General features: G+C 37.0%; 7 protein-coding genes and 1 long non-coding RNA gene across 16 annotated transcripts in view; 5 read left to right on the top strand and 3 right to left on the bottom strand.

Annotated features, from left to right (window-relative positions):
• The window catches only part of LOC135608939 (monoterpene synthase 8, chloroplastic-like), a 1694-nt gene extending 573 nt beyond the window's left edge, over nt 1-1121 (bottom strand). The window contains exons 1-4 of the mRNA XM_065102014.1: nt 873-1121; nt 558-776; nt 333-471; nt 2-247 (exon numbers count right to left, since the gene is read on the bottom strand). Of these exons, the coding sequence (XP_064958086.1) occupies nt 2-247; nt 333-471; nt 558-776; nt 873-1084 (816 nt within the window). The 5' untranslated portion in view covers nt 1085-1121. The remainder of the gene's footprint in view (nt 1; nt 248-332; nt 472-557; nt 777-872) is intronic.
• Nucleotides 1122-15951: 14830 nt separating this feature from the next.
• LOC135608938 (monoterpene synthase 8, chloroplastic-like) lies at nt 15952-17853 on the bottom strand. The gene is made up of 5 exons (XM_065102013.1): nt 17362-17853; nt 17047-17265; nt 16816-16954; nt 16492-16737; nt 15952-16393 (listed from the first exon to the last, which is right to left on the bottom strand). The coding sequence occupies exons 1-5, from the start codon at nt 17781-17783 to the stop codon at nt 16100-16102; spliced, it is 1320 nt and encodes a 439-aa protein (XP_064958085.1). The 5' UTR covers nt 17784-17853; the 3' UTR covers nt 15952-16099.
• A 7243-nt stretch (nt 17854-25096) lies between these two features.
• Nucleotides 25097-34985, bottom strand: LOC103981592 (protein NETWORKED 1A-like). Of its 2 annotated transcripts, XM_018824298.2 has the most exons (6): nt 34735-34985; nt 33711-34124; nt 33439-33613; nt 29134-32531; nt 26807-28987; nt 25097-26427 (listed from the first exon to the last, which is right to left on the bottom strand). In XM_018824298.2, exons 3-6 carry the CDS (start codon nt 33551-33553, stop codon nt 25318-25320), a joined length of 6804 nt encoding a protein of 2267 aa, XP_018679843.2. In that variant the 5' UTR covers nt 33554-33613; nt 33711-34124; nt 34735-34985; the 3' UTR covers nt 25097-25317. The 2 variants fall into 2 exon arrangements, with proteins under 2 accessions (XP_018679843.2, XP_064959238.1); XM_065103166.1 differs by having other exon boundaries at nt 33439-34124.
• Nucleotides 34986-36841: 1856 nt separating this feature from the next.
• LOC103980877 (non-specific lipid transfer protein GPI-anchored 5) lies at nt 36842-37824 on the top strand. Its single transcript, XM_009397400.3, has 3 exons — nt 36842-37284; nt 37373-37420; nt 37501-37824. The coding sequence occupies exons 1-3, from the start codon at nt 36954-36956 to the stop codon at nt 37632-37634; spliced, it is 513 nt and encodes a 170-aa protein (XP_009395675.2). The 5' UTR covers nt 36842-36953; the 3' UTR covers nt 37635-37824.
• A 2599-nt stretch (nt 37825-40423) lies between these two features.
• Nucleotides 40424-44211, top strand: LOC135609670 (putative receptor-like protein kinase At3g47110). Its single transcript, XM_065103165.1, has 3 exons — nt 40424-41732; nt 42119-43579; nt 43701-44211. Exons 1-3 carry the CDS (start codon nt 40463-40465, stop codon nt 44087-44089), a joined length of 3120 nt encoding a protein of 1039 aa, XP_064959237.1. The 5' UTR covers nt 40424-40462; the 3' UTR covers nt 44090-44211.
• Nucleotides 44212-46616: 2405 nt separating this feature from the next.
• Nucleotides 46617-49397, top strand: LOC135609669 (receptor kinase-like protein Xa21). Its single transcript, XM_065103164.1, has 2 exons — nt 46617-47928; nt 48431-49397. The coding sequence occupies exons 1-2, from the start codon at nt 46653-46655 to the stop codon at nt 49318-49320; spliced, it is 2166 nt and encodes a 721-aa protein (XP_064959236.1). The 5' UTR covers nt 46617-46652; the 3' UTR covers nt 49321-49397.
• A 5057-nt stretch (nt 49398-54454) lies between these two features.
• LOC135608937 (uncharacterized) lies at nt 54455-58968 on the top strand. Its single transcript, XR_010485647.1, has 5 exons — nt 54455-55066; nt 55845-55889; nt 56038-56088; nt 58195-58268; nt 58806-58968. It is a non-coding gene; the product is annotated as an uncharacterized LOC135608937 (long non-coding RNA).
• A 2364-nt stretch (nt 58969-61332) lies between these two features.
• On the top strand, nt 61333-68013 carry LOC135608935 (uncharacterized). Of its 8 annotated transcripts, none has more exons than XM_065102011.1 (6): nt 61333-61566; nt 63004-63159; nt 64844-64897; nt 65040-65087; nt 67211-67281; nt 67819-68013. In XM_065102011.1, the coding sequence occupies exons 1-5, from the start codon at nt 61365-61367 to the stop codon at nt 67276-67278; spliced, it is 528 nt and encodes a 175-aa protein (XP_064958083.1). In that variant the 5' UTR covers nt 61333-61364; the 3' UTR covers nt 67279-67281; nt 67819-68013. The 8 variants fall into 8 exon arrangements, with proteins under 8 accessions (XP_064958083.1, XP_064958081.1, XP_064958082.1 ...); XM_065102009.1 differs by having other exon boundaries at nt 67208-67281; XM_065102010.1 differs by having other exon boundaries at nt 65037-65087.
• Nucleotides 68014-70960: the final 2947 nt, after the last annotated feature.

Raw genomic sequence — 70960 nt, 5'->3', positions numbered from 1 at the left:
CCTTGCAAGTACCCAAATCATCACAAAGTCGAAGGATCATGGATGACCATCTTGCAATCTCAGGACAGCTTTGGAAACCGTCCAAGGCCTCTCGAGTTACATCGTCACTGGTGCAATAAGCAAGAGTCAATGCCAGGGGACCCGATACCGATACTAGTGCGTTCTCCAAGTACTCTTCAAGATTGGGTGTGTAGCCTTGGTGGTACCACCTTGCTTCCACCATATATGCCTTGCATAGATCTGCCCACTGAATCCAAGGGTAGGACTGTTTATAAAGTGGAACTGCATGATTGACGATACACAAAAGAGGGGGGATGGGATCGATATGTTACTGCTTTTTTTAGGTGTGGAATTATATCCAGACCCTTCTCTTTCATAACATTGTACGCGGTGTCATTTGTAGTGTTGAAGAGGGCTAGAAAACATATCTTCATATACTCTGCCAATTTGTCCATTGCATTAACATCCCATCTGCAACATCCATCCGAGTAGATGTTATCACGAATCAAAGATTGTTGAAATAACATCTCCATGCATCACGTGGAGGAGTTCTTTACCTATCGACGGCATCCGTGAAAAGTTCGAGCTCATCCATGGTGCCGTAAACATCATACACATCATCTATTATTGTTAACAGGCAGATTGCCTTTGTCTGCGCCTCCCTGTATCTTGCAAACTGTGGCTCGAAAGCCCAGCCAACCGTCCAGAAATAGCTCTCCATCAACCTGTCCCTCGAAAATGGAAGCCTCTGCGCCAGGCCAAGATTGCTCCACCAACTGATCGATAGCCAGAAGTTTGTGCTGAAGTTTGCTGGTTCATAAACGACGGCAGAATGTACAGGACATGATTCAAGTAAAGCAAGCTCAAAATACCTCGACACTTCTCTGAGTTCCCTCTGCTGTATGCTCTGAACTCTGTTGAAGTCCAACTTAGCCAATTCAAGTAGGACAGGGTTTATGTTAGCTTCCCTTTGGCATGCTTCTATGAACCACCTGGTCTGTAACCTCGGCATCCTCCAGTTCAATGGAAGCTCCAAGGCATGGGCTACGTGCTCCCTGAGATGAGGCTCAAGTGATCCCTCCATGAGGCTCTTGAGCTGTTTAGTTGTGAAGTTTATAGCTTCTTCCAGCACGTGCTCTCCTTCCTTTGCAAGATGGGAAGCCTCGTACAAGCTCACCAATCCTTCAGTCTGGTGGCGAAGGCTGGCTTTCAAGTTGCCCTTCTCATCTATAAATCGGTTGAATACACCTTCAGTCCATCCACAATTTGTGCAAGTTAGATTGTGACACCATGATAGAACAGAATAAACACAAATTCCAATAGTATGTTAGGCTATTAACGTGGCATAGTTTTATGACTAATTGGACATATCTCTAGTTGTCTCAGTTTCATGAAAGTAATTGTTCTAGCAAATTATAGTAGTACATCGACGACAATGTTGGATCAGTCGCCAAGAAAGGAGTAAAGCAGGATATATAGCAGTAAAGCAGGATGGATATATAGCTTAATCACCTTCAGAAACAGCAAACCCATGTTCTCTGAGAAGCCTGAACATAAGAGCCGTGGCATGAAGATTATCCTTCAGCAACATGCTCACCTCTTCCATGGAATCGTATATAGTCCATAAAGCATCCTTAATATCCTCCTTAAAGTGATACGCCGCCCCAAGCTGCCGCAGGTGATCGATCAGTTGAAGTTGGTCCTCAATTCCCTTCTTCCTGTAGATCAGCTGTTTCACGTCCTCTGTCAGTTTGCCCATCCTTCTTGCGTTATCCTCCTCCACCTAATGAAAGATAGTCGGTAACCAATTTGAACTATAGATAAAACTCAACCTTACATATTGCATGCACGCCGACCTTGGTGTCAGTTCTTAGCGATTGTATGTATTCGTCACTCCACGAGCTCGGCTGGTAATCAGCCGATCGCCGAGGAGGAGGAGTCTGCGCAGCACACCGGATTGGCAGTAGGAGGGATCGACGGGGTGAAGAGTTCGAGGGGGCAGTCCGCGGATAGGCACCGATCAAGCTGCAGCAGAAGGACGGAGCAGAAGAGCAGAATGCCATTTGGCTCGGTGGACAACACTCAGTAGAAGATCGGAGAATCTGATGAGCTTTGTAGTGGCGGTGTTGGCGTTGGATTTATAGTGCCAGAGGCGGTGAAAACAGGATGGATTCAGTAACGAGGCTCTCGTGCCTCTCGACCTCCCTAAAACGAGATTCACAAGCAGAATGGTAATCGGCCACGTAGGTACAGCCAGCCTCATGTATATCCACAAAAGCTCCACATCATCGTGTTCCAACCAAATGTAATTCCAAGTGTCCAAAAATATTTCTGGCGTCATAGTGGAAGAAGCCACTTTAAAAAATAGTTAATTCAAGGAGTTGATTTGATTAAATTCGACACCATTAGGACAAGCCCATGGCCTCGATCCTTTAGCGTTCCGATTTGCTGTACGTTTACTACTAAGTCCATCTACAAGGAACTGAAACACTAGTTACACAGATGAGTGGATCTCTTCATCCTATAACCTACATATCACTATACATGACATCAGAAAATGTTACAAGAATCATTTGGTGAAGGATCACATCTGACAATAGTAAAGGATAACAGATAAGAACGTCCAGCTGTCTTACGCTATTGTATTACAATCTATTATTAATCTCGCATTCAGAAAATGATAAGGAGAGGCCACTTGTATGATCACCAATATGTGAAGCTGTGCTATTGTACTTCATCTTTTTCAAATTAATAATTATGATAATAGTGTGTGCTTGTGCGCTCGTGGTATATTTGATAATTGATCACAAAAAATTGGTAAGTGACAAAGGTAATATTTTTCTTGAGCTTAAGCAAGTATGCATTTAGATGTTTATTATGTTCTTGATATAAAAAAATAATATTTTAAGCTTAGGTCGGTTGCTTGAAAAAAGATATGATATTAAAATAACATATTATCTATTCATGATAAGAATAAGACTTTAATCATTCATGTGAAAATGACTAAGAATATGATGTTGCTTCTACAATTGGATATAACAAAATAAATTATTTAAATATTAGTATTGTGGATGATTCTATACCATGACATCTTACATATGAGCACTTAAATTTTGATACTTCGAATTTGAAACTTTTGGAGAAAGAATAACATGACAACAAGTTTGCTAAAGATTGTGCATCCAACCTATTTTCATACCTTCAAAAATGATTATAGTGGCAAAATATGAGTTTATTTATTAACAGAGAAGAAAGAAGTGTTTAATACATTCAAAGAGCTTAAGAACTTGGTTGAGATACAAAGTGGATATAAGCTAAAATAGTTAAGAATATATAGAGGAAGTGAATTCATATCAAATGAATTTGAAAGTTATTATAAAAATAATAAAATTTGAAAGTTATTATAGAAAGAAAAGGACTATTCTTAATATGATTAGAAGTATGTTTAAATAAAAAAGGACTCCTAAATAATTTTGGGAAGATAATGTTGTTTTTGTAGTTTATCTATTAAATAAGTTTCTGATAAAAATATTGATAATGTTAGACCTGAAGAGGCATGGAGTTTGTAGAAGCCAAGAGTTGATTGCCTAACAATCTTCAGATGTGTTGCTTATGCTAGAGTATTAGAAGAAAGAAGGATAAAACTTGAGGACAAATATCATAAATATATTTTATTAGGTTATGATGAGAATTCTAGTGGCTACAAATTATATAATCCTATCACTAAGAAAGTTATAATGTCAAGAGATATTGAATTTGATGAAAGACAAATATAGAGTTAGAATAACAAAGAACTACCAAAACAATATATTGTTCTAGAAGAAAATAAAATAATACAAGTAAATGGAGGTGTTTTCCATGAGTTGTCATTGAAAAAAGTGACAATACAACCCATAACATATGATTCAAGTAGTCAAATTATAAGGACAAAGATGATTCAAAAGATATATGATGTAACCCGAAGAATTGATACTAATAATGATGAGTTTTCTTTATTTTATCTTTTTATAGGTTATGATCTATTAACCTTTGAAGAAGTTTATAATGAAAAAAATTGAAGAAATATTATGAATGAAGAGATACATGCCACTAACAATACATGATAACTTTCTACACTTCTCTAAAGGCACAAGGAGAGGTGGAGGAACATAAAAGTTGAATGGTGGCGAAAGGATGCAAGCAACAATTTAGAATTGATTAGGAAGGGGTACTTGCACTAGTAGCTCAAATAGAGATAGTAAGACTACTCATCTCTTTAGCTACTCAAATGAAATGGTAAGTCTTTCAAATGTATGCCAAGTTAGCATTTCTCAATGGATATCTTCAAGAGGAGGTTTATGTGCAACAATTCTCTGGTTTCATAATCCATGAAGAAAGAAGATAAGGTATATAAATTGAAAAAAAACAACTCTTTACATACTTAAATAAGCACCAAGAGCATAAAATTCAAGAATCAACAAATCCTTTAACTAAAGTGATTTTTTAAAGTGCCCTTTTGAATTTACTCTATATTAGAAAATTAATAACCATGGAGATATTTTGTTTATATGCCTATATATAGATTATCTAATATTTATAGATAATAATTCTACTATGATCAAAGAATTCGGCATTTTATAAAAAAAGAGTTTAGGATAATGAACTTAGGTATCATGACTTATTTCGTAAACATTGATGCCCAACAAAGAAATAAATAGATGTTTATTGCATAAGCAAGCTATGCAAAAGAGATATTTAAAAAGTTCTCTATGGAGGATTGCCAACCAATTGATACACATTTAGAATATGGCACCAAAGCTAATCAAGGAAGGGAAAGGTAAACTAATCAATCCAACTTATTGCAAGTCTTGTTGAATGTTTAAGATATTTGAGATTTACTTACCCAATATACTATTTGAAGTTGATTTAATAAGTAGACATATGGAAACTCCTAAGACATCTTATCTAAAGGTCCCTAATAGAATTTTATAATATATTAAAGAGATAATTAACTATGATATATTTTATTCATCACCTAAAAGTTTGGAGCTCATTGGATAGTGTGACAATGATTGGACCGGAAGCGATGACGGTGAGAAAAGTATAATTGGATTTATATTTGATCTTCGTGGAGCTATATTCACACAATCTTCTAAAAAAGAATCTATCATTGCTCTATCAAATTATGAAGTAGAATATATAGTAGCATCTTCCTATATTTATCATGTGGTTTGGCTAATAAAACTAATCCAAGAACTTCATGCAGGAGGAGAAGGCAACCAAGATTTATGTTGATAATAAGTCAACTATTGCCCTAGCAAACAAATCTAGTCTCCCATGAGAGATCTAAATACATCGACTTGAGATTTCATTTTAAAAGAGGGCATATCAAAAACAAATATGTGGAGCTAAATGAACAAGTGACAGATATGTTAGATTATGTGGTCTTATTTAATTATATAAGATATATTATAGATTTAATTAGATTTTGATTATGGTTATCAACCAATAGAAATGGAGCTAAATGAACAAGTGACAGATATGTTAGATTATGTGGTCTTATTTAATTATATAAGATATATTATAGATTTAATTAGATTTTGATTATGGTTATCAACTAATAGAAAAGAATCTAATTATCGTATAATTTCTTAGGAGATAGAATATAAGATTTCTCCAACTATATGAGGATATCTCTTTGAGAGAAATCCTTCTTCCTAATCTGTATAAATAGGAGAGGGAACATGTTAATGCATTCAAGCTACTTCACTTCTTCAATAAAGCTTATTCAATAATTATTCTCCAACTATATGAGGAAATCTCTCTATTCTGTTGAGGAAAATCCTCTATTCTGTTGAGGAAAATCGTTCTTCCTAATCTCTATAAATAAGAGAGGGTGATAAATATAAGAAAGGAGAAAGTGAGTCTAGCTTTCTTCTTTCATGACAATATCCGAGGTATCCTTTTGATTATTATGTTCAAAAGGTATACACATTTTATATCAGATCTATAATATTTGATTTTAATCTTGGTATTAAAATTTCACATAATAATTTTATTTTTTTACGATTGGTATCAGAGCTATCATTGAAATCTAAGTTATCATAGACCATTAAAGAAACTAGATCTATTTATGTATTAGATATATTTTTGATCTATTTGTGCATTAGATCTATTTTCTATCTATTTGTATATTAGATCTATTATGCATAAAATGCAAGAATCAACAAATCCTTTAACTAAAGTAATTTTTTTAAGTGCCTTTTGAATTTACTCTATACTAGAAAATTAATAACCATGGAGATATTTTGTTTATATGCCTATATATGGATTATCAAATATTTATAGATAATAATTCAAAGAATTCAACATTTTATGAAAAAAGAGTTTAAGATGATGAACTTAGGTATCATTACTTACTTCTTAAACGTTGATGTCCAACAAAGAAATAAATAGATGTTTATTGCATAAGCAAACTATGCAAAAGAGAATACTTGTACAAACCAGTGAAGTGACTCCATCACCAATGGTCAAAAAGTACGAATCATTGGAATATTCTGAACCATTCATGAATATTACGGCAAATATGATGAAGACATTTACAGCTCCCACATAAATAAGTAGCTGTGCGGCAGCTACAAAAAAAAGAGTTCGATGGAATGTAGAATAAGGATATACAAACAAGAACTAATCTCAATGAAAAAGCAGAATAAATAGGATTTGTAAGTAAATACTACCCCCAGACCCCTTAATATAAGAACTGACCCCAGAAATGCTATAAGAATATCATGTATTGGTCCAAGTAAATCCATTATATATATATATATATATATATATATATATATATATAAGTCAAATCATGACCTTACTAAATGGTGCAGGAAAGGAAAAGGGTTACCCCATTTTTTATTGTATATGATATGTTCCTAATTGAATTAAATCTTAATATGGATTAATTTAATATTATATTAATTTTATATATAGATATAATTATTTTATTGGGCCAATCCTACTTACTTTTTATCCAAAAGAAAAAGAATAAAAAAAGTAGTTGAAATTGTATATTTCGAAATTCCCATGAGAAATATATTATCAGTTTAAATCAAAGAGTGATTCTCACCAATCTATAGTTACTAATTATTATTTGTAGTTACTAACCAATTATTATTTAATTATTAGTTGTAGTTACTGACCAACCAAAATAAAAAAAGTTTTGATCTTTTATATCAAAACAAAATATCCAATTACGGTAACTGACTCAAAGCAATTTGACCAACCAAAATAGTACTCGGTAATCGTTCTTGTATCAAAGGGTTTATCTTTATCTATTTTGATTTGAGTCGAATTCATAACTGTTTGAATTGTGTAATCTCCGATTACTGACATTGATAACCGACTTAAAGCAATTTGATTATAATTCAATTCGTGACGATCATAAGTAGAAAGCTCATATTCTTCGGTCATGGATAAATAGTTTGTTGGACAATACTCGACATAGTTACCACAAAATATATAGACCCCGAAATCAATACTATAATTAAGTAATTGTTTTCTTTTCATGTCTCTTTCCAAACTCCAATCAACAACAGGTAGATCTATTGGGCATACACGAACACATACTTTGCAAGCAATATATTTATCAAATTCAAAGTGAATTCGACCACGAAAATGCTCTGACGTAATTGATTTCTCATAAGGATACTGAATAGTTACAGGTAAACGGTTTGTGTGGGATAAGGTAATTATGAAACTTTGACCAAGCAGCTCGTATTGTTTGTTGACCATAATTCATGAACCCAGTTACTTTCTCTTGTTTGAAAGAGATTATGAATCTAGAATATCGTTATTGTATTCTATTCTGTTATTTAAAGTGAAACAAGTTGGGAAGAAGTTGTCAATAATAGATTACCCAAAGAAATAGGAAAAAGAAATTTCCATCCAAGATTTAATAGCTGGTCCATTCTCATCCTAGGTAAAGTCCATCTTGTTGTGATAGAAATGAACAGAAACAAATAAGCTTTAACTAATGTAATAAAGATACCAATTGTCATTCCAAAGACTCCAGCTATTTTTTTTATTCCGAAAAGCTCAGGAATGGATATGTACAGAATAGATAAATTCCACCCACCTAAGTAAAGAACCATTACGAATAACGAAGAAGCTAATAGATTTAGTAAGAAGCAAGATAAAATAAACCAAATCTGATACCTGAATATTCGGTTTGATAACCTGCTACTAATTCCTCCTCCACTGGTAAATCAAAGGGCAATCTCTCACATTCAGCTAGAGAAGAAATTATGAAAACTATAAATCCTATGGGCTGACGCCATAGATTCCACCTCCAATTCCACCTCCAAAAGCCATATTTGGACTATACTTCAACTATATCAACTGTACTTGAATTAATAGATAATTATAGTCGATAATAACATTACTATTTCCATCGCTATTCCAAAACCGTACATGAGACCTCAACTTCATATGGCTCCTCTATGATCACAAATAAATGTAAGGATCGGTTCGATATTATCACCCCCTTTCTTTTGGGGTAACTAGAATAAAGATATATCAGATAGTCCAAAATTAAACCAATAGAATTTCGTTTGCTAGAATAAGAAAAAGTGCTTCGGAATTAATCTCATCCCTTCTAATAATAAAAATATAATTTTCTTTGTTCGGTAATAACTCAGCCCTTGAATAAAATATTAGATTTTGTGATCCTTTATAATTGGATAAGATGTATAATATAACTGATTGGGTTCCGTTGAAATATTTTAGCCAATATAATAGAAGTCCACTTACGGAACGATTCCTCAAGATAATCTTGATGGAGGAAATCTTATAAGATCTTATCGTAGACCGTCTGCTCGTCTATAAAAAGACAGGACCTCTAGGGGCTGAGGGCACGTTAACACATACACACGTACAGAGAGATCAAATGTATTAGATCTATTAATTTGTTTACGATGCATAAATTACCTTTTATCATCCGAGAATTGCTAAGCAGAAATAGCAATAGCAATAGTCATCGTCAACCTCGTTGTGAATATGTGACAAAAGTTACTCTGGGTAGCGTGCGCACTGCAGCGCATGCGGCAACCGTACGCGGGCATTAGTGCCCATGCGACTGCCAGCCGCTGGCAGTAGCCACGTGCGGGCAGGAACCGCCGCAACGGCCGCGCGTGGGTAGAGGTAGCCCCGCGGCAGCAGCGGTCGTGCGCTGGCAACAACCGCGACCAGCCGTGCACGCCGCACGTAGGCGACAGCCGTAGGCAGCAATGGCAGCGCCGCACGCCAGGCGGCGACGGCGAAGGCAGATTAGGGTTTTGGCATAATTACGGTTTTACCCTCGATGCTAGAGTTTTACAAAATTATAGTTTTTCCCTTTGCAAATTTCGTAATTTCAATTTATGTTCTGTTATCATATTTACGGTTTTACCATCGGATCTAATTTATGTGAAATTACAGTTCTACCGTTCATAAAACACATATTTCTAATTTATTTCCTTTCAAATATTTATAGTTTTATCAAAATTGAGAAATTTAATTTATATTCTCAATTATAAAATTAATAAATATGATTTATTATAATTATGATTAATTTTAATCATGATTATATTTTTTATTATTTGATTGGATTTAATTTTAATTTTTTAAAAAACTATAAATTATGATTTACTTTATATTTTCTCATATGAATTATTAATTATACACATGGTAAATAAAATCAAAATCCAATTATTGTTCTTGGAATTTTATTTACTTATTCACATGTATATATTTGAAATTATAAAATAATGTTTATCTTTCACATGAAAGCATGATTTATATGTTATCATGATTTTCATATGAGTTTTTGGCATTGAGATATTTAGGGATAGATCTCAAGGATTATTAAGATTATCTTAGAAAGGATATATTGATCGTATATTGGAGAGATTTAATATGCAGCTTTGCTCAGCCAATGATATACCTATTACTATAGGTGAAAAATTCAGTCAAAACTAATGCCTAAGAAATAACTTATAAAAGAATCAAATGAAGAATATTCCTTATGGGTGCGCAGTTGGAAGTCTATTATATGCTCAAACCTGTGCAAGACCAGATATCAGTTTTGCAGTTGCAATGCTGGAAAGATACCAAAACAACCCAGGAATGGAACATTGGAAAGTTGCAAAGAAAGTAATGAGATATCTGTAGGGAACGAAAGATTATATGCTCACATACAAGAGATCAGATCAGCTTGAAGTGATAGGATATTCAAATGCTGGTTTTGTAAATTGCCTCGACAGTAGGAAGTCCACTTCAGGATTTGTATTTATATTAGCTGGTGGGGCAATTTCTTGGAAAAGTGCAAAGCAATCACTTATTGCATCATCAACAATGGAAGCTGAATTTGTGTCATGCTTTGATGCCATAAATCACGAAATTTTATCTCAGGACTTGGTGTGATCGACTCAATTGCCAAGCCGTTGAGATAAAGTACTTAGTGGTTAAAGAAATAGTCCAGAAACAACAAGTGTCAATTGAGAACTTAAGCACCACTATGATGATTACTGATCCATTGACAAAAGCCTTACAGTGTAAAATATTCAAAGAACATGTTCTTATAATGGAGCTTGTGAGCAAGTCATAAAGGATATGATGATGCATGTTTATGTGGATGCTATTATTGACATTCTTCTTGCTTAATTAAAGTTATTTGTTTCTGCTATCCTGTTTACATTTATATTTATGTATGGTTGAATGTAATAACAGGATTGTCTTGACAAGACAAATTACAGGGGTCATTATGGACTATATTAGGAAAGACTAATAATGTTGTGATACATAGAAGAGAGTATGACATTGATGAAATACAACCACTGTGACTCGCATTGATAGTTGGACTTAATATAGTATTATTGTATTTATTGGACTTATTGACTTATTTTAAAACATGGCTATGTATAAAATGCTTTTCAAAATTCTTTGGAATCCAATTAGGTAAAATTATTTTCAAACAAATTTTATTTTATTTATTTTGATTTTGAATATCTCTTTTATATCTTATCAATTAATGGGCTAAGTGGGAGAATGTTAAATTTTGTGGCCCTTTATAATTGGATAAGGTGTATAATATAACTAATTAGGTTTTGTTGAAATATTTTAGCCAATAGAATACAAATCCACTTACGTAACGATTCCAGGAGATAACCTTGGGAGAAAATCTCCTAAGAAGAGAGGAGAAAGGGTCTACTCCTTGTATATTTGCAACGATCTTGGATTAAAGATGGTGCTTGTAGATCAAACAAAAATCTCTAAACAGATGACATCAAAAGGTACATATCGTAATAATTAGATATATGCATTTGATTCCAATCCTAGTATAAAAGTTATTTCCGTATTTTATGCAGCATATTACAATTATTATGCTTTAAGAAAATACTCGTTATATCAATAAATCTAAAGAATTTAAAGAATTAGGAATTAGTCCATTAATTGTGATAAGAATTCCACCCATATGGATGGAAAAAATAAATAAATATCTTTTTTTTATTCATTCGATTATTATATTCTATTTCTTTTGTTCCTGTTCTCCAAAGAGGGTACTTTGAAAAAATAAAAAAGAATAAGAGATTAATTCGTTTTGGGTAGTCATTTCTTTAATCAGTGTATAGGAGAATACTCTAGATCGGAATTATAGGAAAGTACTGCTCGATCATTTCTACCAACTTAAAGTCCCTATTTTGATTCGTTTTATGTAGAAATATCTCTTTTTTTGATACCTTACATTATCTCTATTACTAATCCTTTGTGCACTTTAGTGTTCCTAACCGTCCATTGATTTTGGATTGAACTATGACTTTGTAATAAATACAATACAGTAATAAAAACTCTCTACAGTTGATCTTTTACACCCGCTTCAAGATATGTGACTAATGAAAGAATCTTAATCTTGGGATAAACAGTTTATACTTTTACTTCAACTTTATTCTTGTACATATGAAATGAGATTTTATCTTCTTACTGTAAACTTCTAAGTTGTTTTGTTTCACTCATATAGGTTTAACTCATTGACCCGAACGATGAATAAAAAATAAAATATCTATTCAATACATTACATTCAACTTCTTTCCTTTACTTCTAGGAAAGAAGTATAAAGTTCATGTTCAACGAATCACACCTAAAGATATTGATAACACACATAGAGTTAATGGTATTTATAACTAATAGATTGAGCAACAGTAGACCACCTGAAAAGGAATATTTATTATTTGATCCATATCCTAACATAAGAAGTCCAATAGGAGCAATACTTGAAATGACAACCTATAAAAAAACACATATACTGAACTGATATCCAAAAGGAATTACTAAATAACTTAGTAGAATTGATATGGGGTTTCCTGGCTTACTGAACGAGTCCAGAGGTGGGCCCCCGTCGCACCCCGAAGGACCAGCTACAAAGCAGCCCTCGTCGCCCTCGCGTGAGCAGAGGCGCAGGCGACGCTGCGCGGCACCTCCGCAACGAGCGGCGGCTCTCGCCGCCTTCGCGCGAGCATGGGAGTAGGCGGCACCTCCATGACCAACGACAACAGTGAGGGTGGGGGATCCGACAGGGGCCATGTAGCCTCCTCGCCGATGTGGTCTCACACCCCCTCCTCGTGCCCCTTCCTTGCGGATGCGCTCTCCTCGTGCCCCCTCGTCGCTGTTAGCCACGGGCAAGGAAGTAGGGGCGACTCGCCCTCGTGACTAACGACGACGGTGAGGGTTGGGAGTCAATTGGGGCGACCATGCACGAGGCGGAGTGGGGCCGCCGGTGAGGCAGAGGTGCGGCCAGGCCTAGCACAGGCGGAGGGGCGGCTACGTTATGGCAGAAAATTTTCAAAATATCGAGGGTAAAATCATCTTTTTAGGCAGTTAGAGCCGTTCTATGAGCAATTATGTAACTTACAAAGTTTGGGGTCCAATTTGACGGGAGAACGTTTATATCGTGCATGTTGAAAGCTTTTGTCACGTGGACATTGCACTACTACCTATCTGGCATCCATTGGATTTATCTAAATTGACCAAATTGAGAATTGTGACTGAAGAATTGTCGGTATTGTGGGCTGTACATTAAGAGCGTAAATAAGTGCAGCACCTGTCAGCCGGACCCCCTCAAGTCTTTTATCTTCGAAGGAATGGAAACAAAGTGACGGAGATGAGTGAATCTACAAATACCATAACTCATTTTATATTTCACCAATAACTTATGGACATCGATAAAGATTTTAAACTGATAGTATGTATATAAAATTACCCTCGAGAAAGCAAAGACCAATCAACGTGACACTGTACATGATGTTAAAAGAATTATTAGGTTAAGGATCAATGGAGTCCACTTATATGATCACCAATAAATAATTAATCCCACGTTCTTAAAGGAACAAAAAGCGTCCACTTGTTTGATCACCAACATCTGAAGCTTATGTTATTGTATTTCACTTTATATATTCGTGCCAAATTGAAGAGTAGAAGACAAAAATATTGCGTGCTTGTGCATTCTAAAATTTTTATAGATAAGTTATTTGGGTTAGATTCAAAGTGAAAACAAATCGAAATTGAATTGAGTTGAAATCGGAACTAAATTGATCTGACGAGCCATCGACTCCAAATTAAACTCAAAGTGATTTTATCTGGTTTGATTTTAGTTTTTAGTTTTAGAATACTAAAATCGATAGTTCTAGTTCCAATTTAAACCATCAATTCCATGGTTTAAGCTACAATGGTCCAATGATCAACCGTTTGAGGGTTAGCGGGATAAATGAACACTTTTCTCTTCCTAGCAGTCATATATTGATTGTTTTTAGAGATATCTTGATTATTTAATAATTAAAAATATATAAAAAGATAAATTTATCATTTTAATAGCTAAATAATAGTTAGTTTTATGATCAATTATTGAAAAACCTATATAATATATTATTACACTCTCTAATCACTGTCTTAAACCCTGTCTTGATTCCTATGATAGGTGGAAGAAAATTTGAAAGGACCAATCATGACAACCTAAGAAACAATTAGCACATCATGTCGAGCCAAAAGAATTTGATATGACAGCTAGAATATCTTCAAGCTGCATTTCAGATATGAAAAAGATTAAACATAATTTTTTGGGTACCAGATGCTCAGTACATGGTCATGGACAAGGCACAGATGGATTTGTTGCATAAGGAGTATAAGTTACCTGCAAGAGAGATGTTGTCGAGTAGAGGCAGGATACCATAGGGCACTTCCTCTGGTCTCGAGACTGAGGAGAGAAAGGAGACGGTTTTTATTATTTGATAATGGGCAAAGGTCATTCCACTCGTGGAGTGTTTTTTTTACTTTCTCTTTCCTTCGGGCGTGCAAAGTCGAAGTTGTCGGTATCGAAGACCGCAAAACTCGCATTCTTTTGTTTCTTCTATCAAAAATTTATTTACTTCCAATATTATTAAAAGTATAAGTTTTTAAAAAAAATTAAAATCACTTTATTCTATTATTATAGCAAGAACAAGAAAATTACAGTTTCTATAAAAATCATCTAGAAAATCAGATCTCCTAGATTGATAAATGAGCCTTGATCGAGTAAAATTAACTAAAAATTATCCTTTGATTAGGTCTCTTAAGAATACAGCACCATCGAATGGAGGACAAAGAACCGACGAGATAATTGATGTCACAGTGAGTAGTATGACGGGACTACAGAAATAGTTCATGTTTGGTGATTAATGATGTGACTTATTGACAATTTAAGCAGACGATTAGACGTTACATTCCTTTCTTTCTAAGGACTACGAGTAGTCTTTTAAGGCACAACATTCAATTTGTAATGAAGAGGATGCACGAGAAATTGAACATCCTGCAAGGGTAGATCTATCATGGTGTTTAAGAATGTAACCTATGCCACGATTATTGTTACATGCAGAGATCGAACCATCACATTCTAATAAACAAGTTTTAATTATGTCATTTAAATGCAGAAGTTTATGTTCGATAAAATGATAAAACATTCATGTTTTTGCTTATTTATTGTTTCTAAATTAGCATATGTCAGTAGTTTTGGAAATAATATAGGGTAAATTCCCGAAAAAAAATTCTAAATTTCAAAATTTTTTAAATAGCATCCTAAGTTTGAAATTTTATCGTAGAATGCTCATTTTTTCAAAATAATCATCCTACTCCTATCGACCATCGCTCTCTTTCCAACTCCTAACCATACCATTATCTCATCGGTTTTCCCCATCAATTGAACCCACCTAGTGACAAAGGTGCATTGACCACCGCCACATCCGGCTGGACTAGCAATGGAGCGACCCTTGCCATTTTCACATAAGAAAAGGTGTAGAAGACGCTACATAACACCTCCATGACCAACAATGATGGTGAGGGTTGGGGGTCCGACAGAGGCTGCACAACCTCATTCTGCCCTTTCTTCATTGATGCAATCTCCTCGTGCTCTCTCCTTGTCGTTGACCACGAGTAAGTTAGGAGGAGGGGGTGGCTCGCCCTCGTGACCAATGATGATAGTGATGGTAATAGGGCGAGGAAGGGCTGACGAGCAGCTAGCAACATGCAAGGTAGAGGGTGACCATTAAGTAGGCGAAGGCTTGGCCAAGACTAGCAGAGGCAGAGGTGTAGCTAGGGCTAGGGCAAGAATTCTTCAAATTAACTTAGTACAAAATATCTTTTCAGATGCTTAGCAGCGCTCAGCCAGAAATTATGAAACTTTAAAACTTTTTCAAAAAATTCACCTAGTAATATAATGTTTTATTCTTAATTAAGTCATGCTTCATGATCTTAGATAGTTGATCCATTAAATCAGCCATTTCATGTGCTCATCAACTATAAAGTTGAGAGAAATTAAAAATTCAATCTCAATGAGTGGCATAAAGTAAAATATACTATAGGCTTTTTTTCCTTTAGTGTTTAGTAAAGAAAGTTTTCTACTTTTAAAACGATGATACAGATCAATTATCACAACGAACAAACAAAAATTACACCATCAATACCTTTTACAGAATAAAAAGAGTGATCACCTAAAGAAACTTGATCAAAGACTTGGACAAATCACGAGGAGACTTATAGCTTCATGATATTATCATTAATTATATTGTTACATAATTATAGGTTCAATCAACAAAGACCTTATGCGATCCTCGATCACTCCATCAGGTTTCCCATATCCATCTCCATATTGGTATATGCATTGGGCCATTCGAGCAATATTGATGGCCATCATTTTCAGGTTTTCCTCAAAAGGCGAAGTGAAACTTCGATTTCCGTTTATTGCTCTCCAATTCCCCTTGATTAATCCCCTGATATGCCCACGAGCCGCGTCCTCCGATACACTGGTCTCATGCATATAGCACTGGATAGATTTGGATACATCGCCTCTTTCAAGCTCGTCCTGCACAAAAACGACCGATGCAGAGAGGAGAAACTGTGTGAACTATTTATTACGTTCATTCCATGAACGAATAATTAAGTATGGAGCAATTCTCATACCGTGGAAGTACCCAAATCATCACAAAGTCGAAAAACCATGGATGCCCATCTTGCAATCTCAGGGCAGCTTTGGAAATCATCCAAGGCCTCCCGAGTTAAATCGTCACTGGTGCAATAAGCAAGAGTCAGTATCAGGGGAACTGATACCGATACCAGTGCGTTCTCCAAGTACTCTCCGAGATTGGGTGTGTAGCCATGGTGGTACCACCTCGCTTCCACAGTGAATGTCTTCAATAGATCTGCCCACTGAAACCAAGACTATTACTCCTTCGAAAATGGAACTGCATGATTGATGCACAAAAGAGGAAGGGATCGATATGTTACTGCTTTTTTTAGGTGTGGAATTATGTCCAGTCCCTTCTCTTTCATAACACTGTATGCGATGTCATTTGTAGTGTTGAAGAGGGCTAGAAAACATATCCTCGTATACTCTGGAAGTTTGTCCATTGCATTAACATCCCATCTGCAACATCCATCAGAGTAGAAGTTGTCAAGAATCAAAGATCGTTAAGATTTTATCTCTTGCATGCATGGCGTGGAGGAGTTCTTCATCACCTATCGACAGCATCCGTGAAGAGCTCGAGCTCATCCATGGTGCCGTAAATATCATACACATCATCTAATGTTACTATAAAGCAGTTTGCCTTCGTGTGCAACTCCCTGCATCTACCAAACTGTGGCTCAAAAACCCAGCCAACAGTCCAGAAATAGTTCTCCACCAACCTGTCCCTTGAAAATGGAAGCCTCTGCGCCAGGCCAAGATTGTTCCACCACCTGATCGATAGCCAGAAGTTTGTGCTGAAGTTTGCTGGTTCGTAAACGAGGGCAGAATGCACAAGACATGATTCAAGTAAAGCAAGCTCAAAATACCTCGACACTTCTCTGAGTTCCCTCTGATATATGATCTGAACCCTGTTGAAGTCCAACTTAGCCAATTCAAGTAGGACAGGGTTCATCATCGCTTCCCTTTGGGATGCTTCTATGAACCACCTGGTCTGTAACCTCGGCATCCTCCAGTTCAATGGAAGCTCCAAGGCATGGGCTACGTGCTCCCTGAGATGAGGCTCAAGTGATCCCTCCATGAGGCTCTTGAGATGTTTAGTTGTGAAGTTGTTAGCTTCTTCCAGCACGTGCTCTCCTTCCTTTGCAAGATGGGAAGCCTCGTACAAGCTCACCAATCCTTCAGTCTGATGGCGAAGGCTGGCTTTCAGGTTGCCCTTCTCATCCATAAATCGGTTGAATACACCTTCAGTCCATCCACATAATTTGTGCATGTCAGATTGTGACACCATGATAGAACAGAATAAACACAAAATTCCATTAGTATGTTAGGCTATTAACGTGGCATAATTGTATGACTGATTGGACATATTTCTAGTTGTCTCAGTTTTATGGAAGTAATTGTTCTAGCAATATACGAGGTACATCAGCGACAATGCTGTATCAGTCGCCAAGAAAGGAGTAAAGCAGGATATACAGCTTAATCACCTTCAGAAACATCAAACCCATGTTCTCTGAGAAGCCTGAACATAAGAGCCGTGGCATGAAGATTATCCTTCAGCAACATGTTCACCTTTTCCACGGAACCGTATATAGTCCCTAAAGCATCCTTAATTTCCTCCTTAAAGTGATACGCCACCCCAAGCTGCTGCAGGTGATCGATCAGTTGAAGCTGCTCCTCAATTCCCTTCTTCATGTAGATCAGTTGTTTCACGTCCTTCGTCAGTTTTCCCATCCTTCTTGCGTTATCCTCCTCCACCTAATGAAAGCTAGTCAGCAACCAGTGCGAACTATAGATAAAACTCAAGCTTACAGATTGCATGCACACCGACCTTGGTGTCATTTCTTAGCGATTGGATGTATTCGTCACTCCACGAGCTTGGCTGGTAATTAGCCGATCGCCGAGGAGAAGTCTGCGCAGCACACCGGATATGTGGTCGGAAGCATGGACGTGGTGAAGCCTTGGACGGCGACGTCCACCGATGGGCACCGATGAGACTGCACAAGGACGGAGCAGATGAGCAGAAAGCCATTTGGCTCGGTGGACAACACTCAGTAGAAGATCGGAGAATCTGATGAGCTTTGTAGTGGCGGTGTTGGCGTTAGATTTATAGTGCCAGAGGCGGTGAAAACAGGATGGATTCAGTAACGAGGCTCTCGTGCCTCTCGACCTCCCTAAAACGAGATTCACAAGCAGAATGCTAATTGTTCCAACCAAATGTAATTCCAAGTGTCCAAAAATATTTCTGGCGTCATAGTGGAAGAAGCCACTTTAAAAAATAGTTAATTCAAGGAGTTGATTTGATTAAATTCGACACCATTAGGACAAGCCCATGGCCTCGATCCTTAAGCGTTCCGATTTAACTTATTGGTGTGTGCAGTACGTTAACTACTCAAGTCCATCCAGAAGGAACCGAAACACTAGTTACACAGATGAGTGGATCTCTCCATCCTATAACCAATATCACACTATACATGACAGCAGAAAATGTTACAAGAATCATTAGGTGAAGGATCACATCTGACAATAGTAAAGGATAACAGATAAGAACGTCCACCAGTATGAGCACCAACATATGAAGCTTACGCTATTGGACTACAATCTATTATTAATCTCGCATTCATAAAATGATAAGGAGAGGCCACTCGTATGATCACAAATATGTGAAGCTGTGCTATTGTACTTCATTTTTTTCAAATTAATAATTATGATAATAGTGTGTGCTTGTGCGCTCTGAAACGTATGGGAGGGTAAGTTTGGATGTGAATGATTATACAGAATTGAAAGGTTAATTTTTACTGAATCACCGTAAGTTTACGATCATCAAAAAGAAAAAATAATATTTTAATAATTCTAGATAAATAATCTAAATTCTCATAATTATAAAGGGTCCTTAAGATGTATCAAATGATACATCTTTAGATGTAGGTGATAAATACAAACTAATATCGTTTTCAATTTAAGATGATTCCCTATAATGATGAATATCTCATTCTTTTTTGGTTTTATTCCCTTTTATTCAATTTTTTTTTATGAATATCTATTATTGGTAATATATATTGAAGCATCAAATTAATCCATCAATAATATATGTAATATTTGATTTGAACCATATCAAGGTTATATTTATACTTTTTCAATTCAAATCAAATCTTATAGTCTTTTTTTTTTTACATAACTTCTTTTGCTAGAGATGTAACATTTTATTATAAAGATATTCTTTTATGAGTTTATATAATAATTATAAACTCAGGTGACTTACGCTTCATCTTTATTTCAGTATTACCGACTCCATAAGTAATACCCAAAATATTATGAATCTTAAACTTATAGTTTTATCATCTATATTAAGGATATAATCTTGAATTCCTCAAATTCTATCATTTTAATGTGTCAACTAATGACTTATCAGAAAATTGATCCTCAGATATTTTCATACAATTGAGTTTTTCATATCTTTCCTAATCAATCACCTCAATCATTTATTCCACAAAATTTTCAATAATTAAGTTTGTCTTCTGTTCAATTAATCTGTTAAAGGTCTCACTCACTCAATACAACGATATACTCAAGCCATTTATTTCAAAATGTATAGAGGTATTTACAAAAATATAATGAAGGAAGTACCACTGTAATAATATAGCACTAATGCTTTGAGTTTTCAAAATATGATGAACTATTGATATCATCTATATTTCACCTTTAGGTGAAATATTGATATATCTAGTGTTCACTTAACATCATTTATGGAGGATTGATACCATCCTTGTGAAATAGTATTGCTACATTTAGGTATACGACCCTAAACTGTAAGGATATCCAAAATAGTATCATCCTATCCCATCACATAACTATTTGAAATAAATTCTCCTTTGGGATTATTTAAATCTCCTAATTATATGTGTCATCGTGAATATTGTTTTATTTTATATCATTTATGATCAATTCCATAGTGTATTTTATAGATTATTAGTCCAGGTCACTTTGGTGGCTATAGGACCAATACAAAAAAAGATAAAATACAATCTAAAATATCTCATGAATGATAAGAACTTTATTGTAATTTATATCTCATAAGCCTATCATCCTAAACTACTTTGGTAACAATTGGTCAGATAAAACTTAGGAAGATAAATTACACATAATATTCACTAAATTTCTTTATCTTGATTCATGTCATTGTGAATATTATTTTATTTAATGTCATTTAAGACTTATTTTATAATGTATTTTATAAATTATTGGTTTAGATCACGATGGTTGTAGGACCAATACAAAAATATAAAATATAATCTAAAATGTCCTATAAATGATAAGGCTTTTATTGTAATTCACATCTCATAAGTCTATACTACTTTGACAGCTATCGATCAGATAAAACTTATGAAGATAAATTACAAATAATATTCATAAATTTATTTATCTTAATTCATGCTGAAGCAGTTCGAATAACAACCATAATAATTATTGAACATTAATCAACAAAAGAAAAAACTCATATGATAATCATGATAACATATAAATCATGTCTTCATGTGAAAGATAAATATTATTTCATAATTTCAAATATATACATGTGAATAACCAAATATATATTCAAGAATATTAATTAAATTTTATTTATCATATAATAAAAATATAATTAATAATTCATATGAGAAAACTATAAAAGTAAACCATAATTTATATTTTTTTAAATCAAAAATTAAATCCAATCAAATAATAAAAAATATAATCATGATTAAATTCAATCATAATTATAATAAATCATATTTATCAATTTTATAATTGAGAATATAACTTAAAATTCTCAATTTCATAACCGTAAAATTATAAATATATTGATAGATCATAAATGAAATTATGAAATTTATAAAGGGCAAAACTATAATTTGATAAAACCCTAGCCTCGAGGGTAAAATTGTAAATATATCAAAACCCTAGCTTGCGCCGTCGCTGCCTGCGCATACAGCGCTACCTCTGCCCGCGCGCGGCCGCTGCCGCCGCGGGGCTGCCTCTGCCCACGCGCGGTCGTTGTCGCTTGGGTGCGACTTGTGCCTGCGCGCGGCCTACCCGTGCGCGGCCGCTACCGCTGCCCTCTGCCGACGGGGGCAACGGCTGTCGCCATCTGCAACCACCGCCCTTCCGTAGGCGCCCTCTACGGGCGCCACCATTACACGTGAGGGCGGCCGCTGCCTTCACACGGGGTGCAGCCGCCGCCTTCCGAGGGCAGCACGTGCACAGGCAGTACGGGATGCCCGTGGTGCCGCCGGCATCCGCGTGTGGTTGCTGCGATGCGCGCGCTGCGTGGTGCAGCCGCCGCTCGCAAGCGGACCGCGGTCGCGGAGCTGCGAGGTGGTACACGACCGTTCAGCGGGATTGTCGACAATGATCAACAGAGATCACCGCCTCAATAACATCGATAGTAAACAGTAAATTCATCCATCAAACATAAAATTATACATTACTCATAATCAGTGATAAAATAAATCATATATAAAAAACAGATCAATAATATTCAACGAATTATTTATGCAATATAAATAAAAATAATAAATTTAATATTTTTGATATCAAAAACCTAAGCTATGATACCAAATTGTTAGCATTAAATCAATAATTATGCTATCTATAATATAAAAAAAATTATGCTAAGATTGAAATCAAATAAAATTACATCTAATAATATTACGATACATACCTTTTATTGTTATTCAAAAAAATAAATCTTATCTGATCTACAAGCATTTTATTATCGAATTTGACATATCAATATGTCAGGAGAACTAGATCCTTCTCGTCTCTTCAAATGACCATATAGATTGATGGATTAGGGAGAGGAAGATTGAGAAAAAAATATTAATCTTTAATTGTATTGAGATACGTCTTACTTAACCCCTAGATGTTCTGTCTATTTATAGACGAGAACAAATGGTCTAAGTTATTAGGAGAGTTTCTATCATCAAGATTATCTCATAAAGAATTCTATTTTAATATAAATTTACCAATAACACCACGTGCTCCTAAGACCCTCCAATTCAATGTAGCTCAAGGCATGGGCTACGTGCTCCCTGAGATGAGGCTCAAGTGATCCCTCCATCGAGGTTCTTCTTCCAGCACGTGCTCTCCTTCCTTTGCAAGATGGGAAGCCTCGTACAAGCTCACTAATCCTTCAGTCTGGTGGCGAAGGCTGGCTTTCAAGTTTCCCTTCTATCCATCCACATAATTTGTGCATGTTAGATTGTGACACCATGATAGAACAGAATAAACACAAATTTTCAATAGTATGTTAGGCTATTAACGTGGCATAGTTTTATGACTAATTGGACATATTTCTAGTTGTCTCAGTTTCATGAAAGTAATTGTTCTAGCAATTTATAGAAGTAGATCGACAACACTGTTGGATCAGTTGCCAAGAAAGGAGTAAAGCAGGATGGATATATAGCTTGATCACCTTCAGAAACAGCAAACCCATCTTCTCTAAGAAGCCCGAACATAAGAGCCGTGGCATGAAGATTATCCTTCAGCAACATGCTCATCTCTTCCATGGAACCGTATATAGTCCATAAAGCATCCTTAGTATCCTCCTTAAAGTGATACGCCACCCCAAGCTGCCGCAGGTGATCGATCAGTTGAAGCTGCTCCTCAATTCCCTTCTTCGTGTAGATCAGCTGTTTCACGTCCCCTGTCAGTTTGTCCATCCTTCTTGCGTTATCCTCCTCCACCTGATGAAAGCTAGTCAGTAACCAATGCGAACTATAGATAAAACTCAAGCTTACATATTGCATGCACGCCGTCCTTGGTGTCAGTTGTGAGCGATTGTATGTATTCGTCACTCCACGAGCTCGGTTGGTAATCAGCCGATCGCCGAGGAGGAGGAGTCCACGCAGTACACCGGATTGGTAGCAGAATGCATCGACGCGGTGAGGACTTGGAGGGGGCAGTCCGCGGATAGGCACCGATCAAGCTGCAGCAGAAGGACGGAGCAGAAGAGCAGAAAGCCATTTGGCTCATTAGAGGATCGGAGAATCTGATGGGCTTTGTAATGGCGGTGTTGCCGTTGGATTTATAGTGCCAGAGGCGGTGAAAACAGGATGGATTCAGTAACGAGGCTCTCGTGCCTCTCGACCTCCCTAAAACGAGATTCACAAGCAGAATGCTAATCGGCCACGTAGGTACAGCCAGCCTCATGTATATCCACAAAAGCTCCACATCATCGTGTTCCAACCAAATGTAATTCCAAGTTTCCAAAAATATCTCTGGCATCAGATTGGAAGAAGCCACTTAAAAAACATAGTTAATTCCAGGAGTTGATTTGATTAACTTCGATGCTTAATTCAACCGTATAGTAGGATCCCTTTGAGTCCAAATAATCTTCAAAGGCATGAACCGAAGTGGAACAAAAAGGGATTTGTAATCTTTATTAATGCGTTCGGGAGCTATTAAAATTCAGCTGCGAGTCGGATTAATAAGTGACAACAATTTGGTTCTGTTAGATACAATTGAATTTATATGTTACGACTAAAATTAATTTATATTGTTTGGGGTCCGATTTGACAGAATCCGTTGGGTCGAAAACAGAAAAGAAGACAAATAAATGCAAAAGCGACCCATCCTATTACTGCATAAGAGAACATTTATGCCACGTTATCAGCGCACCACTTCACAGTTATAATGTGCATGTCGAGAGCTTTTGTTTCCCAACACGATGTGGACATTGCATGTGGCAGTGTAAATGTAAACATCTATATCTATTGGATCCATCACATCATATTAATTAACATCGAATTGGTCATGAGTATCAAATTGACTAAAGAAGTATCGGTATTGTGTGCTGTACATTTAACGACTCAAGTCCTTCATCTACAAGGAGTGACACAGATGGTGAATCTCTCCATCCTACAACCATTTAACCTCTACAAAGTAAAGACCAATCAACATCACACTATACATGACATCAAAGATGGTCAAATCCGGCATTCTCAAAAGAGAAAAAAGAAAGTCCACTCGTATGATCATCAACGTGCGCAGCTTATGCAATTGTAATACAACGGTCTATTAATCTCGCATTCAGAAAAGACAGAGTCCACTTGTATGATCATCAATATGTAAACCCTATGCTATTGCACTTCATTTTATTCGCATAATAATAGTGTGGACAACAAAAATAATAATTAAGATAATAGTGTGTGCTTGTGCGCTGTGAAACTCATGGGAAGGTTAGTTTAGGCGTAAATGAAACTCGCATTAAGCTACTGTTATATTTTCTTTTTGTGACATCTTCATTTGATTCAATTTGAAGATGAGTAAAAATTAAAATTGATTTATAAGAATGTGATACATATATCAGTATTAACTTTGGCTTAATCAATTTGAACCACTCTAAATGCAGCCGCCAACAGTTCAGCTAAGTACCTAATCGAATATTATATTCCTTTCGTTTCCTAACTCGTACCTACAACAGAATCGAACATTTAGCAGGTTAAATTAATCTGCACTTAATTTATAATGCATCGTACCTATCACATTAAACAGGTCAGATGGATTATGACTTCCACTGACAATGCAAACATGTATATATATATTTCATTGTATATCCTAATTTGTAGCTACAAACTGTAGTGACTAAACCTGAATCTGACATCATACCACCATGATACAAATCTTGGTAAATGTTGCTCATCGAGAGTAGATTATACCTGCAATTTACAATCCCTCTTATCTCTCTAGTGTACCAACTTGATCAAAAACCCAACTATTTTCGGCTACCAAAAGAAGATGCTGCAAGACAATTTAGCCTATTACAAAAACAAAAACAAAAAAAATCAGTGATCCCCCTTTGTTTTCGGCCTCATGCATCCACAGAAGAGATTCTTCTTCATCTTTCTACCACAGTCTCTCCTCCCATATATAATGTCCTTTAGAAGAATTCTTGATCTGTCTCGAACCCTAGTGTCCTTCCTCGCATGCTGTTCTTCAAGTTTCAGCAAGACATACTGGATTTTATGCAGTTCCAGCTCTAGCCTTTCTATCTTATCTGATTCCCTTCTTGCTTGTTCTGCAATTTGCCGTCTTCTTCTGCTGCCACCATCTCCAGAGTTTGTGTCCATACTATCTGAGGAATGGAGCTCTTCAGCCTTGTTGGTCAACTTGTTATTTGTATCAATTAGCTCAATGACAGCTCCTTCTGCATCATTTAATTGTGGATAAATTGTATTATATCCTAGACTTGCAGGAAGCTTCCCCATTTGAGAGCTTTCCATTTTCCTCTTCAAATCCTTCACATCCGTTTCGAGGTCCAATAACTTTCGCAAGTCAGTTTGAAGCCTTGGGAGGACCATTTTGGACAATTCTTGTTGGGATACCAAAGCTCTATTGGGCATCTCTAACCTGTCAACACTCAACTCCTTCTCAACCACCAGCTCTGAAGAAGGATATTTGGAATTTTCTTCCTCTATAGACTCTATGCCATGTTCCATGGCAGCTGTTGATGCTTTCCATTTCTGGTTGCTGCAATCTCTTTCAGCAGCTTCCCATAATTGATCATCAATGTCGATCCTGCTTGGACCATCAGAACAAATAGTCCTATAGTGAAAATAACTTGACTCCTGCTCGAGTTTATTATCTTTCATCATTTGCCCATACTTCCCTCTGGAGATTTCATTAACATTTTGCCCCTCATCATCAACATCACACTGCCCTGCAAGTGCCTCATTATTTAACCCATCAACATCTTTACTTGAAGCCTCTAAGTTGGAATCAGCATCAAAGTTTTCCTGCACTCTGTAACTTCTGATATGTATTATCATCTTTTGAAGAGCTTCTACTTTAGTAATCAATTTCTCCAACTCTGGAACGCCTTTGACATCCAAGACTTTATGACCTTCACCAGATTGACAAGAACCATGATGCAGATAAGAAACCAAGGGCAAATCCTGGAGACAGAAAAGTCAGAGTGTCAGAAGTGAAAGTTGCAGATTCAATTAGCCAATAGTGTTAGCTTACCTCAGAAAGTAAAGCACAATTTTATCCTCAAAAGGCAAAAATGAAATTTCTGGTGATTTGAATCTTTTTTTTTTTTTTGAATCATGCCCTGAAAGCACATTGATCCAAAATTATAGGCATGCCTTTAATTTGATCCAGTGACACAGATTTTAAGACAGTTGAACTTTGCCTATATCTTAGTTACCTTTTGTCAACTTGTCACTTTGATAGTCTTCGAGTGAACTTAACTGATCTTTGAATATAGATTGAATTTTGAACTATGATCAAGATTGACAACATGTTCAGATTCAATAGTGCTAAGAAGTGTACCTCTTTCTCATAGTGGTTTGATTGTGTACGCTTTGACATTGTCATAATTAGTTTTTCTAGAGAGATAATACCATTCCACAAAGATGTTATACATGCTGGATAAACATCCAGGACAGCCTTCAACCCATTATTTTCTCCCTCTAAATCATCATTCTTTTTCTTCAGAGTATCCACATAATCCTTTGTTAAACGTGCCTCCATATCTAGTGTCTCCTTTTGCAATATTAAACTAACTTCCCCTGCTAATAGCAGCTCATGAACCTTTTCTTCATATAATGCAGCATAGGCTGTGGAGAGTTGAACATCACTTAACAATGCTGTGATTTCCCCTTCGCAGCGCTCATTTTCAGCTACTTCTTTCTGAAGTTCTGAGATCAAATCCTCCTCACTGTTCACAAGCAACTTGACTTCTTCACACATTTGATTGATTTCCTCTTGAAGCACCATATTTGCTTCATAAAGGTATCTGATCTCAATGTTCCTCTGTGCAAGTGCTTCTGATAAAGTCGAAATATTCTGCTCCAAATCTTCTTTGACCAGCTTACTCATTTCATTTTCAGCTATTTCTTTCTGAAGTTCTGAAATCAAATCTTCCTCACTGTTCACAAGCAACTTAACTTCTGCACACATTTGATTAATTTCCTCTTGCAGCCCCTCATTTGCTTCATTAAGATATCTGATCTCATCATTCCTGTGGTCAAGCACTTCTGATAAAGTTGAAATCTTCTGCTCCAACTCTTCTTTGACCAGTTTATTCACTTCATCATCCAGCTGAAGTCCCTTGAGGATTCTACATAATTCTGAGTTCTTTTGTTGACTTGATTGGAACTTCTGATTTGTTTCTGATAGCTGTGTCTGTTTCTGTATCAGTAGAGTCTCTATACACTGACTTTGAAGATTTAGTTCATCTAGGACTTTTGTAGTTGTAATTAAATCAAACTCTGAAAGCAGTAAATGATTTCTAAAGTCTTCTTCTAGACAAGTAACGGACTCGCCAAGATGCATTTTTTCTTCCTCGAGAACCCTTATCTTCCAATTTAGTCTGTTATTCTCTGCTTCAAGACCTTTATTAATAACATGAAGAGAATCCAGATTATAACTGAGAGACCTCAACTCCAACAATCTTTCTGCACTAAGGCTCTTAAAGAAGACAAAAATATGATCCAGTTCTATTGCCTCTGCAAGGACATCAATATGTTCCTCTTCCAAAATGCGATGCTTTTGTTTTAAACTGTAAGATTCTTCCATGAGAATCATCTTTTCTTCAATCAAATTTAAAATTTCACATTTAGACATCTGGAGAGCATCTTGCAGATCTGTCAACTGCCCATGGACAGCCTTTATTTCAGTCTCCAGTACTACCTCCTTTTGGTTGTTTGCTTCCACATCCTTCACTAGTTTTTCATTCAAGCTTAAGATTTTGTGCTTCTGTTTTCCTAATGCTAATAATTCTTCGGTTTTGATGTCAAGCTCCCTTTCAAGAGAACATTTCTTCAATCTTAGACTGATGAGATCCTGTATTATATGCCTCAGAAGCGTGGCAAACACTGATATCTCTATATGCAGTTGTTGATTATCACCCTCGGCTTCTGAGATAAAATTCAACAGCTTTTTAATTTCAGTCAAGATAATATTAAATTCATCCTGGATTTCATCCAAGTTACCAAAGTCCTTGTCAAAAATAAGTGTGTTCCAGAGTAAATGAATTCCATTATTTAAATTCTCCTTTTGCTCTGACAATAACAGTATGTTGTTGATATGCATGAGCTTTTCCTGTTCAAGTTCTGAAATAATTGTCTTGGCACTATTACAATTCTGTATGTGCTTCTGACATTCTATGGAAAGATCCACGTTCCTTCCATTTACATCAAACAAACTTCTTTGCAAGATAAAATTTCCCATCAGAGCACCAATCAGATTATTTTCTTTTGCTTCAAGCTCCTCCTCTTTAAGCTGGTTTTCCTGTCGCAGGAGAAAGATCTGGTTCTCTAATGTGGCTATCCTACTCTTGTATGATTGAATATGGGTTTCATGCTCTTCTTTTTCTAGCTTCAGATGTTCTTGTAGATCCTTGACCTGATGGGTTAAAAAATCTCTTTCTCTTGTTAATTTCAAGTTCTTATCCTTCAAGTCAGTGAACATACTCTCCAGGTTTATCAGATTCAGGGTGATTCTTTCTACCTAGCATGCAAACATGAAAATCAATGTAATCTGAGAATGGAAAAATCTCTTGGTAAAAATGGAAAATTGCTATCATATGACAAGAAATAATAGTTATTACTTAAAAAGAGATAATATGCGAGAGAGGGAGAGGGAGAAAGAGTGACCTGAGAAACAAGAGTGTCCTCAATAAAATGACCAGAGTTCTGAGCATGCAGGGACTGATAGGAGTCTTCTAAGTCTTTTAACTCTGACTTCAGAAAAACAGCTTCATTTCTTACCTCAGATAGGGAGTTCTCCGAGAAGGAATTCTTGTAGGAAAGCTTCTCTACAATCTGAGAAAGAATCTCTAACTTAGATAGAAGATTGTTCCTCTCAGCAAAAAGACCAGAGTTATGGTTGCTGAGTGATTGACAAGATTCTTCTAAGTCTTTCAACTTTGACCTCAAAGACCCAACTTCACTGCTTACAACAGTTAGGGAGTCCTCCAAGAATGAGTTTTTGTCATAAAGCTTCTCTACATTCTGAGTAAGAACCTCCACCTGAGAAAGAAGAGTGTTCCTTTCAACAAGAAGACCAGAGTGCTGATTGCGAAGAGACTGACAAGATTCTTCAGAGTCTTTCAACTTTGACCTCAGACACCCAACTAGAGTGCTTATATTAGATAGAGAGTTTTCCAGGTTAGAATATTTGTCTGAAATCTTATTTACATTCTGAGTAAGAATCTCTAATTGAGATAGAAGATTCTCCCTTTCAGCAAGAAAAACAAACTTCAGATTACCAAGTGACTGTGTGGATTCTTCAGTGACTTTTAACTTTGACCTCAGACACTCAACTTCACTGCTTGCATTAATCAATGAGTTCTCCAAGAAGGAATTTTTCTCCGAAACCTTCTCCATATCCTGGGTAAGGATCGCTGCCTGAGACAGAAGAGTGTCTCTTTCAGAAATAAGGCAGGAGTTCTGATCACACAGTGAACTACAGGAACTTTCAAGGTTTATTAACTTTGACCTCAAACATCCAACTTCATTGTTTGCATCAGATAGGGAGTTCTCCAGGACGGAACTTTTCTGTGAAAGCTTCTCCATGTTCTGAGTAAGAAACTGTACCTGACAGACAAGAGCTGTCTTTTCAGCAAGAAGTCCAGAGTTCCGACCACTTATAGACAGACAGAATTCTTTAGAGTCCTTCAAGTTTGACCTTAAACACTCAACTTCATTGCTCATCTCGGATAGAGACTTCTCCAAGAAGGACTTCTTGTCTAAGAGTGTCTCCACATTCTGAATAAGAATCTCTACCTTAGAAAGCAAGGTGTTCCTTTCAGCAAAGATATCAGACTTTTGCTCAATGAGAGACTGACAGGATTCTTCAGATTCCTTCAACTTTGACCTCAAATTCCCAGCTTCATTGTTCATATCAGACAGGGACTTCTCCAACAAGGAATTCTTGTCTGAGAGCTTTTCCCCATTCAGAGTTAGAATTTCTACCTGAGAAAGAAGAGAATTTCTCTCGGCTAGAAGACCAGAGTTCTGATTACTGAGAGACTGACAGGATTCTTCAAAGTCCTTCAATTTTGACCTCAGATACCCAACTTCGCTGCTTATATCAGATAGTGAGTTCTCCAAAATCAAACTTTTCTCTGAATGCTTCTCCACATTCTGAGTAAGGCTCTCTACCTGAGAGAGAAGACTGTTCCTTTCAGCAAGAAGAGCAAAATGCTGATCGCTGAGCGACTGATAGGATTCTTCAAAATTTTTCAACTTTGGCCTCAAACACCCAAGTTCAGTGCTTAAGCAAAAACGAGAGTTCTCCAAGAGGGTTTTTTCTCTGGAAAGGGTATCCACATCCTTTGAAAGAATTTCCACCTTAGAGATGAGCACATTCCTCTCAGCAATATTGGTCGAAATTTTTCTGTTGAGAGATTCGTGCAATTCCTTCAGTGCTAAAATCTTTTCTCTTACAACTCCTAACTCTATGTGCACATCAGATAGTGAACTTTCCAATGCTGTGTTCTTCTTTAAAATATCGTCCCTATCTCTCAGCTTCTCCACAAAATCAGCTTCATACTTCTTGCAGATAGCTTTCAAGTCAAAATTTTCATTTTGCAAATCTTTTATGGCTGTTTCAAGGGACTCAGCATGTATCCTGGCAGCTACCTTTTCCTCCATAAGTTCTTGGTGTTTCACTTCGAAGTCATTCCTAATTTCTTTAATATGGCACAGCTCTTGAATAAAGATTTCCTTTTCGCCGACAAGGAGCCCAACTTCATCTTCAAGGATCCTTTTTCTCTCAGCCAACAAATTGATCTTGTCTTGGAGCATTTTGTTCATCAAGCTAGAGTGAAGATTTTGTTCATTTAAGCTGTCATTTTCATCATTAAGCTTGCATATCTTTTCCTGGAGATCTATACTATACAGCTCCATATCCCTTAACTCATTGATACCTCTTTGAATTTCTTGACTCAAATGATTTACCTCTTCCTGAGATTGAGTGTGCAGCTTTTTCTCCAAGAGGACAACCATCTCAGCCAGCATACATTTCTGGTGTTTGTCTTCAATTGTATTGTGGAATTTTTCTAATGCCTGCTGATTCTGAATAAGTTTGTACTCCTGCATATCTGCTTTCTTTCTTAGCATCTCTAGTACCATTGATAGAGATTGGTTAAGTTCTTCACAACTCTGCAGGTTCTTCACTTTGCTCAGCATTTCATCATTGAGTTTATTCAATTCATTTTGTGTGGCAGAGAGACAAGATTCAAGAACCGAGGTTCTTTCAGGAGATACTTGGTATTGAATGTCATCTGCATCCTTCTCAGAGCTCATTTTAGAGAGAGTACGATTCAAACCTTGATGCTCATTTTCTGTTTTATTAGAACGATCAGATTCTGCCATTATCAGAATCTTCAGATTATGGTTCCCAGCTGATAACTGGGAAATGTCTTGTTGGTGACCTTTTGCTACATAGCTTGAATCTTGTTTTTCCATAAGTTTAGTGTTTTCTACAGGCCAAAATTTTGAGTTATTGTCAACATTTTCTCCCTCTTCCTCCTGAAAATTTAGTCCTTTTCTTGCTCTCCCATCAGATGTCATGCGTGCTGCCGCATCCCCAATTGCAAACATCTCATTCAATTGCTTCAAACCCTTGTTTCTTGAAGATAAACTACTTTGTTCAGAATATAACCCATTTCTTCTAAATACATGTGAATCTAATGACAAGCACAATGTATCCTTCTGTAACTCATTAGGATCAAATAACGCACGAAGGTCCGGCGGCACTTCAGGTGTGTGAGGTTCTGCCTCATTTCCAAAAGAACCATAAGGTGATCCATCTGACATCACCAACGGGAATTGGCTAGGGAATGCCTCTGCCATTGTTCGATGAGCCTGATGAAGTGCTCCTGTTGCATGATCATATCTCTCTGCTAATGCACGGTATGCTCGGTAAAGCTCCTCCACCAATTTCATGAGCTCTGGACGCTTCTTGTAGTACATCTCTGCTCTCCTTGCAAAGGAATCAGCATCTTCTTCTAACATCTTGATTATTGTGTTGACCTTCATGTCTGTATCTGATTACAGAGTGCCCCTTTAGGAAAAGTGATTCCAAACTATTTTACAGTAAGATCACATTTTACAGATAATGTAACTTTAACCTACAAATGAAATAATGATCAAGTTATAGACAAAAACCAATGCAATATGTTATTGATGACACTTGTCTTTAGCTGATCACTCTGATGTATTTCTATCCATCATGTTGCTCCTATCCACAACGATGAAGCTCGTATATATACAATTGCTGCTTAGAAATCAAATTCCGGATTACAGGCTTTGGATTTAGAAGTTACAAAATAATTAGTGAAAGTGACTTAAGTATATTGATTAATAATATACTGAATGCATTAAGTTCATTAAGTTGTCAAGTAGGATGGCTTCGCTTCATATAAGGTAAGGATCTGGTCAAATTTGGTCAACCTGCTGACTTGTCCAAAGAAGCTGACCTAAACCTTTTCATTGTGCAGGTGTATGCACATCAAGGGGAAAGTTCCACATCAGACAACACAATGCTCTCTCCAATCGAGGAGACACCAAAGGTTCCAACATGCTGCTACTTCCTTTATCGTTTACCTATGAAAGTGAAGGAATCACCAGTAATTTGTTCAGTGGGATCCTCCTGCAAACCTCAAGTCAATTTTAGATGTGGCAAAAAGCTTGAGATGTACAGAGCACAAGGAGCTAGATCTTTTTACTTATGGAGAAAGTCCCATTCAAATCCAGTGAAATATGATGTTTGAATCAAATGAGTGAGATGAAAATTGTGAAAATATGAGCAAAGTTAAAAGAGGATACTAACCAATCAGCAAGAGAATTCAAACTAATTGCTAAACAAATAATCTTTCTTATCAATAAAGTGAAGTATACAAGTGTGAAGCTCAATTTTTCAAAATGATGATGAAGACTAAAAATAATAAGAACCTGCAAGATTCTCCTGAAGCCATTTTGAATTCTTTGGGCTGATATGGCTGTCCCACCACCATGAATAAAGTCGTCTTGATTCAGCATGCAACCTGTCCGCCATGAGCTCAAGCATACAAAGTAATATGCTCCTTTTAATCTTGAAAAGTGTAATTGCTATATCTCTGGTGATGATCTATGCCAGAACAAATGACGAACAAAACCACTGAAACCTACTCTGTTTGACACAAAATCTTTCAGCTAGAAAATTAATTTGCAATATTGCAATTTACCTAGGCAATGCACAAGTGCAAGTATCAGAAAGTAGTGGGCTTCCAGAAACTTGGAAGTAAATTTTGAATTCATGACGAGCAAAAAGGTCATCTTCTAAATAAATCTGAGCTATAAGCAAACCAGGAAGTTTCTGATGCCTTCACTCTGTTAGGAATCACGGCATCAGTAACAGTAAAAATCAGCACGAAAATAATATTTCTTGAGAGAAGGATTCACTGACATTGCTAACAGCAAAAAGGGGGTTTCCACCATCTCCACTCAAAGAATCTCTAGTTCATAGAAACGAATTATGCAACCAAAATTGTCAACCTTGCTCAAATTTGCACCATCTAGAAAACGAGAAATGGTTGTTTTGCATTAGCTCGATCAGAAGAGGAGACAATGTCGACTAAGACGTGGTAGAGAGATGGAGCCTGCTAAGAAAAAAAACGGTTTACTGCAGAACAAAAACCAATGCCAGGAACAAAAGAAAAAGGCACTCTCTTAAACTGTCTTTTCTCACAAAATCAATAAAAAGGACAAATTGTCTCTTGCAGAAGCCATAACGGGGATAAATCACATGAAGTCTGGCATGCAAAATCAAACAAGTAGGAATAGTATAGAAGGACTTAAGAAAGAACACGAGAATATGGTTTTCTTGTAAATGGCTTTCGTCACCAAATGCTACTTGTTAGAAGATGATATACCACAGCTCCAAGAAAAGGAGTAAAGGTTTCTCTGTTCTACATGGATTTTTAATGAGTTTGATCTTGTGCAAGAGAAAAGGCAGCTGATTGACTTTCTTGATATCAGAGTGTTAAAGAAAACCAAGAAAAAGATTCTGCATAAGGTTAAGACCTCGCAGTGTCGGGATCGAACGGCTTCCGAGCTTGTACAACAGATCGTCGTGAGCATTAATATCCCATAGCAAGAACCCAAAACTCCAAAACCATGAAACCGAGCTCACCACGCAGATCACGAGAAATACATCATAATGCGAGAGGGAAAAAGAAAAATCCAATCTTGCGGGAGAAGAAGCCATACCAAAGAGCAAATCCGAAGCGGGCACAAACAAGCAGCTGCAATGATGGAAGCCAGCTATTCTTCTCAGCCACTCTCAGCGGTCAGCCCACCCTCCTTCCCACCGATCCCATCTTTTTGGTACTGCCAAGACAAAAGGCGAAGTCTGCCGTGCGCACAAGAAAAGCAGGACGCCAGAGCAGAAAGGACGAGACGGAACGGGGAGAGCCGTCGTTTAAATCTCGGTACAACGCCATTGCGATTTGGGAGTAACAGCCGATGAGTTATATGGAAAGCAAACGGCGTCGTGTAAGCCTTGGAGGAAGGGGAGCGGATCCAATTAGTCTGCTATGATTTGGCCGAGGATGTGTGCTTCCGTTCTTCCCGTTGTAGTTTGCGCGCTGCCGCTGTTCGCATGTCTGAGGGTAGCCAGCGTGCAGGATTTCCTCCGGGTGCCACTGACGGAAGCGATTCTAATAGGACGTGGGAGGTGGGCCGCCGTGAAGAGACGGAACCCTGGACTGTGGCTGCGATGGGATAGGGAGTCAGTGACTTCCCGGGTCCCTCCGTTGCTAAGGGCTGATAAGTATCGAAGTTTGGAAGTGAGAGAGTTCCTTAATACATCGTCCGACCATCGATTAGCCATAAGATTGTGCAAAGAATTATTTGGACAATGGTTACGGAGCAATGATCTTATCGAGTCAGTATGTTAATGCCACGCAACAGATCTTATAGAATCGAGATGAATTAATCCTTATCGGTACTACGTCATCAATCTTATGGAATCAGGTTCTGTTTGACATGCTGACCGAATGGGTGTCACGTATGAGTGATTATCTATATGTTATGCCTCGTATCAGATGCATAGATCATATCCGATGTGGAATTAGTTGGATATTCACCTTAATACTTGGCTATATATATATATATATATAATTTTTGAGTATCATACTAATATAAGCTTACAAGAAATGTATACTGTTGAGCTCCTTATAATTAATTATCTTTAGAATTTCAGTTCTCATATTTTTAAAAGTTATATTGAGATTTTTTTACTTATAAAAATAAAATATTCAATTTCGTTTCGACTCATATCATCCATTATACTAACGAAAATATTATAGAATTTATTACTAAGCATGAGCGGACTCTATCTCATTTTAATTTATCACAAAGCATATGGTATTTTCATTAGGAGAGCTATCATGAGAAAAAATTAGATTAAATATTTTATTTTTATAAGTTTATAGAGCATAATATAATTTTTAAAAATATAAGAATCGAAATACTAAATATAATTAAGTATAAAATATATAATTTATAATTAATTTGATTTAGTTTAATAATATTCGAGTGACGATAAATTGATAAAGTAGCAAGTCAAAGTCAATTCAACAAACCTTCGACGGGCTAATACCAAAATTTAGAGAAGGTAGAAATTAGGGAGCAACATTATTTAGATGACGTAACTTTTAGTTGGCACAGCAAGATTAATTAGGTAGGAGTAAGTATAGCACTTACTCTAAGAAAAGTCAAGTCTGATAAATTAATAGGTCGTTCTACTGATCACACTTAATATTTTAGATGCTTCAAATATTTTTTGCAAATCATATTCAGAACATTTAACTTAAACAGATTCATCAATCACTATTACTGACAACATAGTGAGCGAAAGACTTAGGTCAGCTTAAGTGGGCGTGTATCCTTCAGTTTAATTTCATAGTTTATGGAAGTAATATGTTACATTTCAAGTTTCTAGAAATAATAAACCAAATTCACAGGCAATCAGAATATTACTGCTATTAAAGGGGTTCTTTTTCATTACATGTGTTGGTATGTTATATTCTACTTAGTTAAAGGTATATATATATATATATATATATATATATATATATATATATATATATATATATATATATATATATATATAAAGCCGGTTTTCTGTAGCATGTAGTAAAGCAGACGCTAAATCATTCACAAAATGACATTTAGAAAGAGTTTGTAGCAGGTTGAGTTAGGTTGATCACTCCGTAATGTAGTCATCAAACATGACTCTTCCTCCTGCGGATCCAAGCAATTATATGAAGGTTGGTTGAAGAGCAGGAAGAGTTGGTCACCTACACCAATCATACTCCAATCTCCCTTCTTCACTAGATAAAACCCTGCCCTCTTCAATCTTCCAGGCAAAGCGTTCACTCCACCTTCTCTCTTCAATCATCCGGGCAAGTTAAGGTCGTCATAGAATGGCTGATACCAGAAGCATTCAAGCAATCCTAGTTGCGGCAATGGCAGCCGTGCTATTGGCAGGTGCAAGCGCCCAGTCCAGCTCGTGCTCGTCGGCCATCATGAGCTTGTCGCCGTGTTTGGACTACATCACAGGCAACGCTTCCACCCCCTCCAGCTCATGCTGTTCTCAGCTCTCCTCCGTGGTGCAATCAGAACCGCAATGCATTTGCACCCTCATCAGTTCTGGAGCTTCATCGGCTTCCTCGCTCGGAATCACCGTGAACCAGACTCAGGCGCTCGCCCTTCCCAGTACCTGCAAGGTTCAAATCCCCCTCAGCCAGTGCAATGGTAAGCATCGAGCTCCATTACTCCTCGTCTTGCAATTTTCAATGAAGTTACCTAATCTCGTTAATGGCATGGCATGAACCGAGAGCAGTAAGTGGACCGAGTGCATCCCCAGCAACACCATCCACATCACCTTCAGGTATGAGAGTGATCTTTGCCATGCGTGTCCCTTTCAAGTTTCAGTACAAGGGTGCCAATTTCAAAGTGCTTTATGTGCAGGTGTTGGATCAAAAAGTAACCCTGCAACAAGCACAGACTCATCAGATGGAGCCTCTGCAGGAGTACCTCTTGCGCTTCTGCTCTCTCTGGTCGCGATCGGGGCATATCCTTTCACATCTCTCGTCATTGTCTAAGGCTGCAGCTTTTTGGTATATGTATACGGTTATCGGATGGTGTATGAGTGGGCTTGTATTCTTTTTCTTCTGGCGTTCAATAATGTTTGTCTCCGCTGAGGCCATTTGGAGGTGTAGTCGTGAATCAAATTGCTTATGTGACACCTATGACAGAACATTCATCTTTATAATATTTGTTTCTATCCATTTATATTATTGTTTTACAAAGCATATGGTATGCTTATCTTAAGGAATATATTGTATTTGAATATTAGCACAAAAATAAGGAGTGGTTAACACCAATTACATCTAAAAAAAATAGATTCAATGGTCCTAACAAAATTTGTCAACCAATTGGTACATTTATTTTTTTCCTAAAAATATATGACGATTTTTAATTAGAAAAAGAATCAAGCATGTATAAAATATTCCTAACTAAATTTAGAAGTTTGCAAGGAGATTTTTTTCCTTTCCTGTTCAAAATACGAATAAGATTCTGACATAAGCCTCCATTTACTAACACAATATCTAATAATACAATTTGCTCCTACATCTTGTGATGGTTGATGGTGAGATCCATCAATTTAAGCCATCCGTATATCGAGACGCATCACTGTGAGATAGGTACCATTGCAAACCATGATACATAATTTCATAGTTATGGTGATTATTAATATCATCTTCCAACCAACAAGCATTTATGTGTTCGATCAAGATGCGTATTGTTAATATACAATACATTATTGCTTCTTCATATATGGAATTAATGCAAACTATCTCCACATGTTGAAAAACTTGGCTTAACAAGATATATATATTAAATTAGTACATAGGTGGTACGTACATTTGGATTTAAGTATAATAAAATCTACATGAAATGGAGTTTATCTAACAAAGTTCAAATTAGGCTATTTATATTTTTAGTTATTTTTAAAAAAAAGTTAAGCAGAAAAATAAGTATTCAGGTTGGGTTTGAAGACATGTTTTGAGTTTGAATGAGAAATTATGGACATCTCCTTCCTAACTAAGTGCCTAAGGAAGGGTGTATAATAATATATCTACATAATGTATCTCTTTCTCCGTTATAGTTTAATATTAGGTCTTTTATAACAATTTAAGTTTTGAATTATTTGTCATCCTATAAAAAAATTATCATTGTGTCAAAATAGATCGTTTGTTTAAAATTTGTATCTTGACTTATTTTGAAGCTTAATTAATATTAATATTTTTTTGTCTTTAATTTTGACTTTAACAATGTACTTATTCAATTTCACATATCAAATCTAATCAAAATATTAGAATTTTACACGTTACTTTTTTTTCTCAATAATTTAAGTTTTTGGGTCTTTATGTTCTCATTATGACGATGAATAATGTCCCTTCATAAAGAATTATATGATCAAATTAATTTGAACATTTTGACCTAATGATTAAGTAAAAAGAGCTTTTTACTCTTGCAACTTTAAAATTTTTTTCATTCATGCTAGGCCACTTAGCTCATCGACCCTCGTTATGATGGGCTACGACCCTTGTATGGAAATGTAAGTGGCTGGGGGAGGGAAGGAGATTGCCAACATTGTTAACTGGCATATAGAGACTAAGGTAATTAGAGGAAGGGAGGGGGGAGACCGACATTGCTTACCAACTTGCATGTGGAAGTATAAGTAGTCATAAAAGAGGAAAGAGCAGTTAGTATTACTAACCTATGCGTAAAGACATATATAAATCAGGGGGTAATCGATATTGTTACAAACTCACATATTGAGGTACAAGCGAACACGCGATATAATGTAATAGTTAAATTATTTTTCAAGTTACAAATGGAGATATAGATGGTTAGGAGAGGAGAGGAGGGTAGCTAGAGACTCGCAATCAATTGCAAGCTGAGAGTCTATGAATGGGGCTACCAAGCATAAGGATGGAAGGGAGTGGTGGGTGGGGGCAAAGGTATGACCAAGCATGGGGCAAAAGAGGCTAGTTGGGGAGGATGTGCGATGGAGGACCGTGACTATTACGAGAAAATGATCAATTGTGAAAAAAAGTTTATATATATATATATATATATATATATATATATATATATATATATATATATATATATATGAGAAAATTAATATCGAGGATGTTTTATGTCGACAGTTCAGTTGTATAAAATGAGGTATGCGAAAGTGGTGCCCGAACCATAATTTTCTATACAGTGTCAATACAATATTACGAAGGACATTTTCACAACGTTGGTCTACCCTTATCTGATGTCACTGGTAATTTTTAACGTTGACCTACTATCATTGACCTGACTATCTAGAATTCATATACAACGCTTAGTCTGGTCAACAGTCTTCTAATAGTATCTGATGTCATTGCTTAGTATGGGGTGAATTCTTTTTTTATAATAAAACTTTTATTATTTCTAACGGTGCATTCTTTTTTTTTTATGTTTTTTTTATAAAAAAGATTACTTTGTCCACTGCATTATCCTATCGCCACCGCATCACGCTGTCGTCCCGCCAAGTCCTGCCCCTTCGCCCGTGACGCTCTACCGTCCCTCTTCACTGTCATCCTAGTCATTTCCATGGGAGGGGGTCACCAGAGATGAGAGATAGGAGGCGATGATGGGGGCATGACAAGACTTCATGATATGAAATAAAGGTAAGAAAACGTCACTATGTGAAAAATAATGATTTTTCTGAAAGAATCTGCCCAAGAGTGGTACACGAGTCAATGTCAAGAGGAGTTGTGACTGCAATGGAGTCGTATAAGTACATATATCACACCTCTTTCGAACAGCATTCAACCAATCTATTCGTAGCTTCACTTGCTTTCTCCGCGGAGGCTCAAACTTCCATTAAATGTCTTTCTTTTTCGATCCCTTCATAATTTTTGGATCACCTTCGTGGCTGTTAACTTTAACATCCGCGCTCATCGTCCCATTCCTTTTGTCGGAGCCAGCTGCTTCTGCCACCGGTGTCACCAGTGACACCTCCGACCTATCCGCTCTCCTTTCCATCAGGGCTCATTTAAACCCTTTCACTTCCTTGTCCTCATGGGACAGTCACAACTCCAGCATCCCCTTCTGCCAGTGGCCGGGTGTGACATGCGGTAGTAGCAACAACCCCGGAAGGGTGACCGCACTAAACCTAGCCAATCTGGGCCTCACAGGCTCCGTATCTTCCGACATAGGCAACCTGACCTTCCTCCGGAGCCTCAACCTCTCCTTCAACAACCTGCAGGGCCAGCTTCCGCCGGAGCTCGGCCGTTTGTCACACTTAGAGTTGCTCGTTCTGAGCCAAAACGCTCTTGAAGGCAGAATTCCTGTCACCCTCGCCAACTGCTCCAACCTGTGGCGTATAAGCCTAGGTTCCAACAGACTCGCCGGGGAAGTCCCGGCAGAGTTTGGTGCACTTCCCAAGCTCCAAATCCTTAGCCTCCATGACAACGACCTCAGCGGGAGAATCCCTGCTTCCCTGGGGAACCTCTCGTCGGTAACTCACATCGATCTCGTGGGAAACAGACTGGCAGGCACCATACCACCGAGTCTAGGAAGACTCCAAAGCTTAGTGCACATCTCTGTCACCAGGAACTCATTGACAGGGGCGATCCCCGTCTCCATTTTTAACCTGTCGTCCCTCTCCTACTTGTACGTAGGGTATAACCAACTCTCTGGAACACTGCCACCTGACATGGGCAACACGCTTGTCAGTCTTGAAGTACTTCAAGCATTTGGTAACATTCTTGAAGGTCCACTTCCTATCTCACTGCCAAATGCTTCTATGCTTAGACAAATCGTTCTGCCATATAACAGACTTAGTGGTCCTCTGCCTCCGGATATAGGCAAACTAAGATATCTATCTTCGCTGAATCTGCGTGCCAACGAATTAGAAACTAGGAAAGCTGAGGACTGGGAGTTCTTCACTTCCTTAGCCAACTGCAGCAATCTGAAAACCCTGGACCTGGAATATAACAAGCTGGAGGGGCCATTGCCAAGCACGATAGTCAATCTATCGACACAACTTACATGGCTTGGTTTGGGAGGAAACGAGGTACATGGAAGTATTCCCGAGGGGATAGGGCGCTTCATCCACCTCGAAAGACTTCACTTGGATCAGATGGCTCTCACAGGTACTGTTTCGAACGCGCAGTAGTCCTGAGACCAGTGGAACTCAGATTCATGAAGAAGTTGGCTCATGATAGATTTACGTGGTTAGATTCATGAAGATACCTGCATAAATTTTTTGTATATTAAATTTATGATGATATCCCTAAAAGAATAATTATGGATTTTGTATATCTGACCTTGCAGAATTGTATCATCACAATTCTTGATTCTTTATATCATCCGTGTCAAAATTTCATGGGTCTGAGTCAATAGTTAACAAACACTAATTTGATTCAACAGCTTAAGTTTAAGTTATATATATATATATATATATAATTCGACTCTCTTTATCCTTAACGTTATGAAACTATCCTTTCTCTTTGCATCTCGCATGCATGGATCTTCCCAGGTCACGTCCCTGCAGCCGTTGGCAAGTTACGGAATCTGCACGTCTTGTCCTTGGACGATAATCAATTGTCGGGAGTTCTTCCATCCGCTGTTGGCAACCTTACCCAGCTCGAAAACCTCTACTTGAACGGCAATGGCTTGCAGGGAGAGATTCCCAAGAGCTTCGGCAACCTGCGACAGTTGACTGTGTGTGATTTATCATTCAACAAGCTCGAGGGCCGCATTCCTGAAGAACTTACAGAGCTGACCTCTTTGACTCGATACCTCAACTTGTCACGGAACTTTTTCACGGGGCCTCTGCCAGCAGGAGTTGGCAGCTTGAAGAATCTTGAAGCCTTGGATATATCAAAGAACAGACTATCTGGGGAAATTCCAAGCACCATAGGAGAATGCCAAGTCTTGCAGTACCTCTACCTGCAAGGAAACCACCTTGAAGGAGCAATTCCAGACTCGCTCGGTAGTCTCACCGGCGTCCAAGTGTTAGATCTCTCCTGCAACAACTTATCAGGACACATCCCGCTGTCCTTCGAGCGACTCGAACACGTCAGGTTCCTTAATCTTTCATTCAACGACCTCCAAGGCCAAGTGCCAAATGAAGGGGTTTTCAGGAACGCCAATGTTTACTCGGTCACCGGAAACAATAAGCTGTGTGGAGGAATCCAAGCGTTGCATTTGCAGCCATGCCCCGATCACGCTCCGGGGAAGAAGGGCGGGTCTCCTGCAGTTAGGTCACTCGTCTCAATTGTGATTACGGTGACAATATTTGTATTGTCTCTGGCTGCAGCTTCTTACCTGCTCCACAGGCAAAGAACAAGGAAGTGCATGCCTGTAGTACCATCTAAAAGACAGTATCCAATTGCTTCTTACAGCGAGATATACAGAGCAACTGATGGATTCTCCCCATCCAATATCATAGGCCGGGGAAGCTTTGGTCAAGTGTACAGGGGAACCATGAGCTACGATTCGATCGACGTTGCTGTTAAGGTGTTCGATACTCTACAAGTCGGGGCCTTTCAGAGCTTTAAAGCAGAATGTGAAACTTTAGGAGCAATCAGACATCGAAATGTCAACAAGATCTTAACAGTCTGCTCTAGCGCAGATCACAATGGTGATGCATTCTTGGCTATCGTTACTGCGTACATGCCCAATGGGAGTTTAAATGACTGGTTGCATCCCGGAGCAGACATGAATGGTGATGCATCGAGCGCCTTAACTCTCCTCCAGAGACTGAACATAGCAATCGATGTGGCTTCTGCTTTGGACTATCTGCATCACTATAGCGGGACAACCATTGTTCATTGTGATCTGAAGCCAAGCAATGTGCTTCTTGACAATGATATGGTTGCTCATTTGTGTGACTTTGGATCTGCAGAGTTGCTGAAAGAGACGACCTCCGGTGATCTTGCTAAGGAGATAAGTCGCATCTCTCGGTTAAAAGGATCCATTGGATATGTCGCTCCAGGTCATTTACTCGATCTCATACACTTTTTCTCTAACTCATTCGTTGTTCGTAAACTCCTTGGGTAGCATTTTTTTCACAGCGGCATCAAAAATCTTGTCTTTGGTTGTACTTATGATTGTAGAGTACGGCTTGGGCGGGACGGTCTCCACTAAAGGGGATGTCTACAGTTATGGAGTACTTGTGCTGGAGATGTTCAGCGGAAGAAGACCCACAGATTCCCATTTTAAGGATGGAGAAAACCTTCATCGTTACGTGAAAATGGCTTATCCAGCACAGATATTTGATATAGTCGACCCATCGTTGTTGTTGCATGAACAAGATGCAAAGGCTAACGTGGATAAGGGGATCCATAAATGTCTGCTTTCGGTGATCAAAGTTGGCCTCTCATGCTCAAACGAATCGGCGACTGCCAGAATGGAGATGGAAGACGTGATCAAAACGTTGCATGTTGCGAGGAGGATACTTGTTGAAGGAACCCTAGCGGAGAATAGGAGAGGAGCCGACATGTAAATATTTGGTGACAGTAGCTAACGTGTAAATATGTGCAGTGTAAATAACGTGTAAATATGTGGAAAGACTATCCATGCATAAATGATATCGAATCATGGTTTGATTAATTAATATAGATAAATTCAAACATATATGTATTTCCAGATAAATGTAATTATCGATATGATATTTTTTAAAAAACTTAATTTGGTATATCAATAATTATCAAGCAATGAGCTCTTACTCTATCCCTCAAAAAATGGTGCACAAGCAAGGAAATCTATCTGAAGACGTGTGAGTGAAGGTAGACTGCGGATAACCCCAATACGTCCTTCTTCTATGAAAACAAGAGGAGCACCTAAGCAATGACTCTGTTTAGAGCATAGATTATTATTACACCTCGTTGAATACACTTACATTACTTATCGTTAGAGTTCTAACATGACATAAATGCTCTTTTAAAAATTAAGATTCGTTGCATATATCTATGGTTGGTATTAATTAATTTGAATCGAAAAACTATAATGTATCTTCAAATATTATTAATGTCAAATTGATGCCTCAGCTGCAGTTAAATTACAGTCAATTGATTAAATTTAAATGTTCAACTTATATAAGTATACATATACAGGGATGGATATCGGATCATTTAGTTCTATTTGATAGATGTATCTGTCAAAATCTTTATCATCTGAATTAATCATCATATTTTATAATTTAACTTTAACATAAAAACAATTACGTACCTTTCACATACCTAACCCATTAGGCGTCAAGTCACGCTAACCTAAAATAATTTAAATAATAATCTGATGGGAAAATACCAAACCCTTATGAAAATAAACGGCCGCCTGAGGTCAATATAATTAATACGAATAATGTTGTCGGTCAATGTCGTGTTCGTCCACCGTCTCACAGACCGCGCGAGGTCGCGCTAACGTCACCCACCGGTGGGCTCCATATGTGATGTCCGTGAAATATATTCATAAGGGAGGTAGGCGTCGACCCGCTTTACATAATGTACGGTCGCTACTTTTGTCGGCCGTCTTCGGTTTTTAATTTGTAATAATTCGTAAGAGATAGTGATGTCTGGCGTCACTTGTAATGACTCGTTCTTGGTTACAAGAATAACAACAATAATAATAATATCTTAATGATGACTTAATAAAGAATCGTTGTATCTTAGATATAAACATATTAGACGCCATTATCCACGAGTTGTTGGGTGTTGATTAGTTGCACCGAATCCATCTAGATGTACATGTGGTAATTTGATGAGTTAACTAGCCAATAACTTCATTTTGGTCCTACGGACCAAAATGTTTAAACGGGAGTTTTCGTAGTATACTCATCAAGCCCTTATAAGCTAATCATACACATTCCCCACTTTCGACGTGGGACTAACGGGATATTACAGAACATGTTTGGAAACTTTCGCTGATTGCGATAAAGGGCCCAATTACAACTAAAAAAATATCTGGGAAAAAAAAGATTGTTGCTTTGTTGTTGGCTTCTTACGAACTGTCTAATAGTTAAGCAAGGGCGAATTTAGTAGTAGGTGTAGACTATAAATGGGATGAGTAAAGCTTGATCGTTATGGATCCTATATAGTAGTTTTGAGATTTTTTTAAAAAATGATACTCGTAATCTTTTGTTGGTGGACGTAAGTGTGTTGAAGAAATGAACATCTTCTATTGTAAAATTATGATGATGTGAAATAAGCTAAAGGTTTTTACGTAATATGATGTTAAGCTGCTACATGTGAAATCGAATTCTCAAAAATATTAGTTTAGATTCTATCTAGGACGATCATTGTTCTTTAGATATTATAAAATTTAATTGAGGATATTTGAAATTTGTAAAAGCTTTTTGTTTCTTTCTTAATCCCTCACATATATAGAGAAATAAATGAATTTACTAAGTGGTTAGCTAATCATGTTAGGCTAACCAAAACTTTATTTTTATAAAGAGAGGAGTGACCTTCTCAGTTGGCATATCTTTTGTACTATGACGCATAGCAACTTTTTTTTTTTTTTTTTGACTTTGATGATTTAGTTAATATATTTTACTTAGAGAAAAAGAAAAATGAACATATGTTTGACACCTAATAACTCGTGTTACGTACAACTTAAGGCTTTATGACAAAGCATCAATATTTTCCAAGAGTCTTTTTTTAATAGGAAATTTTACATGTCAGTTAATATCAGTTAATATGAGTTAGAAAAAAATATAAAATGTAAAGTGTCAAAAAATATAACATAGTTTCAAAATTATAGATGTCAAATTGATTTCTCGATTACGTTCAAATAATAGTCAATTGATTGTATCAAAATTATAGGTTTGTAAGTATATATATTAAACCAAAATTTATACAGATCAATATGGAAATCACCGATTTTGATTGAACATATGTATACTATTACCCAATGTCTCAGAGAGAAATTGATGAGTGAAGTTGTGACGTGCCGATTACGTGCTGACAGCGTCAATCCTCGCACCAGAAGTAAGTATATGGACCGGGCATGCAACTCCATAATCCCGCCGCCTTCTTAAATTGAATTGTCTCTGGGCGCCTTAACTTTCGATGATGATGTTCCTCTTTCTCCATTCGTTACGAACCTTTGAATCAACCTTGCGGGTGTTAACCTCCTCCGCGCTCATTCTTTCATTCCTTTTCTCGGAGCGGCCAGCTGCTTCCGCCACCGGTATGACTAGCGACACCGACGACCTACCCGCACTCCTCTCTATCAAGGCTCATTTGCACCCTCCCGCTTCCTTGTCCTCATGGGACAGCCACAACTCCAGCACTGCATTCTGCCAGTGGCCGGGGGTGACATGTGGTAACAGCCAAAACCCCGGAAGGGTGACTTCCCTGGACTTGGCCAATCTTGGCCTCACCGGCTCCATATCTCCCGACATAGGCAACCTGACCTTCCTCAGGAGCCTCAACCTCTCTCTCAACAGCCTACAAGGCCAGCTGCCGCCGGAGCTTGGCCGTTTGTCCCACCTCGAGTCTCTCCTTCTGAGCCGAAACGCTCTCGAAGGCAGAATTCCTGGCACCCTCGCCAACTGCTCCAGCCTGTGGCGGATAAGTCTAGGTTCCAACAGGCTCGCTGGGGAAATCCCAGCAGCGCTTGGTGCACTCCCCAAGCTCCAAATCCTTAGCCTCCATTACAACGACATCGGCGGGAGAATCCCTGCTTCCCTTGGGAACCTCTCGTCGATGACTCACATCGATCTCGTCGGAAACAGAGTGACGGGCACCATACCCCCGAGTCTAGGAAGACTCCAGAGCTTAGTGCATATCTCTGTCACCGGGAACTCACTGACAGGGGCGATCCCCGCCAACATTTTTAACATGTCGTCCCTCTGCTACTTGTACGTAGGGTATAACCAGCTCTCTGGAACACTGCCACCTGACATGGGCAACACGCTTGTCAATCTCGAAGTACTTCAAGCATTTGGTAACACTCTCGAAGGTCCGCTTCCTATCTCACTGCCAAATGCTTCCAGGCTTACAGAAATCGTTCTGCCATATAACAGACTTAGTGGCCCGCTGCCTCGGGATATAGGCAGACTAAGATATCTCTCTTCGTTGAGTCTTCGTGACAATAGATTGGAAGCAAAGAAAGCAGAGGACTGGGAGTTCCTCGCTTCCTTAGCCAACTGCAGCAATCTCCGAACTCTGGACCTGGGATACAACAAGCTGGAGGGGACTCTGCCCGCAGCTATAGCCAATCTATCGACGCAATTGAAATGGCTTGGGTTGGGAGGAAATGAGATCCATGGAAGTATTCCTGCAGGGATAGGAAGTTTCACCCACCTCCACAGACTTTACTTGGATCAGATGGCCCTCGCAGGTACTGTTTAAACGCGTTGCAGTATTCCTCAGATTGGTCGAGCTAAAATTTATGAATTAATTCGCTTGAAATAAATATAATTTCCTCAGCATTTGCTGGTATTAGTCAGTAATATTCTTCTAAGTTTATTTTGCAGCGAAGATGTTCAACCTAGTTGTGTTACTTTGACAAGTCTCATAGTCTCACATCGGGAAAATCAGACTTGTAGGTCAAGATTAATTGATCGAACCACGTAAATTTGGTGTTCTTATCGTTTCTTTTATTCTTCCGCTTTATTGCCTTTGTTGGGTTGTCAAAATTATCCTTCAGTAAATATTCTGAAACTAGCTCTAACAAGTTGTGGCAGATATTAAGTGAACTGAATGAGCTAAACACTACCATTTTCTATAAGAGTATTTAGTTTTTAGAACAGCATGTGATTCTGGTAGACACTAAAATTCTTGGTTGTTTTATCTATAGTCATGCTTCGTATCACCCGCCAAGCTCTTATCATTCTTCACAGGTGACATTCCTGCAGCCATTGGCAAGCTTCAGAATCTGCACATCTTGTCCCTGAACGGTAATCGATTGTCGGGAGTTCTTCCGTCCACTGTTGGCAACCTTACCCAGCTGGAAAGACTATACTTGAACGATAACAGCTTGCAGGGAGAGATTCCCAAGAGCTTTCACAACCTGCAACGGTTGACAGTGTGTGATTTGTCATTCAACGAGCTTGAGGGCAGCATTCCTAAAGAACTAGCGGAGCTTTCCTCCTTGACTCGATACCTCAACTTGTCGCATAACTTGTTGACAGGGCCTTTACCATCAGAATTTGGAAGCTTGAAGAATCTTCAAGTGTTGGATATATCAGATAACAGACTATCTGGGGAAATTCCAAGCACCTTAGGAGAATGTCAAGTCTTGCAGTACCTCTACCTGCAAAGGAACCACCTTCAAGGAACAATTCCAGACTCTCTAAGTAGTCTAGGCGGCATACAAGTGTTGGATCTCTCCTGCAATTACTTATCAGGACCCATCCCACTGACCTTCGAGCGACTCCAACACATGAAGTTTCTTAATCTTTCGTTAAACGATCTCCAAGGCCAAGTGCCAGACCAAGGGGGTTTCAAGAACGCCAATTTGTACTCAGTCGCTGGGAATGATAAGCTGTGTGGAGGAATCCAAGAGTTACATTTGCAGCCATGTTCCAGACTTGTTCCGGGAAACAAGTGTGGGTCTCCTGCGGTTAGATCACCCATCTCATTTGTGTTTATGGTGTCACTACTTGTCCTGTCTCTAGGTAAAGCTTCTTACCTGGTCCGCAAGCAAAGAACGAGGATCTACATGCCTGCAGGCCCATCTAAAAGACAGACATCCATCTTAGAAGTGAGACCAGGAGGAAGAAATATGTAACTTTATTGATCCAATTCTGGGTACATGTAAAATATATGACGATCATATCAAGGGATATAGATCCCTTTTATGTAGTAGCTTTTAACACGCCACTACAAACTTAAAAGATGATTTAGTAGAAACCAGCTCAAGTTTTGAATGTAAGTAGTTAAATTGCGGTGAGGATATGGGAAGACGAGGACCAGATCGATCAGGTTATCTATCACAGGATCAGAGACCATAAGGAGTGGCAGCGTTTGTGGTACGCAGCGACGGAGGATTTGGATCTCAACTGTGCTCAACGATGGAGGATCCAAATCTCGACTATGCTTAGCGACGAAGAATCTAGATCTCAGTTGTGCTCCAACGGAGACAGAGGGTTGTGCTCAACGACGAAGGATTCAGATCTCGGCTATACTCAACAATAAGGATCCAGATCTCAGCTATGCTCAACTGGGAGGAAGAGTTGAGTGGGACCCAGCCAAGAGATCTGAGAAGGAAGTCCGCCTGAGTGGGACTCAACCAAGTGTCAACGTCGACAAACTCGATGAGCAGATGGGAAGATGAAAAGCGACGACAACGTCGACAAACTCGATGAGCAGATGGGCAGATGGGAGCCAGGAGCTTCTACCACTCGCAATGGAGGAGGAAAAACGGTGGGGCCACGACAAGCAGGCAAACTCTGCGATGATTAACTCACCATGGATGAGTAGAGGAGTCTACTTGAGGCACCCGAAACGGATGGTGGCGGGTGGGAAGAGCAAGCGGGTAGTAAACAGAGAGCTTCCCGCTGCCACTCGCAGTAGAGGAGCAGGAAAAGCGATGGGGCCAAGGAGAGTAGAACCAGGAGGTACTTGAACTAGAGCTTGGGCGGGCAAGGCCGAAGAAGCAATGCAGGAGGTTCAAGAGCAGGCGTGACCAACAGTGCTGACACGGGCCTCCAGGATGATCTTGGCAGCGACAAGGTAGGCGACGAATTCGCCTAATTTGATGCAAAGGCATGAGAAGGGCTGCACTCAACTACAAAGGAGTCAGATCTCGGTTGTGCTCAATGGTGGAGGGTTGTGCTCAACAGCGAAGGGCTATGCTCGATGGAGGATTCAGATCTCGGCTATGCTCAGTGACGAATGATCCAGATCTCGGTTGTGCTTGACTGGGAGGAAGAGTTGAGTGGAACCCAGCCACGAGATCCGATAAGAAAGTCCGTTGGAGTGTGACCCAATCAAGTGTAAGGGTTAATTACATATTACCTCTTATAATTAGCTACATTTAGCATTCCGATTCTTATACTTTTAAAAATTATATTAGAATTATTTAACATTATTTTTTCTCACGTCATCGATTCTGCTAATGAAAATATTGTAAGATTTACCACTTATCACATGTTGACTCTACCTCACTTTGATTTATCACTGAACACATACGATATTTTCATCAACAAAATCGACGATATGAAGACGAACGAGATTAAATGTTTCACTTTCGTAAATATATGAATCTCAATATAACTTTTAAAAATATAAAGATTGTAATACTAAAGATAGCTAATTACATGGTGTACTATGTAATTAGCCCTAACATGCGAAGGTATGACAATGAGCCCCAACAAGCGACGACAGAGGCTGGAGAAACCTCCGAAAAGTGGAATTGTTCATGTAAGGTCAGATTTCTATCGAAAAGTAGAACAGGTCGCCACAGGTTAGAAGTGTCGCATGGTAAGGAAGACCACACATAAGGAAGACCGGGGCAACTTCAACCCAGAGGAAATGGGAGGAAGATGGCTGACGAAGAGCGCCAGGTGAGTAAGACTACGAACCCGTTGCAGCTTGACAAACAAAATGATTGCTAATTTGTGTGGCATTGGATCTGCAGAGTTCCCATAAGAGACTGCCTATGGTGATTTTCCTAAGGAGACAAGTCACATCTTCTGATTATAAGGTTTGATTGGATATGTCACTCCGCGTTATTTACTCCATCTCATGTTCTTTTCCTAAACTCATTTGTTGTTCATGAACTATTACATTACAGTGACCTTTTAATTGATCTTCACTAGCTTTTGTCTGTATTTATAACCTTACAGGAGCACAAAGATGAAACAGAGAGGAGAAGAGAAAAAAAAAAAAAAAACAAGTTAAGAGAAATAGAAGAAAATAATTTAGAAAAGTGAAAATATTTAGAACAACAGCCTAATGACTAGCTTTCAAAGCATTCATAACCAATGATTACCATGTTGAACTAAAATTTCCATCTCCTAAAAATCAGGGGTACATCATACAACTGCATTTTCAAGAAGTAATTCAATTAAGATGCATTTGTCTGATATCTTTTGACAAGCTGAAATCACTTCATACATGGTGAGGTAGCTATTCATAAACCACCTAGATCGTGTATGGTTAAATGTCAATAACATTATACAAAACTCCCTAAAATTCATTGGCTGGACTGGTGAAGCAATTTTAGTCATCACGTGAAGCAGACTAATAGATTCAAAATCTCTTACTTTGCAAGTACCTTTTTTCTGACACCAATGTGATGAAAACATAATTTAGAATTTCCAGACCTACTTTTCCTCTAAAGATCTGTGAGAACCATGTGTTAGTCATTCTTTGTAATGCTCCAACATTCTGTGTAAAAAAGGAATCTATAAACGTCAGACCCCATCCTTATGTCTGTTTAACACTGCAGTTGTAACCTTATTAATCAAAAGTTCTTATCAAAAACATTCAAGAAATCTCGGCAGCCCTTTTAATTCTTCATGCCCTGAAATTTACTTCTCAACAATTCTAAAGTGTGACACTTATCCTTCATGATCATGCACAGGACATTAAATTATCATAAGAAATAAAAGAGATAAGAAGCTGGTAGATCTCCTCCTTGTTTCATGCCACATTTGTTTATTCAATTCCCAGTACACCATCCAAATTCGTCAAAAAATTCCTCATAAATTAATTTTATCAAGAATCCATAGCCCAATATCCTGTAGCAAGCTGAAATCACCTTATATGCATTGACAGCTTGTTATTCAGAAACCACATACACTATGGGGCCAATGACTTAATTCAGAACTTCCTAAGGACCAATGGCTGGAATCTTGAAGCTATTTTAATCATCCCATGAATGCTTTGAAACAATTTTCATCATCACATGAAGCAGACTAATAGGTAAATTCTAACTCTACAAGCACCTTCTTTTTCTGGCACCAACATAATGAAAGCATAATTTAGATTATCCAAACCTACTTTTCTCCAAAAATGTCTGAGGACCACTAGTGAATTATCCTTTATTATGCCCCAGAATTGTGTTACAAAATGAATTTAGAACCATCAAGCTTACCAGCCCAAGGGCCATCTTTCAGTCTCTTACATATTGCAGTTGCCACATCGTTAATTGAAAGCTCTCATCTAAAACGTTTAAGATATCTCTGCAACAGTTATCATTAAACAGAGTGGACAAATCTAAATGTTAGAAAGCCAAAAACATTCAATAAATGCTTCTTATCTAATTCTGTTATATTATTTATGCTTGTTACATTTATCATAGCATGGTTGTATTTTCGTATTGATGTAACCATATCTTAACCAAGAAACTCTAGATTTTGGACACCAATGTAACTCTTTTATCACTTGATATTCTTTCCATTTGCATCTTGTAAAACTTTTCCTCATCAACCTTAGTCTCTATCAAGTTTCTATCTTTTTTCCAACAAATCCAGCTCAGTAATTCTATTCTCCAACATGTCCCTCTTACTCCTAATACAGAAATCCAGTTCCAACGCAGAACTCAGATCCATATCTGAACCGGATCATTTGTGCCCCGGATTTGGCTCAGGCAAGATTATTTGTATGCCATGTCCGAGCAGGAAAAGAGCACAAAGCCACAGTAAAAGAAGTGATATTTAGCGCACATACCTTTGCTTTTGAATTTCATTGCCAATGCCTTCCCTTAATTAGCAGCTCCGAAGAAAAAAACTTTCACCTCTTCGAGCGTTTCCTCTCCTCACCGCCATTTCCCAATCCCGACTCATCCAAAGTGCACAGAAGCGATTTCCCTAATGAAGGTAAATTCAAGGAATACAAAGCAAGAGGGGAAAGGATTAATCAATCACATAAAGCAAAGATTTTTTAGAAAAACTGTGAAACTTGAGTAGGCAGATTTGCAGCAAATCTGAGCCGAATAACACCAAATCGGATCCATTCATGATGAAAACCATAACTTTGGCAATTCCATAGTGGGAGAATCAATTTATAACGAGAAACCTCAAATTAACAATGTACGAAAGCGTGAAAGATCTCAGTACCTCTTCTGACCGATCTATCCAAGACAAAAGACCAACCAGGCACAGATCTGATCCTCACTATCCTCAAAATCCAACAATCAATAGGCGAAACGAAAACCCTAAATCGGCGCAAAGCTCCGGAAGGTTCCGAACGGGTAGCGGGCCCACGAAATCAGAATTCAGAAGAAACATGGTCCGGCCCACCAAATCTTCATTTGTCCTTTTTGGCGCGAATCGAGCCTAACTGGCCACGTAGAGGACAGATGTCATAATGACAGTGATTGTTGAATTATTTATTTCATACACAAAGTTGGAAAAGTACAGCTAAAAAAATTAATTTTTTATGTTTTCCTAATCATTGAACCGCTGCTTTCATTAAACACCACGGTCCGATAGTACAAGTGATGGCAATCATTGATGAATTATTTATCAGGCCATACTATTAAAACTTATTCTTTATTCTAAGTTTAATTCTGTACATTAACTGAAGACAATAACTAACTTAGCTCGTAAAGGTTTTGACATAAAATTTTTATCTTTATCATTTACTCTTGGTAATATATATATATATATATATATATATAATAAATTTAATTAATATAATAAACAAGTGTGTTACGTTTGTCATCGTCTTCTAATATTTATATGGCCTTAAAATTGATTTGAAGGGCATAAATAAACTTGATATTGGCGAGTTTTTACCTACTTCGTTCCTCACATAGAAAAGCATGTGAATCATTAACTCGAATGTATAACAGTTTACACACATGAATCAATTTATGATCTTTGAATAAATTATCATATGCAGCAGCTAAAACCAAAACGATGATCCTAATTGATTGAGAAGAAGAAAACTTTAAATTTCCAATCTTATCCTGAACAGAATTTTTTGATTCACAGTTGATACCTTCTTGGCCATCGTTTCTGTGTACATCCCTTACGCCGGAGAAGACATGAACGGTGTAGCATCTCGCAAGTTAAGCCTCCATCAAAGGTCAAAGATAGCAGGACAACAATTGTTCATTTGTTGTTGACAATGAGCCTCCATCAAAGGTCAAAGATGGCAATTCATGTGGCTTCTTCCGCTTTGGACAGTAGCAAGACAACCAATTGTTCATTTGTTGTTGGCGATGAGCCTCCTTCAAAGGTCAAAGATAACAACAATTCGTGTGGCTTCCGCTTTGGACTGTAGCAGGACAACAATTGTTCATTTGTTGTTGACAATGAGCCCCCATCAAAGGTCAAAGATACCACGTCATGTGGCTTCCGCTTTGGACTGTAGCAGGCCAACCAATTGTTCATTTGTTGTTTCAAGCAATTTTCATCATTCCATGAAGCAACTAATTAATAGGTTCAAAATTCCATGAGCATCATTCCCTTGTGGCCCGTCCTCGCCTTCCCAGAAGAAATGGCGAAAACGGCCGGCCCGTCTGGTGATCCTCTTCCTTATGTTCTCACTCGCCATCGCCGCCGCTGTTCACTCTCGTGATTGTAAGTATCTATCTTAACCTAACTTCTTCTTTGACTAGGCCTTGGATGTAACTAGGTTATCAATTTATGATGTGTAAACCTAAAATCTGGGTGATCAAGAGAATCGAGTGGTTTTCGAGCATTTGGACCTATCTACAGTTTATCCTTGCGATCGTCTTTCTGGGCTTGATTATGAGCGCGCCTACACAAACATTTTAATCCTTTATTTAGATTTTGCAAGGTCGAATCGTTAAAGAAACTCGGCGAGGGGGGCGGGGGGTGGGGATGGGGGTGGGGGTGGGGGTGGGTATAAGAGGAAAGGTGCTGTAGAAGAAGGATGGATGAATGGGGCATATGTCCAACCAATTCATCAGGTCTGATAGGCTGTTAGAAAGAAGAGTGGGATGGAAAAAAAGAAAGAAAAAAGAGATTATATATTATAATAGGTCAGATACAAATTCAATCCAAAAGCTCAAGTTTCTGGATTATGTACCAAACCTAGTAGTAGTATATGTAATCTAACTATCTTAATCTTTAGCGATGTGAGATTATCCTTTTTAGTCCACATCTTTTCATCTTATGCACGTGAACATTTTTAACATATAGGTGAAGAAGATGCTAAAGATAAATACAAAAGAAGAATGATAGTGAAGAAAGTTGAAAAAGAGAATACGAAAAACTGCCATTATTCAAAAGAAAGAATGTATAACAAATCTAATGTTCATCGTTATCCTTGCAAAAAAAAAAAAAAAACTTGATTTTTGCATAATTGCCTGATGATATGCAGCATGTTTTGCAGATGCGTCAACAATGGGAAAGTCGAAAGGAAGATATCTCATGGAAGGTGATAGCCGCATGTCTACTTTTATCGAAAAAGTCATTATTTACTTTAAAGCATTCTACCATAGTGGAAATGGTTATGATTTTTTTACTTCAAAGGTGGAATAATATTAAAGAAGATACTTACATAGTCAGCCTTTTGATGTCTTCAGCAGATCAATGTGCTGGTTGTGTTGATGGTTCTTTGCATAAAACCTCACCAGGTAACAACAATGCAAAGATCTCACCTAGTTCCTTCTGTATTTTTGTGCTTTTTCCATTAGTTTTCAAGATAAGACAATTCAGCGGTTTGAGATGCCACTCGGGAAATCAAACCAGTAGCTACTTTAGATTATATGCATTGCATGACAATCACTTTAACTGTAATCACACCTCACTTGGGAACTACACAACCCTCCACATCTCATTTTTCTCCTTGTTCTTATAACATATGTACCAATTGTTCACTTTTTGAAATAGCAACTCCTTGTTTTTTTCTCTCTCTCTTTTCTATCGTGCCAGATAGACTTGATCCGGAAAACTATCGTATTCCGATCAAATTACAGAACCCATAACCTAGGTGATAGCATCACTTACGATTAGTAATTTTTTGATTCCTTAAACTTTTGGATACACCACCTAAGAAAGGTTGAGATGTCTAGCAGCAGGCTCTATAGATTGAGGTTCTAAAGTTAAGACCCTAATGCGAATTCATTTATTTCATGAAAAATGATCTTATTCATATTCCCTAGACACTCTTTGGTTATTCATTTTGATACCTTTTCTCTCAAGACAATCTTATATATGTTACTATCTTTGAACAGCTAAACTTTGAAGGGTATCTTGATTTACTTGATCTTCACTAGCACCAAAACTGTACATTCTTGAGAGCTCAAAGGATTATGACTTTGATCGAAAGAACTCTTCTTCACATCTTTCTTTTTCTATACTTCTTTCATTGTCAAAGTTCCAAGGGAAAAAATGCTTATCAACTAATAATACTATGCAAATAAGCATCTTGAAAGAGATTTGGAAAGGATCAAAATTATTTCTTCGACCATTTCATGAGAATAGATTACGATGAACTGGGTTGAGAGAAAAAAAATCTCAGTTCCGACCTGAAAACCTGATTGAGAAGCCCACTAGACTTGAAGTCATCACTTTCAATTGATATGCTAGGAGCTTTGAGATTATGTTAGCTAATGAGTGGATTAGAAGATAGTGGTCACAACTCATAGGATGTGCAACTCCCTCTTTTGGCACCAAGGCCTTGAATGAATGGCTGATCCAAGCTAAAATATCTTGCAAAGAGATCTAGTAAAAACCAAATGTCAGATATAATCATATGTGAAGCCGTGAATTTTCTCTGCCAAGAATGAGCCTTTGAAGCTACTAAGAAGCTCAGGTTGTTAATTGTATATATTGTTTATTCAACACTGATTAAACCAATTTGGTTATGATCTTTGTCCTCATTTGAGTCCCACAAGAAAGTTCAGATTCAATTGGTGTTTCTGTCCCAACACCAGTAAGAGTGTTCCATTTTATTAGATATGGGAGTAGCGCTTGTTCCTAAGAAACTCGATCATCTAGCTTACAGAATGTTAATGGTCTGAATTCTTCTTTGACACATTAATATTAACAATCTAGCATCAATCTCTTTGCGTCTTCAGCTGTAAACATGTTTAAGATTAAGACTCCTATATATATATTGTTTTCCTTAAACAATACAAAAGCCGTTGGACTTTGCAATGTTTGCCCTATTCGCACGAGAAAAGAGCCACTTCCGATAGCATCTTTTCAAATTTCCAATTATTCTCCGAGAAATGCTTAGTGTTTTAAATTATTGCAAACCAATCCCTACATCCATTAGCTCAGCTCCAACCAAAGCAAGTGCCTAATTTGAATAAGCTGAAGGGCCACATATGTTTGTTTCAATGAAGTACCTTTCAGATGTTTGACTGCTTAAAAGTACTGAGACACAGAAAGTACCTTTTGGATGCCATAGTACACTTCCATATTGGAGTTACTTCATCTTGTTACCATGATCTCTTCTCTTGTTTCCATCTATTAGTTCTAATTTGAGAACAGTAGTACTTGTTCACCAATTGGTTGTGATGTGCTGCACATCTTGCTATAGTCCTAGTTTTTTGCAAAAGTTCTGCTATATGATTGTTAAGATCTAGCTTTTCTCAGTTTATCAAGGACACACATCTATCAAATATAAATTCAATTCTAGACAAAGTTTAATCATGTTTTTCTATGCTAGGATATAAAAACTCTACTTACCAGCAAGTATTTCATAAATTAGCTAAATGTTGGGTGTTCTGCAGCAGAAGTCCCTGACAAATCTCCAGTAGATCCGCCAAAGCCACCGCATGCGCCGGGACCAGGAGCTCCATAAACTGTAAGGATTCTCTCTGTCAAGGGTAGATAATAATTCCTTGTTAGTTTAGGTTTTTTGCCCCTCATGAAACAATGAATTCCCATGTAAAATTTAATAAATTAATAACAAATTAATATCTTGAAGACAACGATTCAGAGAGGATAACAGGAGTAATGATCTTTCCTAGAAAATCAAGAAACTAGAAAAAGGACATGGAGTGGAATGCGAGGGAAAAAAAAAAGAAGATTATTGTGTCCTGTTGGCCCAATGAATCAAATTTTCATTTATTTCAACAAGCAGGTGGAATAAATTTTGATAGCAAGACTAGGGCTAAACCAATAACACAAGACTTTTGGATCAAATTGGAAATGCCAATGACCTAGGATGGTAAATAATAGAAAATGAAATGATCATGTCAGAGATCGATCGATCGATCGGTGAGTATGTTAAAAAAAAAAAAAAGGGTCATTGTCCAAATTGAAACTATTCATGTATAACATTTTGTAGATAATTTCCCCTGTTAGTATTATTGACATTGTTTTTCTACTGATAATGCAGATCTATTTTGATGATCGAGCAGAGCAGATCCTTATTTTCAATAGACTTTTAATTTGATTGGCACTTTTGTCACTTATTACTCAAGTGTGGATGGCGTGTTTCTTTTATTAATACTGTTGTTTCTCTTTAGCATGGAGATTTGAGTATGGATATGTATTTTTCATGAATATGGCTGCACACAGGAATTCTGGATAATCTTTTGACTGCATGATTACATGTTTGTTTCTTTAAATAGACGTCGCTTATGTGCTACATATATTAGGTCTGTGAGCCAAAACATTTTGGACTGATCAGTCCATAATATAGATTGATGGATATCCACATATTCAAACTGAAAAATATGAGACATTTTATTCTAGTTTTAGCAGAAAATTTGGAAGAAAAGCACTTTTTTAAAGTACTTACTATTACGAAAGTGATGTGCTTCACACATTCTGGAGAGAGAGAGAGAGAGAGATGTATAGGTCGAAACGGGAACTAAGGCTTGGTTAGGATTGTTTGAAGAGGAACATATTGTGTTCACTCTTAGAGACTGAGACACCCTATGCTTTTGAATCTCAGATCGGTGCCTGAGGGAGCACGTCCTTAAAACTTGAGGTTGAAGACGCACGATGTTATGCCCTTCATGCAGGATCAGGTTAAAGGCAAATCGAAAGGTTTTATGTGAAGCATTTACACGAACCTGAAAACGAACGACGGTATGACGCTAATGCTTCGGCTCGTTTCTGCTACTGCCGATGCCGCTCTTCTTCCTGAAGCAAAACTTGCAACGCAATGCCATGGCTCGTTAGATATGGATCTTCCGGTTTGCCGCTCCTTTTTGCTTTTCCCGAAGAATACTGACCTAATGATACTCTGTCTTCCTAAAAGGCAAGATCCACCTTTCTGGGGGAACTCGTCCGCATCAACGTGCGAGAACGTGGTATTTATAATATATTATATTGATTTATACTATGTAAATAATATTTAACGCCATCAGTCTGCCAATCGCTCGCTATCATCTCTCTCGGGTTCACCAACAATTTGCCTCCATTCGCCAACAAATTTTCCCTCACACGCTCAGTCATGTGGCTCGAAACGTTCCGTCTTCCAAGTATTGCTATAGAGTGGTTATAAGATTATGTTGCCAACGAGGAAGTACTTGGCAGACGCAAAAAAATAACTTCAACTCAAACCGAACTTAGGTTGTCCTTCAATCCTGGTAATAGTTTGATTTGACCTTAACGAAGCATAGGCTATTGATATAGGATCAGGCCTCACGTACGTATCTGCTAGTTCGTATATGTTAGATGTCATTTGTTGTTGTTGTGGTGGATGTTTTTCGATTCGGTTCAGATTTGTCACAAGTCTAACGTGATCGAAAGGGATGCTTGAACACTCGATTGATGATTAAGGAGAGGCTCAGGCACATACTCGTGATCGATTTACATGAAGATCGACATCAAATGAGATTTTCGTCATGATCCTTCCACCGTTATAGTTAATCTTAGAATAATATTTTTTTTTTTTGAATAAATGGCAACTAACTTTGATTATCATGGCTTGATGAATTTTTTATAATGTGCTTAACCCAAGAGAATATTCTAATATCTCTACTCTACTCATCTGATGCACCTCGAGTCCTTGAGTCCAAATACAGCTCATGTATTTTTCCAAAATGCAAAAAAAAGACATTGGAGTTGGTAGGAGACTTTGATGAAAATGAGTCTATATGCATATGAAAATTTATCCTTCTCAGTATTTACATATTGGTGCTGAAAAAAGTTTAATATAAAAAAATATATGTATTAATATAGATAAGAATGTTAAAGATAATATTTATTATTATTATTATTATTATTAAAGATAAATAAAGAAGATGGGATTCTCTTCCTAATAATATATATTATTATAAATAAGGATGTTAAATATAACGAAAACTTTATGCCTCCTTATAAGTGGATGATCAAATCAAAAATAAATTATAAAAATGATACTTAAAATTATTAAGGTGTTTGCTCTTTTCAATTAGATGCGTTAGGCTTGATGTTGTCATAATGCTCGAGTTTAAGATTTCATCAGAGCCTATCATGTGTCGTACCCTAAAAGATTAATTATATATTACTTTTATAATTATTTATTTTTAACTTTTTGATCTTTATATTTTAAAAATTATATTAATATTTTTATATTTATAAAAGTAAAATGTTTAATCTTAATTCTTTCTATGTTATCAATTATGCTGATTGAAATATCGTACATACTCAATGATAAATTGAAGTAAGATAGAGCCAATATATATTTAATAATAAATCTATGATATTTGTATAAGTAGAGTTGGTGAAATAGATTTTAATATTTTATTTTCATAGATATACATATCCTAATATAATTTTAAAAATTATAGGTATCCAAGTGCATATGTGCCTCCGTTCTGGGCATCCAAATGCATAATTTTAAAAATTATAGGTATCCAAATGCATAATTTTAAAAATTATAAAAACCCCTACACACACCAGTCCGGTACATCCTGTTTCCCGTCCTCGATTTCTGCTTCGATCTCCTCCTCCCTCGAAACCCATGGATAAGACCGTCTTCATGATCTTTACAATCCTAACTGGAATCATGATATCCGAGTCTTGTTGCCGACCTACTTTTGCCACCCGCTACTTTTGCTACCCGCTACGCCTCTCTGATGGCACCTCGGCTTGCGAATCCCAACCTCTGCGGCTCAAGGACACTTCTGGACTCACTAACGCAGCCGCCGATGATCGATGTGGCGGTAAGTGAGCATCTCTTGCTAGCTGATTTGTATTTATGTAGTCCGGACAATTATGAGCTACAATTTTGATTCTTTAGCAATTTTTTTAAGGGCGTGCTCTGTTTATTTTGTATTTTGCATTTTTTTTTTTAATTTCTGTGAAGAGGAGTGTTGCCTCAGATTTTATTGAGAAGATATGGGGAATTTATCGAAGGAATTCTTGTTCTCTGGTCTGTTTGGATGGAAAAGGGATGATGAGCGTAGAAGAAGAGGAATAGAAAGAAACACAAAAACAGAGAACTAAGAGATAAGGGATAAGCGAAGAAGTCTGTTTTAGAATAATATTAACTGGGATCTTTACCTGCACAGGATTAAAAAGTGTTATTTAAATTGCATTATTTGACACACATAGATATGTTTATAGTGGAAAGAGTCACCATGTCTCAGAGCTACATCCACAAGTTTAGTCCAATTATGGTATAAGTTTGCACAGAGATCATGGTCCATGTTAAGCAAATAACATCTGCTTTGCACAGAGATCATGGATATATATCAGTTGTCAAAATTGAGAAAAAAAAAACTGGAATGTTTAAACTAATGATCTCTCATTTCAGAATGGAGAAATCCTAATTTTTCAGAAATTTATGTTTATCATAATTTACAGCCATACTTTTCGCTACTGTCTTCTAAAATGATAATGTAGAAAAGATTGATGTTAATACCAATATCACTCATTATATGGTCTTCTAAGGGGGAAAGCCCTTAAAATATTTATTCTAAATGTTATATTTTACCTTTTTTACTTAGTTCGACAATCTAAGATTTCCTTTTATGTTCCAGGTTTTGGTAAGTGACATGGTTGCTTATTCTTTTCCTTCCTGGTGTAAGTTTGTCTGAATTGGACTACTTTAAGTATAATGAGATAATTAATGTACCAAGTGGTTTTGATAAGAGAAACGGTTGTTTTATTCATACTTTTTTTGTCAAAGGTTCAGGTAGATTTGAATTGGACCAACCTAAGGATAATGATATAATTCTCATACCAACTTGACAATACCTGCAAAATACCAATGAAATGATGGCTTAACAATAGGCTTTTTCAAGACCCAACCAATGTGATCTCTCTTGCATTTCCTAAAAGGAGAACCATTTGGAAGCTTGATCTATCAATCCCATTCACACCCTAATTACGGAAAATTCTCCACCTCCAACTTCTGCTTCTGATTTCTGAATGGCTATCATGTGTAGAAACAAAGACAGCCCCTTAAGTCTAGATAAAAGTTTACAAGATAGAGAAACGTAATTAATTGGAGTCTAATCATTTAAATTTCATGACAGTCTATTTGTTATACTTAGACTAATTAATCTTGTTGCAACTTACCATCTTCCATTATTTCAAATGAAAATTTAAACTAAACTAAACTAAACAGCATATGACAATTCATCTCTACTATGTAGGTTACATTGGTCAGACCCCTTCAGCACTGCAGTACTTCTGCTACCACAAGCTGCGAGGCATTAGTTGCTGCCTCAGCACGGAGGTTGGAGAAGTCCAATCTCCTCAGCTTATGGTCACTTCTGGGATTGCCAACACCAATATCAACTGTCCCTACTGTAAGCAATATACATCCCTAATCTTCTCATTTATTTGGTGTTACTCTGGTTACAAACTACATTTTCCAATATGTTTTTCCTGTAATCTGTTTCATGCTTGAACTAGATGTGTGATGATATTTGGTTATAATTACTAAATGTGGGTCTCCTCTATATTCCTAAAATGGCATGGTTACCAAGAGAGTTCTCAAATTTGCATCCACAAGTTCAATTTAAAAGGAATATATGTCCCTGATATTCCTTTAAAGCGGAAAAATGAAGTGGTGAATCTATATAAATACCTAACGATACATGTCTTGTTCTGTATATATGTCTGGAGTGGCAAGGTCACCAAGAGGAAATCTCAATTTTGCAGCCACAAGTTCATTCCAAAAGAAAGGTATGCATCTGATGTTCCTTTGAAGTGAAAAAAAATGAAGTGGTGACCTTCGATGTTTTATCGATCTTACCAGCATATTTGTGAATACTTAATAGTTAATAGTACATATCATGTTGTGTAGACATGTCTAGAATGGAAAGGTCACCAAAAAAAGCTCTCAAATTTGGATCTACAAATTCAGTCCAAAAGAAGAGTATGTTCTTGAAGTTCTTTAAGGTAAAAAAAAAATGAAGTGGTGACTTTCCGAGCAATCTACGATCATGTAGAAATGGTTAAGATTTTTCACCTTGCTTCAAAAATGGAATATGTGAAATAAGATACTTGTATAGTCATAGCCATTTATTATGTCTTTAGTAGATGAATGTCCTGATTGCCGAGGTGGTAAAATAGACGATGAATCAGATGTCAAGACACCACCAGCTGACAACTATTCAAAGGACTCATGCAACTCCTAGTTTCTGCTTTTTTCCATTAGTTCTAATTTTGGAACAGTAATTTTAGTTCATCCATCCATTTCTTGTTAATGTGTATTTTGCTATAACCCAGTTAAAATAAATATTTTGCATTGATCAATATATCTCATAGTCTTTTGCAAAAAAATTCTATCTCATAATTTTAGTAATCTCATTTGCTTTCTAATAGGTAAATACGTAAATCCAAAACCCTAAACCTTCAAAGAAAATGTAAAACACAAATGATGTAAAATGGAATCTTAACCTACTAATGCGATTAATCTGGTTCCAGTAAATTATAAATCTAGTTTTCATCTATATGCACATGAAAATTTATCTCTACCATGCATGTTATGCTGGAAATACCTGTTTGCCAATGCAAGATTCCTGCTGCTGTAGTTTTCGACGCATTCATTGACACAACAACGTTGGCATTGGTAAGGTCCAGTCTCCACAGACTGGTGTCACCTTTTCTGCCGTCAGCGATCCCTGCTGGAAGCATTCCTTTTCCTTTTTAACCTAACTATATATTTTATATGGCTCTGGACACAAACTACATTTTCTTGCTACGGACACAAACTACAAACTATATATTTTATAGTTTGCTTTCAATAATACAGGTGATGAAGATGGGTCAAAATAGTTGTGCTCTTTGGTTTTAGTGCCTAAAGAAATTTACCTTCGCTCATTATAGAGTTTGTAGTAAGTACAGGACAAGCGACTTGTTTTATGGGTCTATAACAAATCTAGATTCTCACTGCAAACACATGTTTTTGTAGATCACTGAGAATGTTTTATTAATCTTACCATGATTTTTGCATAATTGCCTGATGATATGCAGCATGTTTTGTAGATGCGTCAACAATGGGAAAGTCGTCAAGAAGACTTCTTAAGGAAGATGACAGCTGTATGTCTACTTTTATCGAAAAAGTCATTATTTACTTAAAGCATTCTACCATAGTAGAAATGGTTATTATTTTTTACTTCAAAGGTGGAATAATATTAAAGAAGATACTTATATAGTCATAGCCTTTTGATGTCTTCAGCAGATCAATGTGCTGATTGTGTTGGTGGTTCTTTGCATGAAGCCTCACCAGGTAACAACAACGCAAAGATCTCACCTAGTTCCTACTGTATTTTTGTGCTTTTTCCATTAGCTTTTAAGATAAGACAATTCAGCGGTTTGAGATGCCACTTGGGGCATCAAACCAGTAGCTAATTTAGATTATATGCATTGCATGACAATCACTTTAACTGTAATCACACCTCACTTGGGAACTACACAACCCTCCACATCTCATTTTTCTCCTTGTTCTTATAACATATGTACCAATTGTTCACTTTTTGAAATAGCAACTCCTTGTTTTTTTCTCTCTCTTTTCTATCGTGCGAGATAGACTTGATCCGGAAAACTATCTTATTCCGATCAAATTACAGAACCCATAACCTAGGTGATAACATCGCTTACGATTAGTAATTTTTTTATTCCTTAAACTTTTGGATACATCACCTAAGAAAGCTTGAGATGTCTAGTAGCAGGCTCTATAGATTGAGGTTCTAAAGTTAAGACCCTAATGAGAATTCATTTATTTCATGAAAAATCATCTTATTCATATTCCCTAGACACTCAAGATAAAGCACATTGGTTATTCATTTTGATACCTTTTCTCTCAAGACAATCTTATATATGTTACTATCTTTGAACAGCTAAAGCTTGAAGGGTATCTTGATTTACTTGATCTTCACTGGCACCAAAACTGTACATTCTTGAGAACTCAAAAGATTATGACTTTGATCGAAAGAACTCTTCTTCACATCTGTCTTTTTCTATACTTCTATCATTGTCAATGTTGCAAGGGAAAAAAATGCTTATCAACTAATAATGCTATGCAAATAAGCATCTTCAAAGAGATTTGGAAAGGATCAAAATTATTTCTTCGACCATTACATGAGAATAGATTAAGATGAACTGAGTTGAGAAAAAAAAAAAAATCTCAGTTCCGACCTGGAAACCTAATTGAGAAGCCCACTAGACTTGAAGTCATCATTTTCACTTGATATGCTAGGAGCTTTGAGATTATGTTAGCTAATGAGTGGATTAGAATATAGTGGTCACAACTCATAGGATGTGCAACTCCCTCTTTTGGCACCAAGGCCTTGAATGAATGGCTGGTCCAAGCTAAAATATCTTTCAAAGAGATCTAGTAAAAACCAAAGGTCAGATATAATCATATGTGAAGCCGTGAATTTTCTCTGCCAAGAATGAGCCTTTGAAGCTACTAAGGAGCTCAGGTTGTTAATTGTATATATTGTTTATTCAACACTGATTAAACCAATTAGGATATGATCTTTGTCCTCATTTGAGCCCCACAATAAAGTTCAGATTCAATTGGTGTTTGTGTCCCAACACCAGGAAGAGTGTTCCATTTTATTAGATATGGGAGTAGCGCTTGTTCCTAAGAAACTCGATCATCTAGCTTACAGAATGTTAATGGTCTGAATTCTTCTTTGACACATTAATATTAACAATCTAGCATCAATCTCTTTGCGTCTTCAGCTGTAAACATGTTTAAGATTAAGACTCCTATATATATATTGTTTTCCTTAAACAATACAAAAGCCGTTGGACTTTGCAATGTTTGCCCTATTCGCACGAGAAAAGAGCCACTTCCGATAGCATCTTTTCAAATTTCCAATTATTCTCCGAGAAATGCTTAGTGTTTTAAATTATTGCAAACCAATCCCTACATCCATTAGCTCAGCTCCAACCAAAGCAAGTGCCTAATTTGAATAAGCTGAAGGGCCACATATGTTTGTTTCAATGAAGTACCTTTCAGATGTTTGACTGCTTAAAAGTACTGAGACACAGAAAGTACCTTTTGGATGCCATAGTACACTTCCATATTGGAGTTACTTCATCTTGTTACCATGATCTCTTCTCTTGTTTCCATCTATTAGTTCTAATTTGAGAACAGTAGTACTTGTTCACCAATTGGTTGTGATGTGCTGCACATCTTGCTATAGTCCTAGTTTTTTGCAAAAGTTCTGCTATATGATTGTTAAGATCTAGCTTTTCTCAGTTTATCAAGGACACACATCTATCAAATATAAATTCAATTCTAGACAAAGTTTAATCATGTTTTTCTATGCTAGGATATAAAAACTCTACTTACCAGCAAGTATTTCATAAATTAGCTAAATGTTGGGTGTTCTGCAGCAGAAGTCCCTGACAAATCTCCAGTAGATCCGCCAAAGCCACCGCATGCGCCGGGACCAGGAGCTCCATAAACTGTAAGGATTCTCTCTGTCAAGGGTAGATAATAATTCCTTGTTAGTTTAGGTTTTTTGCCCCTCATGAAACAATGAATTCCCATGTAAAATTTAATAAATTAATAACAAATTAATATCTTGAAGACAACGATTCAGAGAGGATAACAGGAGTAATGATCTTTCCTAGAAAATCAAGAAACTAGAAAAAGGACATGGAGTGGAATGCGAGGGAAAAAAAAAAGAAGATTATTGTGTCCTGTTGGCCCAATGAATCAAATTTTCATTTATTTCAACAAGCAGGTGGAATAAATTTTGATAGCAAGACTAGGGCTAAACCAATAACACAAGACTTTTGGATCAAATTGGAAATGCCAATGACCTAGGATGGTAAATAATAGAAAATGAAATGATCATGTCAGAGATCGATCGATCGATCAGTGAGTATGTTAAAAAAAAAAAAAAGGGTCATTGTCCAAATTGAAACTATTCATGTATAACATTTTGTAGATAATTACCCCTGTTAGTATTAATTACATTGTTTTTCTAATGATAATGCAGATCTATTTTGATGATCGAGCAGAGCAGATCCTTATTTTCAATAGACTTTTAATTTGATTGGCACTTTTGTCACTTATTACTCAAGTGTGGATGGCGTGTTTCTTTTATTAATACTGTTGTTTCTCTTTAGCATGGAGATTTGAATATGGATATGTATTTTTCATGAATATGGCTGCACACAGGAATTCTGGATAATCTTTTGACTGCATGATTACATGTTTGTTTCTTTAAATAGACGTCGCTTATGTGCTACATATATTAGGTCTGTGAGCCAAAACATTTTGGACTGATCAGTCCATAATATAGATTGATGGATATCCACATATTCAAACTGAAAAATATGAGACATTTTATTCTAGTTTTAGCAGAAAATTTGGAAGAAAAGCACTTTTTTAAAGTACTTACTATTACGAAAGTGATGTGCTTCACACATTCAGGAGAGAGAGAGAGAGAGAGAGAGAGAGATGTATAGGTCGAAACGGGAACTAAGGCTTGGTTAGGATTGTTTGAAGAGGAACATATTGTGTTCACTCTTAGAGACTGAGACACCCTATGCTTTTGAATCTCAGATTGGTGCCTGAGGGAGCACGTCCTTAAAACTTGAGGTTGAAGACGCACGATGTTATGCCCTTCATGCAGGAGCAGGTTAAAGGCAAATTGAAAGGTTTCATGTGAGGCATTTACACGAACCTGAAAACGAACGAAGGCATGACGCTAATGCTTCGGCTCGTTTCTGCTACTGCCGATGCCGCTCTTCTTCCTGAAGCAAAACTTGCAACGCAAAGCCATGGCTCGTTAGATATGGATCTTCCGGTTTGCCGCTCCTTTTTGCTTTTCCCGAAGAATACCAACCTTATGATCGATACTCTGAGTTCCGAAAAGGCAAGATCCACCTTTCTCGGGGATCTCGCCGCATAATCTTGCGAGAGAACGTGGTATGCATAATATATTATATTGATTTATACTATGTAAATATTATTCAACACCATCTGTCTGCCAATCGGTCGCTATTCTCTCTCTCGGGTTCACCACCAATTTGACTCCATTCGCCAGCAAATTTTCTCTCACAAGCTCAGTCATCTGACTCGAAATGTTTGTCTTCGAATTATTGCTATAAAGTCGTTATAACATTACGACTAGGTTGCCAACGTGGAAGCATGTGTATGTGACATAAAAATAATAACTTCAAATATATAGTTGCAACTCAGCCTATATGAATAAGGTATGGTTCAACCTATATATATGATTAAAAGTATGGTTTAACCTACAAACCAAGTGTAGCCTTGTTTAATATAGTAAAACTCAGTCCAACTCATCAGTGAGACTCAATCCGATCTATAAAACTAGGCTTGTCCAATTATGCAATTAGTACTAAACACATTGTCACCCCTCTATATATCTCGCTGTATCTCAGTCTAACATGTTACCTCGAATAGTCATATGCGACGCATTTGACCTATCTAAGGCTCAAGTGAGTCAATTCAATCTGAACTAACACTATACGATATATTTTAATTTTTTATTTCTTTATTAGTTTTAAGTTGTTAGTTGACTGAATTAAATAGGTTTGAACAAATCCAATGACCCTATTCAATAGTAAGACTCAATTGAACTTATGAGTGAGGCTTCGCCCAACCTCATCATCCCTCTATCTAGCTTGTTATACCTTAGCTCAATTGAACTATGAGCGATGCACATGACTCATCCAAGGCTTAAGTGGATCGGTTCGATCTGGAACAATACTATACAACATAGTTTATTTTTATCTCCCTCTAATAGTTTAAACTTGTTAGTTGACTAAATCAGATAGATTTGAATAGTTCAAATCAGTTTAAGGTGATTCTAGACTAACTTAATCGGTTCAAGCCCACTTAATCTAAATGAAACTAATCAAATATAAATTAAATCAGTCTAAGATGATTTCATATCGTTCTATAAGGATTTGAGATTGGTTCTATTAGGTTCTAATTAAATTGAGTTTGATTTAAATCAATTCGACTATTCTAATCAAGGTTCTAGTTGATATAGGACTATTGAGATATTAATGTTTCATGTCTTTATAATTTGATAACCTTAAAAGTTTTATCTGAATGTGTCAGAAGAAAATGATTCATAATTATTGATTTTTTTTTATTAAATTGATAATATTAATGTGATTGTCGTTATATAATATATATGACTATGCTGAGTGATTCACATTGAAAATGCAACTTATAAAATGAGTTATGGACTCATTATAGCGTGGATCCACCAATGGACATAATCTAGCAAATTATATATGAAACATAATCCCTCATAATATCTTATCATACTACTTCTTGGATGCATAAATGAATGAATAATCATGGTTGACTATATATCCCTACCAAGGGTAGGGAGAGCGATTCCCTTTGAGGATTAGTAGACCATCAAACATAACAATTAGATGATTCTTCTATTCGCTATTGAGATGAACATATCTACACCTAAGTGAGTAAGAAATATCATTCTATTAGCTATTGAGAGTATGATATGAGTTTTTTCCATCTACTTTTGAGAGAGTACATCATCAAGTAAGATGCATATCTTTGTTATCAAACCGTTATATATGTCATCGAGATATGTTGCATAGATTCATGATTTTGTTTATTGTATACAATTATTATTATTTTTCTAATACATGAGTTTCATAATAAATTGATATATTATTATTTAATATTAAATTATTAATATTTTTTTTATATATTATAAATAATACAGATTATTTTTATGATTTATTAAAAATTATTATTTTGTATTATATTTAATTTCAGAATAATATATTATTTTATAGTATAATTTTAAACAAGTATAATATTTTTATAATTTTTATTTGATTATTATTATTATTATTATTATTATTATTATTATTATTATTATTATTATTATTATTATTATTTATAATACAATTTTTAAAATTATATCAAAAATTATACATCAAAAATTTTATCTATTAATTTTAATTTTTCATATTTAAATTTTATATATAATGATAATATAATCATGATTTTTATGACAGATTGCACGCAAACGTAGAGAGTTCGCAGTAGCTGAATCTCTTTTGCGAACGTGAGAATGACCGATGGGATGAACACTTCAACTTGCCACTGCTCCGGTCGCCAGC

Source organism: Musa acuminata, chromosome BXJ2-4, assembly GCF_036884655.1.
Source record: "Musa acuminata AAA Group cultivar baxijiao chromosome BXJ2-4, Cavendish_Baxijiao_AAA, whole genome shotgun sequence".
Lineage (NCBI taxonomy): Eukaryota > Viridiplantae > Streptophyta > Magnoliopsida > Zingiberales > Musaceae > Musa > Musa acuminata.
This window is presented reverse-complemented; position numbering and strand designations above follow the sequence as displayed.

Coding starts and splice junctions, on each gene's coding strand:
- LOC103980877 (XM_009397400.3), top strand. CDS start 36,954: ATGGCTGATACCAGAAGCATTCAAGCAATCCTAGTTGCGGCAATGGCA. Junction 37,285..37,372: donor CCCCCTCAGCCAGTGCAATG/GTAAGCATCGAG, acceptor AACCGAGAGCAG/TAAGTGGACCGAGTGCATCC. Junction 37,421..37,500: donor ACCATCCACATCACCTTCAG/GTATGAGAGTGA, acceptor CTTTATGTGCAG/GTGTTGGATCAAAAAGTAAC.
- LOC135608938 (XM_065102013.1), bottom strand. CDS start 17,783: ATGGTGTCACAATCTGACATGCACAAATTATGTGGATGGACTGAAGGT. Junction 17,266..17,361: donor GAACTCAGAGAAGTGTCGAG/GTATTTTGAGCT, acceptor GCTATCGATCAG/GTGGTGGAACAATCTTGGCC. Junction 16,955..17,046: donor TTCACGGATGCTGTCGATAG/GTGATGAAGAAC, acceptor TGGATGTTGCAG/ATGGGATGTTAATGCAATGG.
- LOC135609669 (XM_065103164.1), top strand. CDS start 46,653: ATGATGATGTTCCTCTTTCTCCATTCGTTACGAACCTTTGAATCAACC. Junction 47,929..48,430: donor GGATCAGATGGCCCTCGCAG/GTACTGTTTAAA, acceptor CATTCTTCACAG/GTGACATTCCTGCAGCCATT.
- LOC135608935 (XM_065102004.1), top strand. CDS start 61,365: ATGGATAAGACCGTCTTCATGATCTTTACAATCCTAACTGGAATCATG. Junction 64,898..65,036: donor TCTTAAGGAAGATGACAGCT/GTATGTCTACTT, acceptor TGATGTCTTCAG/CAGATCAATGTGCTGATTGT. Junction 65,088..67,207: donor TTTGCATGAAGCCTCACCAG/GTAACAACAACG, acceptor GGTGTTCTGCAG/CAGAAGTCCCTGACAAATCT.
- LOC103981592 (XM_065103166.1), bottom strand. CDS start 33,553: ATGCTTGAGCTCATGGCGGACAGGTTGCATGCTGAATCAAGACGACTT. Junction 28,988..29,133: donor AGGACACTCTTGTTTCTCAG/GTCACTCTTTCT, acceptor TTTGCATGCTAG/GTAGAAAGAATCACCCTGAA. Junction 26,428..26,806: donor CAAACCACTATGAGAAAGAG/GTACACTTCTTA, acceptor TTCTGTCTCCAG/GATTTGCCCTTGGTTTCTTA.
- LOC135609670 (XM_065103165.1), top strand. CDS start 40,463: ATGTCTTTCTTTTTCGATCCCTTCATAATTTTTGGATCACCTTCGTGG. Junction 41,733..42,118: donor GGATCAGATGGCTCTCACAG/GTACTGTTTCGA, acceptor GGATCTTCCCAG/GTCACGTCCCTGCAGCCGTT. Junction 43,580..43,700: donor CATTGGATATGTCGCTCCAG/GTCATTTACTCG, acceptor TTATGATTGTAG/AGTACGGCTTGGGCGGGACG.